The sequence below is a fragment of the Ammospiza nelsoni genome, chromosome 1, assembly GCF_027579445.1.
Source record: "Ammospiza nelsoni isolate bAmmNel1 chromosome 1, bAmmNel1.pri, whole genome shotgun sequence".
NCBI lineage: Eukaryota > Metazoa > Chordata > Aves > Passeriformes > Passerellidae > Ammospiza > Ammospiza nelsoni.
The window spans coordinates 101,198,586-101,259,533 of NC_080633.1; the positions used below are offsets into that span (position 1 = coordinate 101,198,586).

A 60,948-nucleotide genomic window follows, 5' to 3' on the forward strand; every position below is an offset into this window, starting at 1 on the left:
AGAGAAGTGAACATTATTTTTCTTAGGAAAGCACTGCAGCAGTGGCACCGAGGGTGTTCACCCTCGCCTGGGACTGCAGCCATGAGCAGCATTGCCATATTCATGATCTAAAGGCTGTTGAACGCCAGGAATGTACGAGGTCAGTCTGGCCCAGGGCCAGGACTCAGCCCACTGCTGGCCCTGTGAATAACTCACTTCACGGTCGATTGCCGAACAGAGAGCCGGAATGGGGAGGATGTGGGGCTGCAATAGACACTGGCTGCACAATGGAATGCCACTGCTTTGCGGGAAGGGTGTGGAGATGTTGCCTGTGCATGGGAGATTTGCAGAGAGATGGATCTCTGTTGTGCAAATTTATTTTACTGTGGTGTCCTGACTCTATTAATGAACAGGGACTTTATGTCACATGTGGCCTGGATGATCTGCCAGGAATAGGGCACAGCTCCAAGTAATCAGCAGTGTCTTAGGACACCACCTTGTTAGCATGGAACACAGTTATGCTTCAAGTGCTCCAGAAACAAGGAAGCTGATCATTTCTATATAAAAAGACTTAGCATGAAATAGAACAAGACATATATAAATGTCTTTTTTTCTTAATTAGCATTTGCTTAAACACCTGCCCACCCCTTCATGCCCACCCCCTTCTCCCCTCAGTCATGAAGTATTTTTATTTTGAATGTGGCCAGAGGAGATCTGGAATAGGTGATGGAAGGCCACAAGAGAAACAACATAACAGTTATCACGCGTAAAGGAGCCATCAAGGCAAGGTATAAAAAAATAGCCAAAGGTATAAAATAATAGCTTGAAGTTGGTGACATCAGGCACAGAGAAAAAGAAGAACAGAATGTAGCAGCTGGAATTTTTCCAGTGAAAGAAAACCAAAATGTCAAAAACAACCAACCAACCCACCCTCCAACTCCAATAAAACCCCCAACCCCAAACCCAGCAACCTTTGGGGAGAGAGAAGTTAGAGAAAGAAAAGTAACTTTTATCTGTTAGATTGGTACTGCCTTTAGCCATAGCTGGTGCTGCAAGTGACAAAACCTGCTTTGTTTTCACTGACCACAACTCTTGTGAAATCTGAACATGGTACCATGGCAGGGCCAGCTAAGACTTGGAGGAATTGAGAGGACTGTTTACTAAATTCAGTGGTCACAAAGGTGGAACTATGAGAGACAGTACTTATCAAGATGAAACATTGCTCCTAATGTAGTATGCAGAAAGTGCTTGTAAGAATGAGGAAAATCAGCTTGATCATCCCATCCAAAGATGAAATGGGACACTGGAATATTTGCAACAGCTGTCTAATACTTTATGTTTCTGATAAAATGGATTTATTTTTGAATAACCAATCATCTCTGAAAACACGCTGGTTATTCTGGAAGATAGTGGCTTTTATTTGGAAAGCAAGATCACTTGGGTGGAAACTAGGACAATATTCTTCAATTGTGCAAGGCAGCTTTTCTAAGCAACTTCCCTAAGCAGGCAAGAAAGCAAGAGAGCTGCAGCTGGGAGAGCACCAACACTGAGCACATTTTGTACAGGAATCACTGAGATGATGGCATTTGCAACTTAGCTTCTCAGGAATAAAATAGAGTTTACCACAGACTTCAGTTTGTCTAGCTCAGTAATCAATCTGCAGTCCTTCTACTTTAATTAGATTATTTCTAGTTTTCTTGTACATTCTCTCCCAATTTTTGAGATGGGAGAAGATTATTTGAATACTCCTAATAAAGGGCAGCAGCAAACCAAGCCATGTACCTATGCAAGGGAAGACGCTTTGTTAATTAGAAGTGTTTTAAACATAAAAGATTATTATGGACTTCATGGTGTAATTAAAAATGTGTCATAAGAAATTACCTTTAGGACTTTAAAGGACTTCTTAGATGTCTGAGATTTCTCTGGGTCTATAATAGCCTGACTACACACATCATTAAGCTACTGTTTTCTTAAATAGAGTTGTTGTCTGAGGATTTAAGCTTTTTCTTTTTTTTTAATGCATGACAATCACAAACAACCTATTATAATAATTACATTACATAAACTCCCCCTCAATCTATACATAATGTATGCTAATTATTGAAGCAGACTTTTTAGAAAACTGTTGGTCAATCGATTTTTTATATTGAAACAGCATAAAATGCATTATCCTGATTCTGGAGTCTATTAAGACATACTTTATTTCTAGTGCTGCATCTTATTAGTTGTTTTGTTTTATGAAACTACTAAAGTTTAAAGCTTAAAGTTCTTTTGCCAGTGATAATTGCTATTTATTAATAAATATTCCTAATCAAGAACACATTAGGAATGGGGACTATTCAGACTGAGGGGTGAAAACATTCCTGAGACTGAGCTTAGTACAGTAAAAATATTAACTTTGCCTCGCATATGACTGCATTCTGTCCCTCCAAACATTGCTGTGAAAAGCCATTCAGAAATCACTCGAAAAGATTTGTTTCCAATTTGGCCACCATCAGCACCAACACCTTGGGGTTTTTGCTTATTTTTTCTTTCAATGTTTTGTGCTTGTAGTAAGTTAAATTTTGCTGTCTGCCAGACAACCACCAGTTGATTTCCTACCTCATCCCCATAGCAAACGTGGGGAGAAAATAAGATGAAATAGTCTGTGGGTCAAGGTAAAGACAGGGGGACCACTCACCAATTACTGACATCAGCAAAACAGAACTCAGGGAAGACCAACTTAATTTCAGAAAAAAAAATAGAATAATATGGTGAGGAACAAAGACAAAAGACAAAACAAAACCACCTTCCCCAAACTCTGCTTTCTTCCAAAGCTGAACTTCACTCCTTCATTCCCAGCTCTTCTACCTCCTCTCCCTGTCCCCAAGCAGTGAAGAGGAATGGGGGCCATGGTCACTCCACATCAATTCTTTAGTGCTGTTCCTTCCCTCTCCCCCTTTGCCCTGCTCCTCCCTGGGCCCTTCCCACAGGGTACAATCCTTCAGAGCCTGCTGCTGTGGTTTCCATTCATATTCTGTGGAACAGGCTGCTCCAGAGCGGGTCCCTCACTGGCCACAGCTCCTGCCAGAACAATTGCTCATCCATGGGCTCCCCGTGGCTGCAGCTCCTCCAAGGCAGGGCCCCTGCTCTGGGAGGAGGAGGGGCTCCATGGGGAGATGTTTTCTCCAGCATGCTCCTCCACAGCCTGCAGGGAAAGCTCTGGCATGTGTAGTGCTTCCTCACACTTCTTTTCTGACCTTGGTGTCTGCAGGTTATCTCCCACTTTTCAGTCCTTTCTCACAGCTGCTGCCCAGCATTTTTTACCTTTTTTCTTAAATAATGTTTCCACTGAGACCCAGCAGCTTGTCTGAGGGTCTCAGCTTTGTGCAGCGGTGGGTTCCTTTCAGAACGAGATGGAAGGAGCTCTGTATGACACAGGGGCCACCCCCACAGCATCCTTCTAATTCCCACTGCCAAAGCCTTGCCACTGCACCAAACACAGCTCTATTCTGTGCTTTCCCACAGCCAGAAACCAGACCATGATTCCCCCACAAGAGGGGCACTGCTCCACTAGCTAGTCAAGCTCTGCAAAACTGTCCCTCAAGCTAAATACAAGATGTACTTGTTAGATAGAAGAGAACAGACAAATCACACTTGTATGCTAACTCCCCTCAAGCCCAAGTTAATCCTGAACTAGACAAATATGATATTTCACTAAACTAAACAAATTTTTCCCTGCAGTCAAATATCTACTACTCTATCTTTAGGTAAATGACTGCAGAGAGGTTTGGTGAGGCAAAATAAAGAGGTCCTTGATCCTAATAGTGAACTCCAGAGATCACTGAACCCTTCTATCTCCTCTACTCAGTATTCTGTAGTCTTTTGCAACTTTTGTAAAAGATGGAGGAAAGCAAACCTTTTGTATGAAAGGAAACACAGTTTGCAGAGTTTCTCTGAGCCAGAAAGTGAGTCAGCAGTAGGGAGTTAGGAGCTCAGAGCCACAAAATAGTATCCAGTTACTCCACTGCCACAGTCCAGCATTTGGAAACAGTTTGTGCCAGACCATAGATTCATTAATATTAATGATTATTTCAGGAATAAGTTATTCTGGAAATGAATAGAGACATCATCCAAAGCCACTACATGATTTGATTTATTAATGAACGACGTTCCTTAAAATTGGCACCACACAGCAGAAAATATTGACACCACTGAATGCAATTTTCACCTATCTCAGTTTTCACAGCAAGCTAAACTACTGAGATTAAAAATTGTGAAGTAGGAAAACACTATATTTTCCCTTATCAAAACAACAATCTTTACTCTTGAAAATATCTTAGCTACATATATGACAATGAGAAAGCTGTGATAAACTCTAAGCCCCACAAGGATACTTGCTGACACATAACTGAAGTGGTATGTTAATCACAATAAGACCTCTAAAAAACCTTGGGGCATCAAGTCAAAAATATGCTTTGTACTTTGGTGGTAAACTTTTTTTTTTTTACTTTCAATTAAGCAGCTTGTGCCTTTAGTTCAAGCGCGATTTTCAGGGAAGAAGCACACTGAAATGATTGAGAATTATATTTCTGCCAGTTAGGAATTACCATATGAGGTTTTCTTCACATTCCATATTCAGAAATACCAGCATTTCCAAAACTGTGAATACCTACCTCTCTGCACACTTCACTGAAAAAAATTGCAGTTCAAATTCCAATATTCTTGCTTTTATCTTCCCTCCTCTGTAGGGAAGGGATTCATAATGTTTCCTACAGCATATTTCAAAAGAGTTCAGGAATTTAGACCATGGCTTTTCCTCTCTCCCTGCACAGAAAGGCTTTCTCCAGAAAGAATTGGAAGGTGCAAGAAAACTTCCAGGGGTTTATGAAAGGAAGGAAATGAAGTAATGATAAACTGCACACAGATGAAAGCTACTAGATTCTTCATTCTGGTAAAGAAGAAAGCAACTTTGCTCTGTTTGCAGAACATGAGCTGTGCCTGAGTCAACAAGGTCTCTTACTTCAGTGAAAATTCCTTTTTTGGTCACCAGAGAGTAGGACTTGGTGCATTGTTAGTAAGTGATGCAAAGCAACAGGCAAAAAGGGTCAGTGAAACAAGGAGGCAGCAAACATGTTCCACACCTCCTGCACATCACTGCTCCCAGCCTTATCTGCAGCAGCAACAGGTGCAGGTTAACTGATTTATGGGAAATAAAAGTAAAGCTAAAAATGCCAAGTGGAAAAATCTAGCTGCTTCTCCACATTCCTGCAGTAAAAAGCCCCTGTATTCAGTTTTTCTGTCTTGCTAGATAATGTACAGCACTTGTATATAGTTTTCTAAAAGGTAGATAATGCAAGTTTGTCTGTATTGCATACAATATACAGCTGAAGTAAAAGCTATTCTTCTTAAGCATGCTGTAAAACAAAAAAACAAAAAAATCAAATCAAACTGGTTCCAACTCACTGAATGACAAACTCCTCCAGTTTGACTCAAAGCCAAAATTTTATTTCCAGAAAGAAGCTGGTACAGCAGAAAACACCACCTCCAAATACTAAGCCTGTGAAAGATCCAGATGCAATGAAACAATTTTAGACACAACTTCCAGGACAGTCCTCCCATTTTGAGAAATTAACAAAGCTGAGCTACTTTAATGCAAAATGCAAACAGCTGAACAGAGGGAATTGCTCCAAGATGGAGACTGCTGCACACAGGAACTTCAGCAGCTCGAGTTTTAAGTGCTAAGCTGTTCAAGGAGCAGCTGCTTAAAAACACTGCACATTCATAGCAGTTAGCTTTTCAGAGCACTGCTGGATTCCCAGATAGTGCCACTGTAAACTGTGGTGTGTTAGTTCTCTAACAATTGCCTCTGGCTAAAGAAGGCTGGAATTTGGGATCTGCACTGTTCAGACATGCACAAGCTTTTGTCCTACAGATGCTGAAGAAGCAATTCAAACAAAGCAATAATGAGCTATTCTGGTTGTTCTACCTTCTTTTAATGCTGGTGCTCCCACCATAGGCAACATAAATACTCACAGAAGCATTTAAGAGAATTTGCTTTCAAGAGGCGTGCTTGTTTTAATAGAATAAGTGGTCCTTAAAAGCAAAAAAATTAATTACTGTGTCCTTGTAAAGTCAGTTAATTCCTTGACAGGGAAAGGAAAGACTTTTAGGCCAACTATTAGCATGGCAACAATCATTTATGCAGAGGGTGTCAAGAAAAATACAGATAAAACAAAGAGGTTATATCAGAATGGAAGCATTCTCATTACTCCCAGAACAGTTTATTGTTTTATTCTGAAGGACACCTGACAGTGCTGCAGGCTCCAGGCATTTTCTCCTGTGAGAAATTAGGAAAGAACAAGTCCTCCCCTTATCTGGAGCAGTATGCCCTCTGCCTCCTCCAGCAAATGCTCAGAAGTAGATGGGAAACAACAGGAATTAGGAAAAAAAGACAAAGCTTTTCTTAGCTGTCTATTTATTTGTAATACATCACTTAAGAGATGGGCAGAGACTGACCAAAATTGTATCCATCAGTCCCTTTAGCACGTGGGTTTAGGCTGCCTTTCCTCTCAGCAGTGATCTGAAAGATGCAGCTCCAACTGGCACAGCCACACTCACAGTGGGAAGGAAAAAATAAGCACATGGAGGTGAGATTTGCAGCTAAAAGCAAGAGCAATTTCCTGTGTACCAGTGACCTTTGGAGTGAACAGACCCAGTTAAGAGGTCAGAATAGACACCACCAACCATGATACTTCATCTTTTGCACCTTTCTGCTTCTCTTTTAGTAGATCAGGTCAGTGCAGTTGGTGCACACAGTTAATGGATTCCTGTCTCAGAGGCATGGCAACAACTGTGGGGTCCACAGTGGTCTTCTCCCTTTCACTCCCACTGATTTCTGTGCCCTACTTGTTCCCTCTCAACGAGACCTTCTCTTACTAGGTGGCACCTACTGTCAGGACAGACATTTCCTGCATCTGATGTCACCTTAACAGCTTTCAGCCTTCCTGAAGTTCATGTGCAAGCAAACAACAACCTCAAAAGCTACACCTGTGAACAACCACAATTGAGCTTTTTTCCTTCACCAACATGAGTCTGCATTTTGACACAAGATGCCCAAGGGTACTTGTTCTCCACTTTTCCACACTGTTGAGGAAAAGCTTACTGAAAGCTGGGCACAGCAACAGTTCAATAAACTGCAGGAAGCATTACTTTGTCCTCTAATACAGCTTGTTTTGAGAGATCATAATCCCACAAATACTCACTTTAGGGCATACGTGTATGTTATGTTACTCCAGACTAGACAGTGTCCTGCTGCTCTCCCCTGAACCCAAGGGCAACAAGATATCCAGCATCTCTTACATGTACCTCAAACCCAAGTTGACACTTAGTGTCATCTTGTAACAGTAAAAACTGCAGAAGTGGTGGTTTAAACCCGGAAAAAAAGCTTCAGCAGGTTGTTTATAAGCCATGTTCACAAAACTACAGCAGATTATTCAATGCTCAGGCAGAACTGGGCATCAGATTCATTAAGAAAATGTATCAGGTTCTTCCACTGTGTGAGCTGTAATAACCCAAACATCCTGAAGATTTGGAAAAGAGATATCAAGAACTATAATGAAAAGGATTTATTTGTTTTAAGGGATGTAAAGCTAAATTTTAACCTTCTGCTTAGTGATTGCACACTCTCCAATTAGACTTCATGAGAAGAGTCAGTCACTGAAGTAAGACTGAAGTTGCACTAAGTAGTTCCATTGTCAGCAGGAGTAAATAGGTACACTTCACCTCAATGTCAGCCTCACACTAATCCCAGCACTGTTAAGGATTAAAATTAACAAATAAACAAACAAACCTCATAGTCCCCTCCATGCCCTCACCTTACAGCCCAGTCTGTTCAGAATGCAAATAGATAGCCATGAAAAACAAAAAAATAACCACACAAAAATCCCAATGTCCTGATTGGTGCAAAAAATATTCCATTGGTTACAAAGCATTAAAATTTCCAAGTATACTTATTCTTAATTTTGAATTTCTGGAACAAAAACCTGCCCTCTCTCTCCTCTTGCCACATTAGACACCCATCTTTTTGCGGTGTTAAGAGCCTGTGAACATCCAACACTTCATGACTAAGACCTACAAGCACCCCCAAACAGGAGAAATGTTAGTTCACATTAGCGCACACCCCTGCTATAACACTGTTACAATCAGAGCTGGGCAGGACAATGTCTGTGAGCAAAGGATTTGACACCAGGAGCGCGGCTGTGGTCACTACTCCCGCCTGGATCTCATGCACATTTCTTCTTCATCGTATTCACCCATCAACTGCAGCATGTATGTTCCAGTGTAGAGCAGAAACTGTCCAGTTATTTGTGCTGCATGGGATAGTAGCTGAAGCACTTTCCTGGAAGAGAAGTAATTTGTTTAAGAAAAAATCACCAGCAAGATGACATTGTCCCTTTCTACCCACACTATGATGAGTTAAGTCAATATATTTAAAAACCCCTCTTATTCCTTCTCACTTCTGAGGAGATTGTCATTTTTGTACCTTCTTTAGAGAAAATACTTGATGGCCAAAAAACTATTGACATATTGGCAGGACCAGAAATCACATTCAACAAAGCAGACTGACATCCCGCTAGATGCATACAGGCCTTCTGCAGAGCCACCACTCAAACCATCACACAAGAAAACAGCTTTGATTGTTGTTTGATCTGTTGCCTGGGAGCAGCATTCCTGCAGCATAAACTCACCTCATGTCGCACCTTTGTCATTCACTAATACAATCCTGTATGTATCTGCAAGCCACACACCAAACCTGATTAGAGCTGAAGCCGAACAGTCACATTACAGTAGGTACTCAAAAGCAAAACAGGTGAAGCAGGAAAATTACTGCTGTCCAAGCTGCAAGCTTAAGAATTCTCAGTTCACAACTACTTTGTTTTCTACAAATTTGGTAAAATCAGCTTTCACGTATATAGTGCTGTGTAAGAATCAGTACAAATCCATAAGATAACATCAGGCAAGCATCAGAGGTTTACAATGTAAACTGTCGATCTTCACAGGGGAAGAGATAATCATATTTGAATGGTCATTTATTCAGCTTAGTTGTAACTGCATCTTCCATTCTGCAAGAAACAACAAGGACAGAGCAGTACTAAGGGCTACATTTGAGTCTCACCCCCCAGAAGTTAGGAGGGCACTCAAGAATGATGCTGAGGCATTGGGAAGCAGTACAAAAAAACCTGCATCCATTCCAAAACTGGAATGGGATCAGTTTCTGAAGATTCAGAAACCAGATCAGCCTCTCTTCTGAAGAAAAAAAGATTTTCTGAATTCTTGTCTAAGAAAACACACAGCTGTGAACCCTCTGCTTCTATTCACTTGTCCTTTGAGCTTAAGCAGAGAAGGAAAAAAATCTTCCTACAAATTAATTTTAACCCCGTCATGAAAGCCTTGCAGTTGAAATCCAATGCCTCAGCACAGCAGAATATCCTGTACTTAGAGCCTGTGAAGCCTGTTCAGAACACTGTACCCTTATTCATGCTTCCCACACGTGCCACTGCAGCCTGTTCTTCCTTCAGCACACAGAGGAGGCCAAGGAGCTTTGCAGTTGCAAGGAAAGCTGCACCTGGTGCTGGGCTTTGAGCAGCTGCAGTGTGTCACTCGCACACAGGGGCAGTTGCCACTTGAGCCACGGAGCAAGTGATTTGTTGAACTCGACATCTGATCCTTCAGTGGGACACCACAGGGAAACACCACCAGGGGAAATGCACTAATCAGACCTGGCAGGCTCCCAGCCCCTCCCATCTGAACAGCTGCAGCATTTTTCAGTCCTTTCCCTCCACACTCAGCATGTGGGCAGAGGGCATCAGAGTTGGCAATCTGGAACTCATTAGCAGAGGGACTGCACCAGGGTCCTGACATCCTCTGTCTCTGATTTCAACAGCAAGTTGAGACAGGCCATGTCACTGTTGTGTTCAAGGGTACCCAAGGTTATGTTTTCTGTCACTCTGTTCTCTCCTAGCAGAGTGCCACCCCACCCTGACAGTGACACCTCCCTTACAGCTCTACTCTGTAACATAGCAGAGCTTCCAGAAGAACTCCACAGCTACTTCAGCTGCTTGCCAGCACTGCTCCTTTCTCACCAGCTGCCCTGTCTTGGCAGGGAGGCACAATTGTCACTTCAAACTCTCCTTAGCAGCACAAGTCCCAGTGCTGATACTCAGGCAGGCAGAGATCAGAGTTTGTTTTGGCTCGAGACAGTTTGACAAACGTAAGAACTGGAGGAATGCAGCTGTCCAAAGGCAAACCTCTGCTTTGAAGAAACCCTAATGAAATCTGTGTTACAGGTGGGTGTAGCATGTAGCTGGATAATCATTCCATCCTGACCAGAGAGGACTCTTGTCTCCAGCCACCAGCTGTAGCCTGAAAGCTCAAGGACCACCCCAGTTGAGTGGAGAGGTCAGTGAGACTGAAGGACAGGCAAGAAGATCAGCATTACAGCACACCTGCTCCAGGAGAGAAAGGACTGCTTAAAGACTTCATCTAAAGGCCACATGTCACTCAGGACAAGTCCAAACTTCACTGATGACATATGCATCTGTCTGTCAGGTCTGGTTCTCAAGTGATAAAATGCAGCACACCATTGTGTCTCAACCAGAACTCTAAAAGTCAGGTAGAGAAACTTGGGGTTGCAGCTTAACAGCTGTGAAAGCACAGCACCTCTGGGAAGGGTCTGAACTCAGGCGTCTCCTTGAGCCAGGGCAGCTGATCTTGACAAGGCACCAACTTTCAACTCATTGCTGAAAACAGTGAACTGGACAGGTATTATTTTGCTCTGAATAAGACCACTTTTCCCAACAGGCAGATCTACCAGCCCACAGTAGATCAGTCCTGCAGGAGACAGAGGTCCTTGCTCCCTTAGCAAGCCCAGAGACCACACCAGCTGGCAGAAGAACAGTGATATCAGAGTCTTACTGCAGATGACAAATCCACATTAGGAGCACAGAGTGTCAACTCTCCTCCATTTTCCTTTGCCTCCCTGTAGCTCTAGTGGTGAATCTGGCAAACAGGAGCTGCAATGTCTGAGCAAGCTTTAAGACCCCTGACTTAGATCTCAAATTCCTTTCATTTCATCCCCTTGAAGTCTCCTCTTCAAAGAGCTTCTTTCCCCAGCCTCCTGCATTCTTCAGACAAACAAGTCAAGGAAATGTGAGGAAATTCTCTCAGCAGAACAAAGAAACTGTACTTACACCCTTTCAGTAAATACAATAAATTGGCCAGTAGGTAAGAAATAACAAAAATCCTGATTTTATAAACAGAACCAGTGCTCCACAGAACCAATGGCAAACACAGATTTTTACATTAGCACGTACACCTGCCCAGTAGTGGAAACACACTCACCGTAATACACTTTTGGCTCCCATGCATTTGATGTCATATGAGATAGAGTAGATCTCATAGAACGTTGCCTTGATGTTTAAGCAGCCAATAAAATCCTTAGGGTTCAGTTTGTACAGGTCAAATGTGATGTTAGCTACTCCCATTTTCTTCTTTTTTCTCACAGCCACAACTCCATTTTTTGTCTGATTTAAAAAGAAAGAGACAGTTTGTACCACGACACAGGAAACTACAGCCAGACAATTGTTAACAGTGCATATCTTCAGAAGCACCCTTGCTTACTCCAGTCTTGGGGCTAGTTCTAGGTCAAGTCTAAACTAGAATTAAAAGCACTGGCACTCAGAAAAGGAGGTCTGTAGCTCATGTATTGTTTTTCAAGTCCTGAAAGGCTTCTGGACTTTTTCAAACAGACACTAAAATTCTAGAGTGACAGAGCACCTCCTTAATATTTATTTTCTGTAGTAGGGCCTCTTCAGAGTACACTGAAGCCACAGGTAATTCCTGCTATTTATTTATCCTGGTACATTCTGGCTTCTCTCTGAGGCAGCAAGGTTAGGCCACCAAATAACCAGGATGACATTAGGTCCTTCTGCTTAGTCAGGAACACAATACTGATGAGCACTCTTGGAGACAGCTATACAGATGACATCTGTGAAAAGTCAGGGCATGCATTTCAAAACCTGGCTCACAACATCTTTATTCCTACTAAAAAGAAACACAGGGAGGGAACCACTGCTGATTAGGCCAAGGGTTTAATAATGAGATTTTCAGAGGAAAAGCAAAGGAGAGAGAGCGTAGAAAAAGTCTCATCTTCCACCTTAAGTGCACCCTCCTTTTTTGCAAGCAGCCCTTGTCTGCTGCAGGGTGTGTGCTTCAACAAAGGAAAGCCAAAAAGAAAATAGCAAAGAGAACCCATATTCACAGAGACATCTAGTGGATACACGGGATCCTCTGCTCGGCACATTCCTCTCAAGGTTACCGGCCTGGCAGCTGCCAGGCTGTTTTCTGCAGGCTAAATGAAGCAATGAAGTTGTGTAAGACTGGGCCTTTCTGTACCTGACACCCCAGCCCTCAGACAGTGTCACGATAAGTCAGACAAAGTTAAACACAGCAGTTCATCATTAGCCAGCAATGTTATGCCTGTTTTACTTTGATAAGCTCCAGCCACAGGGTCCCCTATCAACAACAGCTCTGGGCATGTACGAGCAGTTGGTGTGCTTGGAAGCATCTCCCACAGCCCTCCCCATCAGCACCCAGAATATCTGGATAAAGCAGGACAGGGCTGGTACTACACTCCAGGTGACTGGTGAGGCTGTGACAATCCCTCTGTTGTCACTCAGCACATTCTGAAGAGGGGCTGCCTCCACACTGCAATGCCAGACAGGAGACAGGGGGAAGGAGCAAGGTGGAGTCACACCCTGGCTGCAACTCCTTTCCTGCCCTCGGAGCTCGTGCCCCAGGTGCAGAGCTTGAAAAACCAGTGAGGTATTTGGGGGAAAAACACAGAGGCTGCCCTCACTGCAACAGGAGACTGGGAAAACAGAGCCACATGATTGAGCTGTATGTGTGCAGGCACAGAAATTGTGTCCCTGCTTACACGCAGCTCTGCAGCTGGTAGAAAAAATTCTGATGCCAGCTTTACAGCAACAACCATCTCATGGAAAAACATTTAGGAGCTTGACGCTATGTTATTAATGTACAGATGACTATTTCCCCATAAAAGAACTAATTGAATACTGAATTAATATGATTAGAAGGCTAAAGCAAGCCAGTTTTAATAGCTCTTAAAATCTTGAAGCATGCAGACTAACATTAGGTTCTGATGCCAACTTCTGGCTATTTGCAAAATCAAACAAGGCTTTTTTAAACTATCATTAACTATTACTGCCTTCAGATGACAGAACTTGCTTTATATTACTTTGTTTGAGCATTTTTACAGTCTAAATCTAATCTTTAAAGACACTGTATTTTTTGTACTTCATGGAGTCAAAGTCCTAATTTTCTTTAAGTTACAAAAAGGCTCAAGAAGAAATATTTCTGAGCTTCTCCAAAAGCAGGGGATTTTCCCTGCAAGTCTTTTCAGTTTAAATGTTTTACTTCAATTTCTGGTGGATTTTGCCAACAGATCTATGTCCAGACAAGGGACAATAAGAAATATGAACTTGATTTTTCATCCAAGAAGTCTCAACAAGGAGTTTACATCATACCTCTTCAGAGGATTTTTTTCTTCCTCTTCTCCCCTCTTTCCAACAGTTTTAGAAGCCACAAACATTTCTCCATCCATTTCTACTCAAACGAGGAAGAAGCAGTCAATACTTACTGGGGTCCATTTCTGTCCATTTTCTAGAACCATGAAGTGTGTATTGTCATCCAGGGACTTGAAGAACTCTTCTGTGTCCACAACTGTGCCATCTTCCTCCAAAACCAGAGTAACTATTCCAGCAGTTATAACAAAGGCATCCAAAGTCTGAAAAAAAAAAATACAGGAAACTTTAGCATTCTAAAGAATAATTTCATATTGAGACTCACTTATCTGAAATACTTCCCTAGTGATGGTTTTTTTAGAAAAACAAGAGTCTGTGGGCTGTCTTTCTGGTATTTCCCTGTGAGCTTCAGTCAGAGTGTTTGCTGTACCTTGCTGAGGAGCTCCTGCAGGCTGCTGGCAACAATTCCCTTCCTGCTGCTGCGGGAGGCGTTGGACACACGGAAAGGGCGCCCTGCGGGCATGAGAGGAGGGAACAGGGTCTGTTTTGTTACCGCTCCTACTGATGCTCCCATGGATAGGAAAGATCTAAGACAAATAAAAATGCAGAGTTACAAAAACAGTCACGGCAAGTACTGCAAGAAGGAGGAAGACAGTTGACATAATCACATTATACAAGTAATCCACAGATCACCTCAAGACTCTTGGACTTAACTTCAAAACTAAATACTGCACTACCCTACAGATATGTTATATCTGTACTCTCTCTTGCCCATGACATTTGGAAAGACTTTTAAAATTAATACAATTTCAAGCAGACACCTCTAGCTTGGCTGACATCAAGGACACAATCACAGTGAAGCTGATGGGTTGTAAAACTGAATTTAAAAAGCAGCAGCTCTTACTGCATTCAGTCACTTAGCTCATTCTCTTAATTTACAAGATAAACACTCAGTGAGATACATAATTAGTTGAAAGCAGTCTTGTGTGTTAAGACATGGGTTTGTTTTAGGAAGATTGAACAAATGACCCATACTGAAAACACCCGTTAGCAGAATGCAAGCAGAGCTTTGTGATACAGCTACACTTGACTTCAAAGAGTCAAGGCATTTATTTGTAAATTGTATCTGCAGTCTATAAAACTCCATCTGGTTTTGGAAAACACAAAATAAGAGACTTGAATGAGAAGGAGTTAAATGCAAGCAAAGTTAATATCCAGGTACATGAATACATAGTCTGGGAGCAAGCTGCCAGCAAGGCTGGAAGAATTAAATCACTTTAAGAAAGAGATTTAAAGTTTTTCAGGGCAATTACATATTTACCTTTGGTAAACCAAGCACACAACACCAGTAACAGCCTATTCCCCCACCAATGTACAGATCTGCTCTCATCTACACCTAGTGACAATTTTTTCTGCCAAATGATAATGGCTAAGTCAATACTCAGCGTGCCAGAAATGGCATTATGCCTGACACCTGGGAAGGACTGATTGCTAAGCCTTTTAAAGGGAGGCAATATTTTCTCCCACACTCCTGGACTTTACCCTCTGGATATGCCTTTGGCTCCTTCATTCTGAATTGCTCAAGGGTGGGAAAGGGATGTGTCCCCATTGTGCTCTCCCACATAGATGTAAAAAGTCAACTTTATGTGGTAAAATCTATTCTCTTTCAATGAGGGCAGAGTGAACTGCCAGCCTTTATCTGCAGCCAGAAAGTAAATACAGGACTTCACAGAACAACATACAATGAGAAGGAATAAAGTTACTCAACTTATGTCGATGTCCTTCTTATGCAAATCCACACCAACCATGCAGAATAAATATCTTTCCCACACCTCTTATGTGGTCTATAAGCATATTTTTGGAATGCACAGAATGTAATTTTTGTGCCTGAGCAGATTCAGACTTCAGTAAATAATTTGTTTACCAATCCAATTCTGAACCACTCTTCTGGGCTATCACCTTTCCTCTGAACAATAAGTTTATACCTTCCACAAAAACTCCTTGGCATTATTGGAGCTTTAATTGTTTTTAAAGGAGGAGAACATTCAGCAGTTTTGTTCCAGCTCATGCTTTTGTTGCTAGTTCTGGCTATACAGTGGCTCTCACATCTGGCATTTACACACACAGGGCTGATGGAAACCTCTGTCCTTATTGTGGCAAACCTGGAGAGGATGAGCAGCCAGCCTGGCCTTCAGGAAACAAGCACTGTTTCACATTAAAGAGCTAATAAGCGCTGTTCCTCCTGGAAAAGTGGACGAGGACATGGGGACAGCAGCACTGTCAAGGGCACTGAAGCCCCACAGAAGGGAAGGCTGCTGGGGCAGGCCCTGTTTGCCAGTCTCTCTGCTGACTAATTAATGGCCCCCCAGCCACCCCGCTGCTCATGGGCAGCTCACATTCTGAATCACTGAGTCTTTCCCTCAGGAAGGAAGGAAGCCTGCTCATCTACTCTGGGGCCGGTGACATCACTTCACAGGGCATCCTGATGGCAAAAAGGGCAGCACAGGCAGGGTTTCAAGAGCTTTCACAACTGATTACACCTCATTGCCTCCCACAAATTTGAAAACTTGTGTGTAGAATAGTAACCTGAGTGATATACCTGTGAGTACTCCAATCTTTTTTTTCTTTTTTTGTGAGGACAGTCAATATCAGTCCCATTGAAAAGTTTTCTTTCCCACTACTTAAGCCAAGCTGTCATTCACACAAGACAAAGCAATAGGGTAACAGCCAAAACATACGGGCTGACAAAGAATGAGAAATGTTAGGGACACAGCCCATGGGCAGGACTTGAGCTAACAGGGTCCACCCCAGCCAACTCTACGAGCTGTACTCCGAAACTCTGAGCAGAAGTTTCCCAAGGAGTCAGGATCAGCCACCCCACACTGCTGCCCAGTTCTGTTAAAGTCAGAGCAATAAAAACAAACAGATCAATAGATCAGGGCTTATATTATCATCACCAGACAGTCACTGAACAGGAAAGATCTTAAGAAGTTATTTAACAGTGGTGACATTTCACCTACACATTGATAAAACCTGTCAATATCATCTTTAAACTAAGCCTGCCTATGAAGAAGTGAGTCTGGGCTCCAGGGCAGGCTGAGGTTTCAGCTAATGAGGAGACAAAAGGCGAGATGATGAAAAGCAGCAAGACAAACAGAGTGTGAACCCTTCCATTTCTGGGCCTATTGATGAAAGCTTGTTTCTATTTTGTGTGCCACTCTCTTTCCTAGATCATAGGATTAAACAGACCAGCCTACATTCACAGCTCTTAGAAAGATCCATTTTTGTTGTAGCTGTCCTCAAAACACAGACAAACTAATTCCTGGTACAGGGAATTCCTCTGTTAGACTAGACCAAAAATAAATTTCCTATTAAAAGCTGATCAAGCTAAGTCATAAAACAAGTGGTGGAAAGGAGTGAAGGTGCAGTCAGTTTTACTAGAAAGTTGAGTGACAGGTTAAATACAGACAAATCCACTATTGTTTTATTAATCTTTAAAGGATCAAGTCATAGCTCTTCTCTAAAGGAAGAAGGAATCCCACAGAATTTTGTATTCTGTGGAGAATACAAAAATATTTTATAATTGGAAGATCAAATACCTTAAAACCCTAGCATCTTATCCAGTTTGTTTTGGAAAACTACAATCTGCTAGAGAGGGCTTCACAAATGCTGCCACAAGCATTCACTCCAGTGTCAAATCTGGTGGCAGAGATGAATTAATTCTTTACGAGGACACAGGGATTAAAAGCCTGCCTTGAGCCCTGCACACATATTTCACTCTTTATCTTTGTTTGCAATATGCCCCATATGTTTGTCTAAGAATGTGGTGCAATGGTCTTCAGCCTCGCTCAGAAAAACCAGCGTTGCACAACATGCTCCAGGACACGGCACGGATTGATTTTAGGTTAGGGTTCACTGGCAACCACAGCAGCACTAACAGCCAGGCAAAACAACAGAAAACAAAAATCCCAAAACAAAATAGAAAAAGGTTGGAAGTTAGTTAGTCAGGAGATTTGGGGTTCAAGTCGCAGCGTGGTTTTCCTGCTCAAACACGAGCTGTGGAGCCGCCACAAGCACAGCGGATGGGTGTCCGAGCAGCGCACGGAGCTGCGCTGCCCCGGCTGGCACGGTGACGGCATCACCGGGATTGCGGTCAGCAGCCCCGGGCGCCGAGAGGCCACTACGCCTCAAAGGCAGGTAGGGCTCCTGCCTGTGCGTCCCTCAGCAGGCCTTCAGCCGGCTGCAGGGCTGCGACACCGTCCCGACCGGCTTCTCCCACGCAGCGTCCATCGGGGTTAATCCCGCACAGCCCCGCCCGCCCCGGCTGCCCTCGCACCGCGCCCTCCGCTCCGCTGCAGCCACCGAGGGCAGCCCGGCCCCGGGCACCGCCGGCAGCCGGAACCACCGGCCGGCATGGAGAAAGGGATAGAGAACCGGGCATGGAGAACCGTGCATGGAGCAGGGGCGGGAGCGTGCCCTCACTCACCGCAGCAGCGATCCCACGCAATCCCGTGCCACCTCCATGGCCCGCCCAAGCACGGGGCAGCGCCGGTCACGGCCCTTAAGTGCGGCGGGCGCGGCTCCTCCTCCGGCCCCGGCCCCGGCCCCTCCCTGCCCGCCTTCCCCCGGCCGCGCCGGGAACCGAGCCCCGGGACAGAGCCTGTCCGCTGCCTCAGGAATGCAGCAGCAGGTGCCACGGAGCGCTTTGGTTTGGGAAGGGACGTTTCTTCAGGAAGCGCCTTGTGGTTTACCTGGGATAGGAGAGGAGAGGTTTTGCTCAGCGTGTGGGGGATGCTCCGCACGTTTGCTGCTTACAGCTCATGGAACAGGGCAAGCCAATCTCATTTGCGGCCGCCCGGCATTAGGGCAAATCAGCAGATTTAGTGTCTCAGCTGCTGATTTTAGGGCGTGTGATTAAGCTTAGCGCTCGGATTAATGCGTACAGTAGTGGAGTATTTACTGCTACTCCTACGGGCGGGAGAGCAGTGGCTCCTGTTCACTACACAGGAGCAAAGGCAGCGTTTCCTGTTCACATGGACACAAGTCCTACACCGTCCTTTCGGGCTCTGGAACCAGGTTCTGTCACTTACAGCTGTCCAGCAATTATTGTACAGGAAAAATAGAGCCAGGAGCATCAGAACCTGCCCCAGGCAACAGCCTGACCTAGGGCCAGGATCTGTACAGGAAACCTTGCCACTGCTGATCAGGGAACGACTCCAGAAGCCCTTACCACCAGCACCCAGGGTCAGGAATAATCAATTACTTGGTTGCCTGAATTGCTTTTCCTGTTTAGGGTAGAAAGGACCACTCAAGATACCCCTTGTAGTCCAGGTTTCTTTAGCAGGCAGTCTGACACCTGCTAGATGTTTTCTTCAGTCCTCAGATTTAAGGCCTTTACCAGCTATTAAGAATTCAACTTTTTTGGTCCAGGGCAAATTGCTTTCTTGGATGACATCTCCTCTCCAGCCTGATGAACAAATAGCTTCTTTCCTCAGAGCACACTAGACCAAGAAACTTGCTGTTAGCCCTGGGAAGGTAAGGCCAGACTTTTATCTCTTCCTCCTCAAGCTGCTTGGTCTTGCAGGTGTTGTAGGGATCCTTCTCATATGTTAACCCCTTTTCCCCCTTGTTTCCTATGGCATTGAGTTTTGTTACTCTCCTGCAATTAGTCCCTGACAACATGTCATAGAGAGCAGGCAGTGAGGGGCAGTACATAATTCTTGAGCACTGCACTCCAAACAGCCAGTTTTCCCCTGGATCTGTATCTTGTGGTGGATTGTGGAGCACAGCTGCTGTTGAGTCTGAAAAGTGATGCATTTTTAAGGAGTTCTTGGCAACAGTTTGTCCACTGTCACAAAGTTGTGTGTACACTGCAGCTTTTCCTGCTGTGGAGGGAGAAAAGGAAGAAGGTGTTTTGTCAGGTTGTCTGTCTCCTCCCTTGTCTGTGGAAAGGAAGGGAGAGTGCCCCTTAGAAATCTTATGGAAATTGCATAACTTCAGGGATTTTTCTGAACAGGCTGGGATACAGATGTCTGGAGGAGGTGGACATTTTGGTCCTGCAGAAGCTCAGTTTTTCTCTGGTTATCTGGCCGTCCCCAAAGTTCTCTGCAGAGAATTCCAACCAGCACAGCCACTGCTTAGCAGCCCCAGGGCACATGCCAGGCCTACCACAGCTCTGTGCTCTGCAAGGACAAGCTCCTCCAGCAGCATTAGTGCTTCAATTTGCATTAGTTTTTGTAACTAATGCAAACACAGATGCCTAACTAATGCAAACATAGATGTACAAGAGTAACAGGAAAAACATGTCCTTTTAAAGACTGTCCTCATCTGAGAAGGAGAGAAGGGTATTGCCTGTAGCTGCACAAATACTCCTTACTCCTTTTTTTTTTTTTTTTCTTTTTTTCTTTTCTTTTTTTTCTTTTTTCCTTTACTGCAAGGAGCAGTAAAACCATCAGAGGGGTCAAGTCACTGACCTAGCAGCTGGGCTCCTGAGAAAGAAGAGTCTTTGAACAGTAGCAAGACAGGACACAGATGGGATTTGCACAAAACCTACTGAGGAGGAATACGAACCAGGAGCAGGTGCCAAAACTGGTAGGCCAGGGCAATCAAATGAGAAGTCATTAAAAACTGATGTGACAAGACAACACCCAGTATAAAGACAATAGCTGTAAGAGGTAGACTCTTTCCACTCTTTCACAGGGAGAGAAAACAAACTGCAGGCTGAGGTGAGGAGGCCAGAAAACTTGACAACATTTGCTTCAGTCACATCACTGAAGATATTGACCATGCAGGGGACAAAGTACATGGCTGATACTGAAGGAAGTGAATACTACAGGTGGAGTTAATAAGGATGCTAATCCCTCTTGCTAAATTACTCATTTACTGTCCCCTTGCTGAGTGCAGTGACTGCCTCCACGGGTGTTACTTTTCCACTGCAGTTCAGGTCAAACAAGTTTGGTTAAGTAACTCCTCACAGGGGTCATATTGCTATGGAAAAAGGTTTGCATCTGTCATGTTTAACAGGGAGGAGGAGGCCCCTGAAGTAGTTTTGTGTGCAACTTCACATTGATGAGCTTGCAGTATCAGGCCAGCTTTTCCTTATTGCCCTTTGAGAAAATAATGTCAGATTGGAACAAACTCAGAGCAAAGTGGGAATGATCTGACATGCAGAAAAACATGGTATATGGGCTATGTAGTTTGGGAATTGGGAAGATTGAGTGGAGATACCAATCATGGACTTAAATGATTTTAAAGAAGTGTCTGAAGAGGAATGGAATAACATTTTTTATGTCTACAGGGGCTTAACCTGTAGGAAAGGAGAATTAGATTGTCCATTAAGAAACATTTCACCTCTAAGGTGACTGGTAAGTGCTGGGCTCAATTGCTGACTGAAGATGTGAAGTCAATCAGACAATGACATTTCTTGAGCTAGTGGTAAAATAACACTAAGGACAAGTCCAGACACTAAGGATCAATTTGGACATTCCTTCTGTTTCTCAAGGCTCTGACAAATAATATGAATGAGATTAATGCAGAATAAAGTGCATTAATAAGGTAAATGAATGAGGAGTTACCTCACCTTCCTTGGCCCAAGAGGGGAGTAAAAGAAGCGAACAGACACGTTTACAGCAGTGTTAGCAACAAAGGTAGCAAGATTAAAAAGGCTGGCTTAAATTTGTAAAAGCTTCTGTTCAGCTTTCTGGCCTTCTGGCTTTTCCTGCTTTCAGTTAAGTCTGGTCCTGATTTCTATCAGAAGCACTCTTGTGATCACCCCTAAGCAAATTTGTTTCTTCGCTTTCCATAGAGAACCAACTTTCTGTTCTTCACTGTGTCCTCAAAATAACAATATTTGCTTCTAAACTGCTTTTACTGCTCAGCAGATTTCTATCTCCACTGCCTCTGGTTCTGTTTTGTTTATGTCAGGCTGTTTATGTTAAAGATTTGCTTGTTCATTCTTAATATTTGTGCTAACCAATACTGCACCATCCTTTAAAGTTTTAAAGAACAAATTAGACAAGCATCCATCACAAGAGGTTAATATACAGCAGATTATTTTGAGAAAAGTTTATGGAATAGATTTAATGAAGTTGCTTTTTGTTGTTTTCCATCTTTTTCAGAATCTTTGCTGGTGAAACCATATTTTGTGAGGTAAAGTTCTAACAGCTTGGCAGGCTCCGAGTTTTTGTCAGCTGTACAGAGGGCATGAGGCTCCTCCTAAAGGTGATATCGCTGCTCTGCATGGCTATGTAGAAGAAGATGGGAAATTTTTTTGGTACTGATTAAAATCCTCTGAAATTTGCTGGAAATGGTTCTGTGGCCAGCAAAGATCCCGATGCTGAAAGCTCTGCTTGAACTAAAATCTAACCTTTCACTGCAGTGAATTATCTGGACCAGAAAAAACTTGTTCTTTATTCTGAGATTTAATGGGTGAGTATTTTGTTTAATTTTGTTCCTTTTGGTTTTCAATGATTTTAACAGTAGGATCAAGAGAGTGTTGGCGGGTGGGCACAACTTAGGAACACTCAGGAAAAATTGCCCTGTCAAGAGTGTCTCAGTGTTGTGAAATTCTTTGACACACAAATTTAAATTTGGAGGCATTACAGCTGGAAGGAGTATTAAAATCCCAATGTCAGGCTTTGGCCTCCTTCACCCCCTTTGCAATAATGCACATCTGAATGAAATGCACATATTTGTGGGCAGCATTTAGCTGAAAGCTGACTTATGGAGAGCATCCCTGTGACAGCAGTAATGAAAAACAGAAATATTGCCCAGGCAATTTTTGAAGATAATGAACTGGAAACTTATTATTTGTTTATTCTGATGATGCCAAGAATAATCTCAAATATTTTATTTTATATTTCAAAAGTTGGAACTCCAAATATGTATAAGTTCTAAGTAAAACTAAATAACTTTTTTTTTCATTAATTTCTAATATCTTTACAATTTCTTATTGCTTAGTGATACTCCCCACAGGAAGAAAAAATATTCAAGAAGAAATATGAATTTTTATTTTACAAGCATTGAAATTTTCTTTTATGAGGCTTTTCATCACAAAATGAGAGGCTGTCAGCTATGGAATTGTCCCATAGCTGCACAACATGTGATGGTTTCTATAGCAGGGCTTGAAGAGCTCCAGACTCCAGGCAGCTCTCCAGAACTACTGGGCCTCAGATTGAACTGTGAGCTCATGCTTCTTTGGTAGCTGCACTAATGAATCAAAATTAGATTAAAAACTCTTCTTGGACAAGGAGCGTCTTTATGTCTTACATGGCATTCTTTCATAGTTTAAAAATGATAATTATTGTACTTCAGTGTTGTCCAAAACAAAGACTAAGGCAGTAATAGTCAGACAGGTTAATGGGTGACTTTCCTGAGGTCCCACTGCATTTGAATCCATGTGTTTCTGCCTATTATGGGTTCACCTGAGAGCTTGAGCAGTCATTTTTAAGGCATGCAAGAACAGGAACTAGATTCATAAATGCCACACAGTAATCTATGTGCATGTGAAACTTCCAAAGCAGCTCCACTAAGAAATTTTTAAGGATCACAGATCAAAAGAGACTGAGAAAAATATTGCTATGACTTACTTTAGATTCTACTCAGGTATTTTGCTCTTTAGACAAAAACACTCTTGGGAAGCTGCAAGCTAGAAGTCAAGTTCCTGTCAGACCTAATTTGGTGTCTAAGCCAGATTTAGGATCTAAATGCTTTCTGACAAGAGCTGGCCTGCCTCTTTACCCATCCCTGTAAAATATCCAAGGACTCTGGCAGGTCTTTGCACTGCCTGGAGGTGAGTCAGGCTGCAGGAGGAGAATGGGTTGTGCTGTGGGGCCAATAGCTCCCAGACCTGAGCAGTCTCACTGTACCACTGCAGCTTCCTGCCCCTGGCCACCCCAGCTCCAAAGTCCTTGTCACCTCACTCCTCACACACTCAGGTCTGCTTGTGCCTCCCCCATCAGCCCCAGCCCACACAGATGTGACTCTGTTGGGTTTGATTCTGGCCATCAGATGATCTGTCCTATTAGTGTGGGCCACAACACCTTGGAGCATGAAGTTACAACATCCTTTCACTTATGGTCAAGCTAGAGCATTGATAGTAAGTCTGGGTGATTCCTGAGAAATTAGGCTGTTCATCACTTTGGAACACGTTGAGGAGGTGTCAGGGCTGCCAGCCTTATCTTGTGGTCACTGTTGAACCATTCCTCCTCACAGATACAACAGGAATCTCACAGCAGCTCTTTGAGATTGAAGAAATTTACGTATTTTTATAGCTTGCCTGACACACACGTGTATGTGACAGCCAGAGGCACAGTGCCATGGTGGTTTGCTGTAATCAGGCAGGGAAATCTCCCACATGGTCAGTGGGGATAAATCTTGCAGAAGGTGAGAAATGCAAAGGGATCACTCTTTCAATAATTAATTCTTCATTCAGCTGATGGGTTTTCTGTTTAGGCCCAGCTGAGTGGTTTAGCAAAACAAAGACAGATGGCAGCAGATTATATCAAACGTGTCTTTGTTAGTGGCTAATCAGCACAGATTCTACCACCTTCCCACCCCCTTCCCTCAGAGCTCAGCCAAAGCCCATTAAGTAAATAGAAAGGCTCCTATTGATTTTGGTGGGCACTCAGCCAAGGCCTCTGTCTCAACAGTGGTCTCAGCTGAACTTTGGCCTAATCAAAATTTTTGAATGTTTTGGGGTTGGGCTTTTATGTTTGTTTATAAAAAAAGAAGTAATGTTGATGTAGCCACTCTTGGGAACCGCTAGGGGAGAGATTATATGCACAATATGCTGCTGTTAGCATATCCAAGGTAAAAGTTCAGCCTGTTTCAACTCGGAGTTTTATGCCAGTTAAGTTTAATTTTTAGGGAAAGTGTAGAGGGGAGGGATACAGATGGAATATGTGCTCTGTCTGCCTTCTGAGCTGCATCCCCTGGAAGAGGTCCTTGGAGCAAGCCATGTTTGGGACAGACCTGGGAGCTTGGATGTGCTCAGAGTGGATTCTTAGGGCTCTTGGCTGCAGGTGCCTTGTGAAGACTTTGTCCCTTTCTGCTGAGGTCTGCCAGACTTGTTTCTCCTTTTAGAAACACTTTATCAGGCCAATCTGACATTTTGTTCTCAAACTCGTTGCTGTCCCTGGCACATCCTTGTAGAGGTTGATTGTATTTCATGTTATTTCCACAAATAGAACTGAAGCACTTTCCCTGTTGCCACATATGAACTATATTGATATTAATGGGCTTTTCTGCATGGCACATGCTTTTCTGTGATGCTGGCTCTCCTTGTCAGTGCCAAAAGTGCGTTTTGCTCCTTACAGTGGGTACATGTAGACCCACAATCCTTCATAATGAATCCTCCCTGTCTCAGATGCTGTGTTTAGTCTTTCCCTCCTGACACACATTCTCTTACAAGACCAGAAGCATTGAGTGTGCAGTGCCTGTGTGTTGCTTAACCAAAGAGATGCACCATCAGCAATGCTCTCCTCTCTCAGAGATCGAGAGGAGATGTAGGGCAAGGCTTTGAGGTGCTTCTCTTGTGCTCCCATATTGCAGCACATCAGCAATGCCAGAGGAGCAGGGTCGGCCTGTTTCTCTCCCTGGCTGGCTGACTGGGATGGATGGGGGAGCTCCTGGCAGTGTGTGCATCCGGGAGGCATCATGGATGAGTGGATCCTGGGAACAGAAACCCGTTCCAACCTAGAGCTGCCCCCTGTCGGCAAGCCGGGCTGCTGGAGTCAGTCTCCAGAAAAGGGGTTTTTGTATATGGGAGGGACTCTATTTGGGGCAAGTTACAGCTCCACAGCCCCTGAGCTGCAAGGTGGTGAGGGAAGACAAGAGAGCCTGATGCAGCCACCAGAGACATTTCAGGATGACTGGAACAGAAAGGGATCAAATGCTGCTGGATCAATAATTGCATCAGGTTTTGGCAGACTTCTTCCATACAGCTCCGAGAAGGAAAGAAACAGAGATGGAACTGTCCTGTGTATGCACCTTTCTCATTTTTTCATACAGCTCCAAGCAGAAAAAAACATCACTCTCAAATCTGTGCAGATTTACAAATGTTTAAAAATTCAACAGGGCTTCTACATAGTTATGTTTGTTTTTAATGATCTGCTTTTAACTTCTGTCCCTCAAAGCCCTTTGATAAAGAGAAAAAAAAGAGTCAAGAAACGTTCTTTTCCCAGAAACAGAGATACTTCAAACTCAATGTGTGACTATACTTGGTTGTCAGCAGGTGGCTCTGTGTTGAGTGAGCTCTTTTTCTTGATGGATGCACAGAACTGAAACTGTTCAAAACAAACTATTTTATTTTTTCACCCCAACAGGAAGATGATAAAGGCCTATAATTTGTCAGTAGGAATGATAGTGGTCAGAGGAAAGATAATCAGTGAGAGACTTGCTTGAAGGAAACTGGCAATGATAACAGTCTGCTACTAAAGGAAATGTCTGGTCTTTTCAACAAAAGCCATGTCAGCTTTGCTAGATATGCAGGTTTTCAGGTATGGCATCAAGCATTTAATTTCTGTTTGAGGGTTTGGATTTTTGTTTTCTTTTTAAAGGTCCTATTTTCAAGGTGTGATGTCACTGAATGTAAGCACTGGAGCACAGATCTTACCTATTTGATTGCAGTAAGTGGGAACCTTTCAGTTTCATTCAGTGGGGGTAGGACTGGCTCCTCGTTGCCTCACAGTGTCAGGCTGAGGACTGTACCAGTGCCTCTCTGGCAGGGTTGCAGATCAGATGCTGTCTGAAAATGTTACAGCAGCAGCTTCATGAATATATAAAAAGATACCCTTATTTGAAATTATAGTTTATTTCAAATAGATAAACAATATAATGTGATTTAAACAAGAGGAATGCGCTTTCCCAGTATTTCAGTTGCCTTCTTGTTTTAATGGTGGGGAGCAGCTGTCTGTCATAAGCAGGTGAGAGGATCTTGTGTGAAAGTATATTTAAGAGCTTTTATGAGAATGGTGAATCTGAGTAAGGTTTTTGGCTTGCACTGGATGAGTGGGCTGTGGAGAGACTTCAGTATGTAAGGAAGGGGCAAAAAAGGAACAATATGTTAGCCACAGTTCAATAGTACTGGCCATTTCCATAGCTTAGGATAGAGATAGATTAAATGTACTTACAGCAGTTAAGTTGAAGATGTTTCAATGTTTTCATGAGATTCAGAAAGAAATTACCACCTTTTTCAAAATTCAGCCCTGACATTTCAGTCTTACCTATGTGCAGTCTCGCTTCCGTGGCCACTGGAGCTGATGGGTCCGGCTGGCCACTCCCAGAGTGACCGGTGGAGACCACGAATCCCGCCACTCCCAGGTTCTTGGCGAGAACCCCAAGTAGCTGCTCCATCTGCTGTGTGGGGATGCAGGCGAGAGCAGGACTGCGAAGTGCTGAGGCAAAGGAAGGAAGGAGTGGACACGCCTTTGGATGCCAAGGCGCTTTATTTGAGCCAGGCGGGGCCAGTGATGGTAAAAACCGTTAGGGAGGCGCTGATAAAGGGGAAAGGTGTAACGGACGGGGACACGAGGGAGCAATGAACAAAACCCAGGGATGGAGCGAGGGACACACAGAACCAATAGGAAGGGCCCAGGGGAGGGAAAAGGCCCAGGGGACAAATCATGTTAGGTAAGGGAAGATTGACACAGAAATTTCTCGAAATGAAAGGGGGACATTTACAATGATTGACAGGTAACTGGCTGGAGGAACAAACCATGAAGAGGGAGAACATGGGGGGAGCTGAGGGTGAAACCAAATTTTTAACTTATAAAAAATAACCAACTTTACAACAAAGCCCATATAAAACACACAGTGCTACACCTATGCTGTTCTGTGACATTCTGCTCGGCAATGAATTATTTCTCTGCAAGGTCCTTGTGGTGGTTTGACTGGAAAATGGGAATTCTGGGATGCTGTAGTCAAAGCAATGGGTGCTCAGATTTTAATACTGGCACCTGATGTGGCCATTGGGACATTTGGACACGCCTCTGGGAACACAGGGGTTAAAAAGCAGAACTGCTCCTCTGGGAGGCTGTCTTGGGACTTGGTGGCAAAGAGGCCGGATCTGCTGGGCGGGGGAGGGGCAGCCCTGTGGTAGGCCTGGGCCTGGACAGAGATGGGGGATGAAGAGGCCCTTGAGGATGGAAGGGTGGAGGAGCCCCAAGAGACATCGGGCAGCCACCCCCAGGAGAGAGAGAGGGAGAGCCGGCGTCTGAATTTGATAGTGGCTGGCCCAGGAGGAGAAAGGGGGGGTGCGGCGAGAAGGTGCCCAGCAGGGCAGCGTGGGAGTTCCGGAGCTCTGGGACAGGCAGAGACTGAAATTTTCAACTCTTTTCTTGCATGATAGAAACCTTGCAAATGCTGATCCTCCTGGAGCTGAATGAGAAGAGAGATAAGAGATGAGATAAGAGGGGATGGGCCACGAGGGAAGTGGAGAAGACTCTTGAGTAGGGGAGGAGATGAGTGGCCTTTTGGCTGGACCTTTCTTGTGTGGGCATAGACTGAACCATTTTTTTTTTCCCTGTGACACAGAGACTGCATTTAGGGGGAGGCAATGGCTCAGAGCCAAGGGAGTGCAGTGATGTTATGTGTAAGAGTGCACGAACAGAGACAACAGGTGAGGAGCGTGGTTGGTGCCCTCAATCTTCAGTGGAAGAGAAGATCTCTGGTTTTGAGACCCCTCAGCCCCAGGGGGTGAAATCTGGGGGGGCAGGTTTCCCAAAAGTGAGAGACTGTGCTCTTTGTTGGAACTGGACAAAGCATCCTTAAAAGGGGAACCCTAGAAGCAGCTCTGGTCCATGTGCAGTGGGGAGAGCACTGGGCATGGAAGGAAGACATTACCATGGAAAAGGATTTCTGGGCGGTGCCACTTGTGACAGGAAATACAAGAGGTCTCAATGGTGTTTCTGGGGGGAAGCCTATGGCACAAGAAGGACTCCTCTCCTCTTGATGAACTGAAGATTGAGTATTCTAAAGGGTGGTGCTGGACTGAGAGTTGGTGATTTGGGGGAATGTATTGTACTGGGAAATTTGGTGGGAGGAGGAGGAAAATGCTTTTGTAAGGTTTTCATTTTCCTTGTGGTTTTTTTTCTTTCCTTGTAGTTTAGTTATTTTCTTGTAGTTTAGTTAATAAAGTTTTCTTTATTTCTAAGTAGGAGCCTGCTTTGCTTATTCCTGGTCACATCTCACAGCAGACACCGGGGAGAGGGTATTGTCATGGGGGCACTGGCATTGTGCCAGTGTCAAACCATGACAGTCCTGCACGTGGGCTGGGGCAATCCCAAGCACAGATCACACCACAGAAGGCCATTGGATCAGTCAAGCATGATTTTCCTTTCATAAATCCATGCTGACTATTCCCAGCCACATCCTTGTCCTTAATGTGCTTTGAAATGGTTTCCAGCAGTATTTACTCTGGAAATCTTCCCAGGGACTGAGGTGAGGTTGGCTAGCCTGTTGTTTCCAGGGGTCTTCTTCTTGTCCTCCTTGAAGACAGGAGTGACATTTGCCTTTTCCCAATGCTTAAGAATGTCCCCAGATCACAGCATTTCAAAGACAATCAAAAGCGGCATCAGACTGACATCAGCCAGTTGTCACTGCACTTGCAGGTGCTCTCCATCAGGTTCCATGGACCTGCAGTGCCTGGTTTGAGAGGGAGAGCTTCAGCTTTCAAGCAACTCCCACAGGGAGAAGCCTCATTGTAGCTTTTTCCAGACCTTTATTCAAAACAGATCAAATTACCTTTGCCTTGGATGTGGCCAGCTAAACCTCTGGGAATGTATTTGAATTTATGAGGCTAGCTAATAAAATAAGCTGCCTGATTTGCAGGAATAAAGGGGAAATGGAATTCAAAGGAGGCATAACCATAATGAAACTCAGGGTTTTGCACTTGTGTCAGTGGGGAGAAGGAAGGAACTGTGCAAAATGTGCAGGTTTTAATGAAATTCTACTCTTCTATGGCTAGCGTGAGTAATTTTGTGTTTATATCATCTGAGCATCATTTTTGGGTGTGAAGTTTGACTACTGTGCCTCCTGGATTTACTCCTCAGTCTCTTCAGGAACTGGCAGACTCAGAGCAGAAATAGTTTCATTTGACCTCATGAGCTCACAGAACTTGTTTAGACTGAGAGGTGTGTCCAGCGTGAAAGTTATTTACACAGAGAACAACACAGATTTTCTTTCTTTCTTTCTTTCTTACTATGGTAATATTGCTAATGCGTGTTTTTTTTTCTAAAAATGAAAGCTTCACTTGAGAATGTTTCTAACATGCACACTGGTCTAATGATTTCTGTGATCATTGATTTGTAGCATTCATTAAAAAATAACCAGAAACTCTTTACCTTGTATAAGATACAGGATGAAATGACAGTTTCCAAAGAACAAAGCATCATGTTGCAAAAAATAAACAAGACTGCAACATGGATATTTTTGCATTTTTAAATTATACTTCCATTATGAAATCTCTGTATGATGGAGATGAGCTTAAATTCAGCTGATATCAGTGGGTGGGAGCATTCTTTGATATTGCACATGCTAATATGATGACTTAATAAGGTCTTTGATTTCTTGATTTAGAGTAGTTTATTAGTTGTAAAATCCATCTTTCCCTTGCCTGTATCAAACATTTAAAAGTAATTATTCTTAGCTTCCCATATAATAATTACAGAAAGATGTCTTGGATAAGAAAATGTTATATTAATTATTAGGAGGTCTACATGAATTCTAATGACTTTTATGTTTTGTTGTCCATTTCCAGATGTACACTTAGGTACAGATTTACTACAGACTTAGCAAATCAGTGGGGGATATCCTGGTGTAATTAAGTAGCCTTAATCTCTTTTGAAGTCAAGTTGCATCTTGTAAGACTAATTCTTCCTCCCACTGCTCTTCTGTGTCTAGATTAAATAGTGCAGGGATGGAGTGCATCTGAAAAAAAATCTGCAGTGCTTTTCTCCTAAACTTTGGAAACTGGTGAGCCCTTGTATATTTATTTCTGTGTTTGAAAAGTGAATGTAAAGTATTAATATTCTGTTAACTTTGCATGTCTTGTCCGTTTTACAAATAATAAACACCAGGTGCAAAGCAGGGACAAACCAACATCACATTTCTAAATTTGTACATGGGTGTATAATAATGACTGTATTTTACATTAAGAGTTCTCAAAATATTTGTTGTCTCAAATGTTGTGTGGCCCTGAAGCATGCTGACCACCTGAAGCAGGACTTCAGAATCACTTGGTGTCTCCAGAAGTCCTATCTGTGCATCACCTGATGGATGTACGTGTTTATATATAGAATAAACCAGTATTTCCCCCATGAATATAGCCAATTCTGGGTCCTGTGAGTGACCACTAATGTCACAGTATTTTCCAAGTCCTGCTGCATCCCTCATACAGCAACAGTGCACTTTCATATACAGTTTTGCTTTCTCAAATATTTTCAAATTCAAACACCATCACTGAGTATTTTTGGCTAAAAGAAAAGCACTGCTGAAGGACACAGACCTTTCACACTTTAAGAGGTTCCCAGCTTAATGTGGTAAAGATTATCCCTTCCCTACTGACCTCTTTAATACCTAACATAATCTTTTCTGTGCAAAGAATGTGTCTGCAAAATATTTTACCTTAGAAAGTATCTCTGAATACATGCTTTTCTTTCCACAGATTGTCACTTTGAATTTGATTGTGAGAGGTGGATGGAGACACAAACACTGAGAAATTTTAAATCCATTTTTGTCTTTTGTGAGCCTTTGTATTAATAATTTGTAGAAAGAAAACTTATTCCACACTCAATTTTTATCTATCATATATCATATATCATATATATATAATCATATATCATTTATATGCATATATAAATAAAATACTATTGTTCCAGCATTAATATTGAAATATAAGACTGTATTAAGTAAATTAATAGTATTTTTTCCAAATTGCATTGTCACATATCCATTAGCACTGATTTTGATAGTAAGTGCTTGGAGGAGGAAAACACTCCTGTTTGGAGCTGATGAATGTTCCACGTTGCAAAACGGTCATTGCTGAATGAAAGGAGGCTTTCCCCCTCTGTGACCAGATAGAAAATTCTGCCTTCATGAGAAAATGTTATTTTATTTCTCCTGAAAAGAGGTACAACTTCACCAATTCATCCTGGTAAGTGTTGGCAGGAAGACTCAGACTTCAATTTTGAATCCTTTTGTTTCAGTGAAATGGGAAACAATAGTTTTAATGACAATATTATAAAAACCCTGAACATCCACTAAAAAACCTAGCTTTTAGTAAAACTAAAAGTCAGAAGCTAACTGAAGAAGTATAGTGCAGTAGGCAGCATGAAGTAGCAGTGTGCATAAAAGGGGGCAGATGATGGAAAATGTATAAATGCTGTTTATAAGGGTATGTACTGAAGTATTCAGTATGATGTAATGGATTTCAGTAATGGCATAGAAGTGACTGCAATTAAAGAGCATTCTGATCACTGACCAATTCCCACACCACCTGTATGAAGTGAATCTCTCCGGCTGCCTTGTTAGCAGGCTGCACTGTGCTACCTTTGTGCATATGCATGGACTTCACAGCTGTACACAAGGGAAATTGCACATGATTTCTTTTTTTGTCATTGAAAGAGTAATATTTACTATGCTGATAAAGGAATTCAGTTTCTTCATGTAGTGAAACATGCATCTTCCTGTTCCGTGACAAGAAAGGTCACACATGTCCATTTTACTCTAAATTCACTGTACAGATATAATGTGATGAAAAGGACAGAAGTACAAACCCACCACTGTAATGCATTTCAAAATTAAAAGTTCAGGAGCGAACTCCATGGAAATCCAGAGTTAGTGTCAACAGTTATTCCTCTTTGGAATAGAATTAGTTCTTCTGCTGTGTGAACACAGCATGCATTTTAAACGCAGCATCCTATAGTGCTATTGCCATTCCTCGTGGATGGATTAAAAGAAAATGGAAATTCCTCCTTCCACTGCTGGTGAATGATTTGTTGCACTCCTTGGTGTTGGGGAGATGTTTTATGAAAGACTTGACTTTGACATGCTGTAAAATGGGAACTGCTGGAGGAACAATAATTTTGACTTCTCTACGTTTTCAGTCTTGACAATACAGTCCTGAAGCAGCAGAGCACATTTGTACACAGCTTCCCTACTAGGATAAAAAAATAATAATTTAAACAGTCTTGGCAGCTCTAGGAAGGTACCAGGAAAAAGGTGTGGTCTGTGTTAATTTGATATAGTGGCTTAAGTCTTATTTCAATATTCAGAGATCCCCCTTGCACATCTCCTGTGCAGACATTGAACAGATCCAGCCCTGCTGGGGGAACAGCAAAACTGTAATGCCAACACCAGAATGGCTACTGGTAAGTGGTATTTTTATTCTTTTAATCAAAGCTGTGGCCAACAGGAACCAAATTCTAGATGGAACATGGAGAATGCTGCCTGTGGGCTCCTAGGTAAGTGCTCCAATACATGCATATTTTCTTCAATACTGGGAGATTAACTAGTATAATCAAGGGGAAAATATCATTCCTTCAGCACCTGAAACATTCCAGGACTTGTTCTGCAAAATCTGACAAGCTCAACAAGACACACACTGCAGAGGGATCACCCATTGACCATTTCCCTGGAGTTTACAGCTATTTTCACTTTATTCTACCAGAAAGCACCCTTTGAGACGAGACCAGCAGACTGGAGGTTGTTCCCTGCCAGTAAGCTGGTGAGTGATGCAGGCATGAACTGGAACAGCTCTGGGAAGCTGAGCACCATTTGCTTACAGAGGAAGCACTCACTTTTCTGAGCACAGGCATCTTTGTTGTGCTGGTGTTCAGGAAGAAAATCTTCATCCAACTTGGATGCATTATGTACTCCATAATGTATGCACTGGGAAACAGTTGAAGCATTTTACGATAGCTGGAAGGAAGGAGTCCACGTGTTTGAGTGTTTTGGGGATTTAAGTTTTTGGCTAAAGTGCTGCACTATGAATGCTTGCACTCACAGGATGAGCTGCTGGGCACATGCTGAGCGAAGTTTCACTTGGCTACCAAGAAATAAGGAAGAGAAGACAAGTTCCATACAGTTATTGCAGTCAAATAAATTAAAGGTTGCAATTTGATGCAAACTCTGAACAGGGATACTGTGACACCATCTGTGAAGGGAGCTGTCCTGCTTGCCCCCTGCCATCCCCTTTGGTGCCTGAAGTCAGCCACTCATGGTGGCCAGGGACTGAATTGGCTTGGGAAAATGGTGTGCCTCGAGAATAATCCCTTTGTTGTTCACTGGGGTACTTTGCAGGCAGATCACTCATCTGCTCCCCTGGAAGGGTTCAGAAATGTTTGTCCTGGCACACAGGCAGCAGAGGAGGTGGGGGAGCCAGGATCGTTGCTCCCCACACACAGGGCCAGTTTAACATACTTGGACTACAGTCCAAATAAAAACCCTGACTGCATCCTGGGCACAAATGAGAACTTGGGATTGGGTTTCTGCACTTCTCCCTTCCTGCCTTGCTTGGCTCCCAGCCCTGTGAATCGCTGGCATGTGCCATTGGAGTGGATGCACAGATTTCCCTGCTTTGCCGAGCTCTGGGAGTGCCAGGGCACGGCAGCCCTAACTGGGTCAGAGCCTCTCTTTGTACAAGGGAGCTGAGCTGCAGGGACACCTCACAGAGCCACCAAGCAGCCTCTCACACATGCAGTGTGGGGACAGGGTGAGGGGGGAGTGGATGAGGTGGGGCTGAGCTCCCCCCACACTTGGTTCCCTGCCAGCATAAGCTTCCTTCCAGGGCTTACAGGCACGGCACAAGCCCAAGCAAAGCTCCAGCTGCTCCCAGGCTGCCAGGGCTAAGCAGCCTGGGATCAGAGCAGTGCCACCAAGCCCTGCATCTGTCACTGCCACCTTCTCTGTGCTCGGGACGTGGGGGGAGAGTGAACAAGAGACAAGCGAGCCCATTAGCATTTATTATTTGTATTATTATAGCACCTCAGTGCCTAGTTGTGGACCAGAATCTCATCCTATTAGCACTGTGAAAACCCAGAGCCAAACTACTGTAGTTCCTGCCCCAGAGGGCTTACAATCTCCTTTTCCAAACAAGGGTACAAAGAGATGGAAGGAGTAAAAGGGAGCAGTGACAAAACGTTCATCACTGTGATGGAAGGTGTTGATTTTCTGCAAAGAACCATCAGCTTTTACATCCTTAGTTGAATTTAGATGTTCCTCACACAGTCAATATTCTGTATTTCTCATGAAAAAAATATCAAGAAATCACACAGAACTTCATGTTATATTCAGTGAAAAACATTTTTCATTGCAAGAAACACACACAAGGTTATTTTTAAAAAATATTGTTTAGTTTGTATCTTCTAAGCAGATATCTGAACACGTTTAAAAAGTCTACACATGCAGTGTACAAAAAAAGTTAGATTTTTAACCAACTCTTTTGGCTCATTCCTTTACTCAATTTGCACTCTTGCAAAAAAGAGATACCTTTTAATTACATTTTTGATGAAAAAATAGAAGTGATTTCACATCAACTGCTTTCCTTGACACACTTGTGTTTTCCCTGTGCTCACGATTTAAAACACAATCTAAATAGAAATTATGGGCTAGACACAGGGATAGAGAACAACTGTGTATTTAGGAAATCTATGTAACTGATTTTACAGGCTTTTCTGGTCAAAAAGTGGGATTACTATATTGTGCAAGAAGGGCATGTGACTTACAACGTTTTGCAAGCATATCTTATGTATATATTTTTAATAACTTGCCTGTAAGGGGCCAAATCCTGCTGTTCTGCTTGAAGTTTCTCTAAAATCAACAGCTCTTTGACACTGTGCTTTGTTCTGCTGGCCTCCTACTGCTGCATGTCATAGTTAATACTGTGAATAACTCAGCTTGAGTTCAATATTCCTGGTTTTAACTATAAGTACTCTATGGTAGTAATTGTTTGCAGGTTTGAGTATCTTACAGAGGCCTACAGGACAGTATGATTTATGCCCATGCAGAGGGACAAAGGGAAACAAAAGTAGCTGGGCAGTTTGTAAAACAATTAAACATTTTCCATGGTCAGCGCTGCTATTTGCCATTTGGATAGCTCTGACTGGAACCACCTAGGTAGCCTAAAAAAACCACATTACCTCAAAATAGCTTCCAATATTAGCTTTCTTCTGTCTATGCATCCTCTAAGTTTCTGTAAACATCCAGGGTATCCATATAAATACACATACATCCCTGGCAGGGGATGTGTGTGTATACATGCATGGACACAGGTAGGTGTATATATACACATATATACACACAGACACACAGACATGTACATATATGGATACAGAGCTGTGACCTCGTTAGGAAATAACAATGCCATTTTTATTGCATTCTTAAGCATCCTGGAACAGGGGGATTATTATAGGCACACATCTCAACTACTCCTCCCTTACTACAGTCCTAAAGCTCATTTACCTGAGATCTGCATCTGTAAAAATAAAGTTCCATTTTTTAGCTGCGTGTTACAAAAGACTAAATATCAGCCCCACAGATATGAAATTACAACTTAATTTTGAGACTAATTTGCTACAAGTAAAATATTCTATCTTATAAAAAAGATACTGCTGAAAGAGATACATATTAAAAAGGAAACACGATTCTTAGGAGGTCTAAAAATCTCCCTATGCCTTCCCACGTGTAATAAATTTATAAAAAATATTTGACACAGAAAATCTCCCCAGGAACCATCCTGCTGCAATCACATACCCTTTCAGGACACCCATCTCACAAACATTACGCGGTTCAGAGGGCGAGCTCCGCCCAAGGAGCGTTTAATTCTCGTCGTCGCGCCGGTAGTGAATGGTTTGTATTTCCTGAGCTATGAACATGGCCATCTCTCTCGTGCCTGCAGCAATCACTCGGCAGGACATAAGGTCCAGAGGTCCCCCTGAGGACAAGAGGATTAATGAGAAGTGCCTTAAATATAAGCCATCCTGTAATTAGATTGGGTCAGAAACACAGAAACAACTTTATATGTAGCTCCTTTTGGGGTGGGTAGGACAACCTAACTCAACAACGCCTACATGGAAATCTCCAGCAAAAAATTATTCTATAAAATTCTAGATACAGATCCAAAGTATGCAAGAGGAACAGTGAATGCCTGGATTTGTTCAGTAGTAAACAATAAAAGCAGTATTCCCCTTTTCTAACAATAGGACAGAAATTTGTTAATTCAGTTCATTAGTTCAATCAGTTCATTCATTACACTTCTTAATTGACCAGACCTTTCCACAGTATCCAGGTACTGGTCACCAGTAAACCATTACTCTGAGATGTGTACCATCTAAATTAATTAAGCAATAATCTGGAGACTGTGCTGTCCTTTACTCCCTCTGAGTAGTTTCTAGCCACAGATGTCCAAACTGGTCACTCAGAGTCCTCCTTTCTTGGGAGGATGTCCCTGTTGAAATCTAATTGGAATGTCTGAGTGTACCTGCCAATCTCCTGGGCTGGTTCCTTACTGCGAATACGAGGCTTTAAGGGAATTACTCAAAGTCATGGAAATACAGTTTGACTCAGAAGACCTTCGATGTGCTGAAAGCCCATGCTAGAATTACATCAGTGTGTTCTGAATAACCAGCCTGAGCCTAGTGGAGGGTACAGATGTTTCTACAGGATATTGCTAGAAATGAGGTAGAGCCACAGGGGTGACACTCACCCAGTCCCCCAACAGTCAATGGAAAGGCAAGGGCATTTTGCTCACCTGAAGTGTCTATCACAGTGCCACCTGCCTCTCTGATGATGACAGTGGCTGCTGCCAGGTCCCAGCAGTGCAAGCCAAACTGGTAGTAGGCGTCTGCAGCGCCGGACGCCAAGAGGCACAGGGCCAGCGTGGAGCTCCCGATGACACGGACCCTGCACCCCACAGCAACACAAAGAAGAAAATGCTTTTGACTTCAACCTAGGTGTACAACACACTGTTTCAATCTTTTTTTTTAATTACTTTTTTTAAAGACTTTTTGGTCACAAACGTGAGACATATGCTGTAAAACATCTTACCCATGTGCTTGGGCCTTGAGCAGTCTCTCAATGTTACCAAGGAACAATTTCAAAGTTGCAGGGTCACGCTTTGGACCAATTTCTGTTAAAATTAAGGCCTTCGAGATATCTGCAATGGTAGAGAGATGTTTCCATTAATTCAGCAGCTTCCAGGTAGGTTCCATAAATTTGTTTTTAAATTAAACACTAATGGACTTTTCACACAAAAATAATTTCCACGCCCCTTGTTCTACCCCAAACTTTTTCCTAAAGTGACAACTTTGCATAGAAATTCAAGCAAGACTAGGTTTCTCCTATCAAATGGTCTGTTCAAAACACACTTAAAAAAAAACAAAACCCAAAACAGGAGGATTAAAATCAAGAATGCATTCTTACATTACTTCTCTTTCCATACATTGTTTTATTTCACTGACCAGTCACCTTTAGGGAAATTCACTAATATTAGCAGTCAAATAAAATAATCTAGTAACTTCTAATGATGTTAATCTATTCATATTTGAAAACACAATGGTTCCTGAATAGGGAATTCTAATGTAATTTGTTAACCAATTATAAACATTTGGGAACCCAGTAAGAGGAAAGAAAAGTTTCTCCCTAAATCACCAGTCATCTAGAAACAGCCCACTCTGGCATTTCAAAGACTGAAGACACCTTATCACAGAAAAAAAAATCCCTTCTTATGACAAATTAAAGCAGTATTTTTAATCATAATCATAATAATCTGTGAAAGTTCTATTTGTCTTGTGTTCAGCAAAGGCAATGCTGTCCTAGAGCAGATGGAGATTCCAGCCTTGTGTACAAAGGAGAGACTCACAGTGACTCGAAAGGTGTTGAAGCACTTCTCATGTGAGATCTGAATACTGCCAGGCTACAATAAGAGTGTGCCAGTGTAGGTGGAGATGGTTGATCAAATGCCAAGTGTCCCTGCTCCTCCTGTGCCAGCTGAACTCAGAGGCATTAAAGGCATGGCAAAACTCAAAGGTTTAGTGGTTGAGAAGTCACTGACTGGGCTGTGCCCCATGCCAGGTGTCACCTCCTAGCCTGGGCTGAAGGTGAGGCATTCCTGCAGGCAGGCAACCTCTGCCTGGTTCTTACAGCTCCTGCTTGAGCTGAAAGTGCTCTGCACAAGGAGCAAGGAGGTTTTTGAGAGCAAATTAAGCAGGAGTGGGGCACCATTTAATTAAACAGGCTACCAAAGAATTTACTATTACAGATGAACCTTATGGATTCAAGCAATGTGGTAAAATGGTAGGTAAGTAACAGGTACGTAATTAGATTAAATGTTATAGGGTGTCACAAATACTAACTGGGAGAACATAGATTCAACTGCTGCCTTTTAAATTACTGTGTTAAAACAAAAACACCAATCCAGGCACGCTGTAGGGTATTTGTTGTTTAGCCACTACTAAAAATTCTGGATGGTGAAAGGAATCTGCCTTAGATTATTTTGCATAAGAGACCCAGTTTATAATCAGAGAACATTTAATGTCCATCCCCTTGCAGAAATGCACCAAGCATTCACAATATGCCAGTCATAGTTGGGTTGTAACTGAGACAGTTATTCTTATGTTATTAAAAATATTTCTAATGCATAGACAGATCTCTTCAATTTTCCTCAAGGCTACAGCTGGAAATTGGATGAATAGACTAAGGCAACTAAGAGGTAGGTCTCTGCTTAGGAAAAGGAGCTGACTGATCACAAGACACTATGACATTTCAGGAATTCAATATATGGGCTTGGTAGAAAAGATTTAACAGTGGTATGGATAAATTTATGAGGAAAAGATCATAAGACCCCAGAAGATTAAAAAAGCAAATACATTTACAGTATTAGCACATGTAAGGCCCGACATGAATCTAAGCATAAGAAGAAAGTATTACTCAAGATAACAGGGAAGATGGATCCTTCATTTAAGTGTATCATAGCTGCATGGACTCCCTAGCAAACCTCTGCAAAACTGGGTGTTGACAAAGAACAATGTTTGCCTGGGCTGTGATTTCAGATGATTAAGCCTGAACAATGAATGTATAAGTGTAGATCAACATCATACAACAATCGCATTTCCTGAAAACAAATGTCAGCAAGTGACATGACAGCTTAGGTCTCAAACACATCATGGCCACCTCAATTCCAGTGGCAGGTAGAGGGAAACACAAGTCTGTCTTCCAGGGCTGGTTTATTTCACTGAAGCCACAGCCCTTAGAGAGGAATTGAGATTTAAAACACTTACAATATCAGTGGGAGTGAGATTACAGCAGATCCAGGTTCATTGGTGAAAATTTCCCACCACAAAATGATGTATCTCAAAACAAAAGAAAATTCCAAAGCCTTTGGAAGGGCAGAAGGTCTATTTCCCTTGCTATGTTCTAGACACCCACATGGACTGGATGTCTAGAGAAAGGAAGGCAGAAGTGACATGTGCCAAAATTGTTCATTGCTCAGCTGGAAACCAGAACTCTCTGACTGCAAAAGCATGTGGGATCATTTCCACAGTGGTTCATGCAGTCCAGCTGGGAGCACCCCTGGTCTCCCTAATAGTCTCTGCCAGTATGGGCTTTTTTGGAATATGAGATATTTGAGCACTGATAAAAATGTGATGTATAATCAGTGATTAAAATCTTAGGGATTTAAGATTTATAATGACTTTACAATCTGCCTCTCCAACTATGTAGACCCCAGATCACTATTAACTTAGATGAACAGCAAAACTTCCCAAATTTCAGGTGAAATTTTGACGCAGGGTCTGCCTCAGGCACTAAAGAAACCTGCATGTCAAAATGCTTGAATTAACTGTGTTTTGAGCTCATTAAATCTCTCTTTGGGGTGAAATTTTTACCACCTTGTGTGTACAGTGGTGCACATTTCTGGCATATGTCTGCTTCCACTTACAGCTGAGTGCTGTGCTCTCCTCTGAAATTTGATTACCTAAAAGAAAACTTTTCTAAATAATGCCAAATTATTATTTTGTATGATCATTTAGTAAACAAACAGGTCTATGACTTGGTTTAACTATAAATAAAAAATAAAAGAATTCCATTCAAGCGTTGGCCAAGTGTTGCTGGCTCCTTGTACAAGGAAACAAACCTCACACACCAGAGCAAGCTGTTAAAGAGCCCTAATGAAGCATGCACCCTTAAATTCACTCTTAGCACATTTGCCTACAGACATCAGACACTCTGTGACGTACAAGATCATCAGAAAAGAAGTGAATAGCAGCCACAATTGTACTCTGAATTTGATTCACCATTCCCATTGCATCCTGCTTATAATAAATTATGCCAGGGCTCAGCTGGAATGAAACTGGTGAATCTACACATTCTTCCTTATTTTAAACAGTGGTTGTGAAGCAAAATAATTTAGGATTATTTAAATAGTTAATATTCAGATGTATATTTTAAAAAGAAAAGGAGGAAAGTGATTTTTCAGAAAAAAAACAAACACAAAACAACAAAATTATCATGCAGGTGAAATACTTTCCATCAGGATAATGATGTTCATTATCCTAATGATGATTTGCAACAACTCTGAAACAAAATTAATATATTCCTTTTAGAGTTCTAACAAAATCTAGACCAACCTGTCTCTTTTGATACCTGAAGCCTTTTGTCATTACAAAATGCCCCTTGACCTCTTCTACCAGTGTATAATCGTTCTTCAGTGCAGTGGTAAATTACACCAAATTCAAGCTTTAAGATTTTGAAAAGGAAAGAAATGAATGCAACTCAAATTACTCATCATAAATATAAACAACTACTAATGGCAAAAAGATCAGCAATATTTCAATTGGTACACATAATAAAGATTACACTGATGCTAAAAAACTGGAATAATTTTACTATTACTGCGATATGGAGACATAGGTCATATAAAATTCAGTTTGTAAAGAAAAGTTAATGCAAGGTGTTCCTGATCCTCTAAATCCTTACTCACAGCTTGTTTCTGTTCACATTAGAATGGAATAAACACTGAGTAGTTTTCAAATGCAATTGAAATGTTTTTACTGAAAATACACAAGACCTCTGAGGCAAGACTCTGAATGCTTTGCTTTCACTGGTGAGCAGTTACCCCTTGAAGCAACCCCACTGACCTTGGCTGGACCACAAAGATTTACAGCCCACAAAGATTTACAGCCCCAGGATCAGTCAGGCATCCAAACTCAGGAGTCACGGCACTCTTTATTAACAGTGGATGCTTTTGGAGGCATCTCAGCTTTGGTGGTGCAGTGAATTTTTCTGCCTTTTCAATCAAAGCAGTACACTCTAGTCACTTGTCCAAATCCTTCTCTGCAAAATCCTTTTGTAAAAATTTCTTGAAGTCACAGGACTCCAAGAGAAGGAGTTTCGACAGAATACCCTCCATGAAAGCTTAAGAATGTGCAACACTGGACTTTTCATGGGAGATTCTGTTTACCAACAAAAAGAGGGTCAGAATTAAACCCTTGGTATTTAAAATTTCTATTACTTTAATAGGCTCCATCAAAAGACTTTAAAGCACTTTACAAACTTCAAGGGTCAGCTCTGAAAATTGTCCCTAGATCAGTAATATGAGCATTATTTAATTTAGGGGTACACAAAAATTAAATGACTTGCCCGAGGTGTCTGAAGTTGGCCACAAGGTCAAGAAAACATCTCAGATGTTCTAAACTTCAAATCTTCTCTTGCTGCACTTGGAGTTCATCAGAGACAATTTAAAGGGAATAGACTGTCCTGGCTCCCTACCCTGGAGGTCCCATCTAACCAAGGGATTTTTTTGAGGGACACACTATTTATAGACTCTTTCCCTAAAGACATCTTGCAGGAATTTCTTCAAGGCTTATAATCAGGCCAGTTCCCTTGTGTGTACTTTGGCTCCTTTTCAGTTTACTCTTTTTTCTGCTTGTCCTAATTATTTAACTGAGGGAGATTTAACATCATTCTTTACTTTTGTTTCAGCTTTGTTTAGTTTACATAACCCAAAATATGCAGCATCAAAATCATGATGGTGTTCTAGAAAACATAAATATCAGCGAAAACTGTCTGGTAATAAAATGTAGTGGTCAAAAGAACCTTTGGCAATGAATAAATTTCAGAAAAGCATGGAAGTGTTTCTCTGCAGTTTCTATGCTGGAAAACTTCTAACCAGAGAAGTACACAACATTATTCTGTTTAAATCAGTAGGAGGTACTAGCACATCTGAAAACTTGGTTGTTACTGCACAGAATTTTTGCTGGCTTTGCTTAAAGCTATACATATATTAAAAATTGTGGAATTAGGCTGAAAGAGGCACATTCATTGGCAATTTGAGTAACTAGTTACCTCATAGATATATATCAAATTGCAAACCAGCAACATCTGGAGAAAAGGCACTAGCACAAAAGACTTTAGCTAGGAAATTCCAAATGGCACACTGGAAGGCTAGGTACCTTCCCAGCCTCACTATAAAATTGTGGAATTAGGCTGAAAGGTCTCATGAGGTAAATATAGCTATTTTACTACATTAAGAAAAATACAAATGTAGATTGAATGAACTAGGCCCATAATTTTGCACTCTTCATAAAATCAGTTCTACATTGACTCCTAGCAGGAGTTAGCTTTCACAGATACTGATAGCAGGAAAGCAGGAATAATAATAACATAGGAACACTGGGATATATGTTTAAATTATGAAGAGGCAGCACTAAATTGAACTTATTATGGTTTTGTCTAACTGAACCTTGCTCACACCAGTACTTCCTTCTTCTCCAAATAAATCCCATAATACCTTTAATAATTCATAGATTTTTTTTTAATTGCCAGTTGGCATAAACAGGTTTTGCAGGACTATGATTTTAGATGAGTGTGATCAGATGCTTTTAAAACGCATAGGAAAACCTGAGCAGTGACTGATTTTTAAAATTTTTGGTTTTCAATTTAAAGTTCCCACATGGTTTTGAGACTTCTAGCCAACTCTCAGGTGCCCATCTTAAAAAACAGACTTCATACCTCTTTGTTAACAGCAAATCCAATGCTCACTGCCACTGTTGGAAATCTGTGAAAAGCAAGAAATGAATGAAGAGATGAAAAATCTCTTAACTTACTCCTCATGCAACCCCCTTAGGCAACAAAACCCCACATAGAGTCCTGTGAGTTTACTGGTCAAAATGCACTTGACATTACTCTATTTCTCCTTTGTCAGCCTCTTTAACTTTGTCAATTCCTTTTCAAATGTAAGTTAATATTGGAGAAGGCAAGAAATAAACTCATGAAGACATCACAATTTTTACACTGAACATGTAGTATATTTTAGGGTTGTTTTTGCTTTAGTGTAATTGAATCATCCAGTATAAAACCACTAATGCTATAACAAGTCATTGCTTTTAAGAACACACTTTGTTCAAGCTTTGCATCTGAGATGGCAATTAAGTAGCGTGGAGACACCTTGCTGTTAACACCAACATAAAAAGAAACCATTTCCTCTATGTTTTTCAAAGTGATGTATTTAATTCAGTCCTTTTAACTACTGTATAGTTATTACATTTTAAATACTGAAATAAATTAATTTCTAAAAAAAAAAAAATTCAAAAAGGACTTTGGAAGTCCAGAAAATATTGCTAGAAAGAGGAAATGTCACTTAATTGCATGAAACATCACCACATGACACTGCCTACCTCCCCTGGAATTCTGTGTAATTGCAACAAAGTCAAGGAAATTTTTCTTTTTTTGCTTTATGAAAGTTGTAGTTATTTTAAGTTGCTAACTATAAGGCAGTGTTTCTAAGTACAAATATTATGAATAGTCATTAGTTCACAGCTCCTAACACTCGAATGATGAATTAAAAGTCTTAATTTTTGCAGCAAGGACCCCTAATGTTGTGGAGGCACTTCAGAAATGTAACACCAGCATCTCTGCACAGCTCATTTCTCATTGCCATGCAGGGGTGGTACTTCCCAGGAAGAAGGAAGTGCCTGGGTCTGAAGGGCAGAACTCCCGGCAGGAATGTGCAAAACCCACTGGAGGCGCTGGGCCAAGCGTGCTCATAGCACTGCCTTGTTCTCCCTGCACGGTAACCTGCCCTGGCTGGGGGTGAGCAGGGCTGGGAGCTGGGGCTGGGAGCCAAGGGGTGTGAGCTGGGGCTGGGAGCTGGGAGTGTGAGCTGGAGGCTGTGAGCTGGAGGCTGTGAGCTGGAGGCTGTGAGATGGGGCTGTGAGCTGGGGCTGTGAGATGGGCGGTGTGAGATGAGGCTGTGAGCTGGGGCTGTGAGCTGGGGCTGTGAGCTGGAGCTGTTAGCGTGAGCTGGGGCTGAGAGTCAAGGTTTCTGAGTCAAGAGCTGTGAGCTGGGGCTGTGAGCCGGGGGGGCAGCAGCACAAACTCCATCTTGCCCTCAGGTACTGCTACAAACACAGCCTCCCCCACACACACCACACCAGGTACCAAGAGATAAAGGGATGGCTCCTCTGTGTGAGTCCCCACCAGGGAAAAGCATCTTCAGGAGGAACTGTGAGAAGCTACATTTTGGGTTTTGGTGGGTTTCCCAAGCCACTTACCTGTGCACAAAGTTGCACGTTCCATCAACAGGGTCAATAATCCAGGTGGGACTGTCGGTGAGGACACATTTGGAACCTGCAGCAGTGGATTCTTCTGCAATGAACCTGCATTTGGTGCAAGGGTAAAACAAGTATCCCAGAACATTAGCTTAGATACAAGACTTGGAAAGGAAAACCCCATCATTCTAGTTTTTAAGAGAGAACTTCTCCCTCTCTCCATAAAACATTCTTGTATAAATGTAAACACACATACTGCTTTTTAAATTTGGGAATTGGTAACTTTCATAAAGACTTTGAGGGAGAGTTCTCAACTCTACAGCATACTATTATACATGGCAAAAATGAACTCTATTTATGTACATTTCCCCAATACACCATTAAGGAAGCCATGAAAATGAATGCAGAAATGGATTTGAACTGGCATTCCTGGAACTCAAGGAGAAGATTATTTTATGCAGAATATAATTTTATGGGTTAGGTGAGTCTCTTGCAGTAACTAATACAAACTGCAAACTGTATGTGCTTCTCTTCTGCAGTCAAATTCAGTCAGAAGGAAATAATACTCTTAGAAAATCCACAATCTTGCTCCTATCTGTATTTTTTACAGTAATCTGACTCAGGAAATGAAGAGGTTTACAAAGCGGGACTTTCTTTTTCCCATGACCCAGAAAAAAATCAACAAATTATTTTTTGTTTGTTTGTTGTTTGGATGCACAAGGCACAAAATGAAATCTGAGATCATCTTCTCTTCTGTTGTTCTGTCCCAGTTTCTTTTAGTAGTTTTTTTCCCTCCTTTTTCCCTGGGAAACGAACATCCAGTTCTGGCACATTTCCTGTCAACCTTAATTATCCCTGCTTTCCCATAAACTGCCCAAGGTCTCTTTCTGTAAGAGATGTGCAGGTGCTACTCTCACAGATTTTAATAAAATCCTTTATGTACAGCAGGAGTGGAATCCAACTGCTAGTACTGAATCTTGCTGGTGGTTTCACATTTGAGCAGCTGGTAGTGGTATTCAGAGTTTCTGCAAATGCTTGAAGACAAAAAAGCTTCTTTCAAAGACACAAAGAGAAAGAAAAATAGGATAAAATAAAGAGAAAATATCTTTTGCAAAAGAGTCCTTCCCTAGGACTAGAGTAGCAGCCATTTTATTTTATTTAATGTCTTCAACCTATACCTCATTATTCCAGATAACACTTGAAGCCATGAGTTTAAAATGTTCTGCAGACAGCACAGGAGGTGACTTTTTGAATTTTTCAAATGCTACTCTGCCTCAACCTAAGCAGAAACAGACTATTTTGATGGCATTACAGACCCCCAGCTGGTACAAAGAGGGAATTAGGAAATGTTTGTTACTATTTTCATCTCCATTAAAAGAAACAGCTGAAGGACAAAGTGCTAACGCACAACTGAGAAACGAGAAAGACTTGAACAGGTGTTTGAAACTCTCAGTTTAACATAACACTTTGCAGGCTCCTTGCTCTAAATATTCCACTATTTTGTATTTTTGGTGCTTTATCACTTGACTTTTGCTTTCACAAATCCTGTAATCAGCATCCAAACCTAAATATGCCTTGTCTGTGCTGCTGGATGCAGAGGAAGTTAATCTGGAAGGTGGAGCACCTTCCATCCTACCTCAGATTATCCGTATTCCACATAAATGATACCTCTGCTTCAACCCTCTGTCAGCTCCCCCAGCTGGAGCTTGAACTACAGCTGCTGTCTGGCCAAAGAAAGGTGAAATGAGAACGTCATTAAAGACAGGAGTATTTCTGTGTAAGATGATTTGCCCTGAAGCACCATGAGCCAGTCCCTCACCTTTCCCTCACAGTGGGGGTGTGATGCTGCAGTCCCTGAGCTCAGAAATGCTAACCTGGAGGTGGGGCACAGCAGTGCCACTGATAAAACCTTCATGCTCAAGAGCAATTTTTCCAAAATGGATGTAGACCAAATTAGGTGCACATTTTAAGAAATCTGGGCTAATGGGTAACAAAACACCTCCCTTACTGCTACACAACACTGGGAAATGTGAGAGTTCTGCAAGGTCACCTCAGATGTCTTGCTCTGTGTCCCGTAAAAATGAAACAAAACACCCAGTGTGATGTGTTGGAGTAAATTCTAGGAGCAGCTTGAGAAGTGGCAAGGGTACCCACCCCATTAAAATAGTTAATTTACCATGCCAGCCTGCCAGCTCCACTGACCTCTGCTCAAATCTGGATTACACTTCACTCCCACTGAAAATGAGTCTAGTCATTCTAGCCAAGCTTTAGACTACATCTGTTCATGCCACTCTGAAATTCATTGCAGGAGCAGCAGGGAAGCTGTAACACACCATAATGTGCTGCAGGAATGATGCCCAGTCAAATGCAGGAGATTCAGTCTGGGCAGGTGCCTCACCTATCCCCATATGGGGATCCTAGGACAGAACAACGGGAAGCCAGAGTTGGATGTAACCCTCCTAAACTCCTGTATGTTGATTTTAATGTCTACAGAATTAAGGCCACAAGGAACACAAAAGATGACAGTTTGTGTGATAATAGCAAGGGTAAATGTTGATATAGCCTTTTGCAACCAGCAGCCCCTGGTAGTCTGGCTGTGCCTACCCACAACTCTTGGATCTATCTGAAAAAACATCTCTGGGGCACATCAGAGTACAAAAAAGTGAGCAAAGATTAAAACGTGATTAAAAAGTGTAATGAAGTGTGATATATACCATTTAACCAAGAAGAAAAAAGAAACATGGGACAGAATTACTTTTTGAATGGATTTTCCTAGTATTTCTCTGTAGTTCTGAGTACATTCCCAGTATCTCAAGACTCATAATCGCCTCAGCGCAAATGGCAGAATCTAATACGATCCCTTTTAATTTTTCTAACATCCAAAGTCCATTTTTGATTCAGAGGACATAAGAATCAAGATGATTTAGAAGAAAAAGAAATCACAGAAATCTTCAGTGCAGCTTTCAGCAGCCTGCTTAAGGGAAAGACTGAATACAATATAAATGACATTTTAATATTTTAATTGTACTTCAGTTTAACTCCTGACTGTTTTTGTGGACTCCTCATTGCATGTGTTTTAATCTAGTCTAGTTAAATTTAGCTTTAATCTATTTTTAATCTAAATTCATTAATTATCTAAACAAATTCTAAGCAAACCCAACAACCACTATCAACAAAATAAGATTGTCTTGAAGAAATGGCAGTTCCTTCATTTACTTTTAAAGTCAGAAGTTAACTGTATGGAGTTGATAAAACCTGGGATTTTTCAGTTGCTAGGCCTATGCTGACCTTACAACTTTTGTTCCCCTTCTGAGTAACTCGAGTGTGTCTGGTGATTTTCATTTTATGAGAAACGTGTAGGTTTTATGTTCTCTGCCAGACTGCTCATGGAAAAAAAAAAACTAACATAAGAGAGGAGATGAGAGAAGAGCACAGCCAGCAATAGTAGAAGGAATATTACACAAATAATAGGCTTGTAAAGCCTGGCACTCTCTTGAGAATTGCAGCCAAGAACCACACATTATGCTGTACAGTACTGCTTTAGTACGCCATCACATACAGCATGTATTAGAAAGCCATATTGAGTATAAAAATATGCTTTCTGCTCCTTCTTATGGTGTTGGTTTTTTGCCCAGCAGCATCACTGACAATCAGATTAATAGCTGAGCCCTTCAGATTTTGCTCTTTGTTCATTTCTGCACAGCACTAGAATGCAAGGCTCATCCCCATCAGGCATGCCCCCAGTTAGAAGGGAGTCAGACACTATTTAAAGGATACACAGGCCTTGCACTGGCTCTGCAGGAAAATGAATTTTATCCACTGAAGTCAAATGTAGAAATCAATGTCAGTCTCTGCATTAAACCAAACCTGGCAACTAATACAAACCTTCTCTCTAATCTGTATGTGAGCTGAGTTGTTATTTTCAAGTTGATCACAATAATTCAAGAGGAACTGACAACCTGATACACTTTTAAAACCTTGGTTTTACACCCCATGTAGCAATTTATAGCCTGTTTATGAGTAGGCATCAAATAATGATGATGATGACAAACAGCCCTGCTTCCCACTGATCTTCTCACTACAGAACACAAGGTAAATGTAATTAAATGCACTTTTACCTCTCCTGATCTGGCAAATGCATATGTGTGATGGCAACAGGAAAGGTCTGCAGGGTGGGACCTTTGCTAGCATATATTTCTGCTATATTTTATAGATAGCATTAGCATAATTCTTATACAGTAGGCAACAGACCAGTATTCTGAACATCATGGAGATCCACATGAAACCTTCATCCATGATGTCCCTACAGGGGAAACATTGCTATTAAATACATATATCAAGAAACACAGAAAATATAAAGTATTAAGTATAAGGAAATGTTACTTTTTCAAAAAACAGGAGTCCTACAAAAGTTAGGAACAATAGGTTAATATATAAGAAAGATACAGAGACATAAGAAGGATACTCAGACTTTTAAAGTTCCCTTTAAATACCAGTCAGAGATGCAGCATGGAAAGGACAAAAAAAGGTCATTGATAGTTTCTACAGGCACTCACCTGTGAGAAGGAAATTTCTCTTTCAGAACAGAAATAATTAAATTTTCCACAAAATGATCAGTTTCTGTCACGAGATCTGCTGCAGATGTCTTTGTGGACACTTGTTTTTCCTCTGTTAGAGCCTTCCTAATAATCTGAAACAGAAGTTCATAAATCAGATTTGTTGGGCATTTAGCCTGTGCATACTAAAATAATATCTTCACTGAAAAAAATACAGCTAATCCTGAAAAATAGCTGCAGGCCTAATTCTACCAGAGGCTGTTATAATTTTTTGACAAAAAATCCTTCTGAGCTAATGAGTACTCTTTTGGAACACAGCATTTTGAATCACTCTGCAAAAACCACTCTTGACAGTTCAGAAAAGGATTGATTAAGGGAAGCAACTAAGGAAATAAAAGGATGATGACAATCATCATGATTTAGAAAATTACCAAAAGCATACACAAGGTAAGAAAAAGCCTCAAGGCTCAGGCATTTTTCAAGGAAAGCGCTTTTTCTTTCTTCTTGTTCTTTTTCCTTTTTTTTCTTATACAAGGCCAATACCCCACTACTCTCTTAATTTAAAAGATATGCAATAAGGCAATCATAACTGGTTTCCATTTTGCCAACAAAGACACATTGTTTTTTGGGGGGTTTTGTGTTTTTTTTTTGAACTTTAAATGCTGACCACCCTCTGGTTTCCAAAGAATTGCCATATATTTAACAAGAAAAAAAATTGAAGCTTTCCCTAGATATGAAACCAATGATTTAACCCTGACTCTCTTCTGGAAATGTCTTTATCTGATTCTCCAGATTTACTGTTACAAGCTCAAGTACAAATGCACATATGGGAAAACACTTAACGAAAGCTTTTCACCATTTCCCCCATTTTCTTTCTGTTTTGTTTTTTTTCCCCCACTTCTTCATCAAAAAGAAAAATAAAGGGACAGGATGCAAAAGGAGATCACTTATTTTTCATTCAGTGAAAATGATAAATTATGTGAAATTAAAAAAAAGCAATCCAAAACAAAGCAAAAATTAAGCACCACTTATTTGTAACCCAGCAGCAACAAGATCAACGTTGTAACTCCCATCTAAAATTTATATATTTAAATTGCTTAACTAAATTTCCATTGATCAAAGTATTTTAAAACCATTGAGAAATACTTGATGACCAAAGAAAATGGCTCTTTTGCATTATGCACGAGAAAGGGAATCAGAAACTCCCAAATGTCATCTCAACTCTTGATTTTTATAGTATAAAATACTATATTTGAAGAGTGAGCTAATTGATCTGACAAATAATGGATATGGCCAACTATTGCATTACTATAGAAGGTATCTGGACTAATCCTTCTGCTCTGTGAGCTGTAAAACAGTTGTGCCTATTTACTGAGCTTGTGAGGACAGGTAGTACTTTCCAGTTTGAGGCCTTGCTAAAGTTCATTACAGTATATCAAAATATTAACCACAGTTCATTTTTTTACTCCTCTCAATGCCCTGTGTGGTTGTCTTGAAGGATTTATGATAGAAGCATAAAACTAACTCCAGCAAGGCCCTTGGGCTCATCTTCAGCCCAAAGCAAAATCCAAAACACTCCAACCACCCTCAGCTGTGTATTCTAAAAAATCTGCTATGCTGATACCTTTTATTTTATTTGTTCTTCCTTACTTTCCTATCGTCTTTACCGCTTGGAACTTCACATAGTGAAATAGATGAGGAATGTCCTCCTTTTGACAGAGATTTGAATTTCTTCTTAGCAATGCCACGCTCTTGATTTCTATTCAGTTTGAATGCATACTAGATTGAGATTTTTGCAGCCATTTAAATCAGTGCCACTGCTCAGCAGGGCAGTGAGATCATACCTGAGCCTTGCTGGGAAAGAAAAAGTGGAGATGAAACCTCTCTCCTGTGGACGTGCTCTGCAATCAGCTGATTGCACTGCATGCGCTGGCACTTGATCTCTCCGGTCTGAGTACAACCCTTTGCACATGAATATGTTTCCATTTCTGATCCTTTACCCCGTTGCTCACGACCATTTTTAACTTTAACCTGTCTGTTTCTCTGGTGGCCAGCATGGTGGAGCAGCCAAGGGTGTGCCTGCACTCTGAAGTGGTGGCCGATGGCCCTGTCACCCATCTCCTCTGTGGGCTCGTGCCAAGGAGCCACGACACACATTCAGCACTTACCCCCTGCAATGAGCTGCTTCTGCCCACCTCTTGTGCAAGCAGAATGTCATAGGCAGAGGAGGAGACAAGTCATGGTGCTGGGCTGAGGTCACCACCCACAAATGGGCACCACATCAGTGGAGGCTCACCTACAGCACACAGGAGGGACACCTCTGATTCTGCCAATTCTCTGCCACTTACAAAAGGCTTGACAAAAGGGACCCCATGCACTTGCTGCAGCTTGTACAGGTATGCAGCTCAAGCCAGAGTAGCCCCACACAAGGATCACATTTCCTGCATAATTAATGAAAACTTTTATTCTTTGGAAAAGGATCAAACAGCTCAGAGCAGTGTAGAATTCAATTTATGTTGAAAAATCCCTAAAAGTCACCTGCCTGCAAAGGAGTGTTAGAGCCTGCTGCCTCAGAATACCTTGAGAGCATCACTCAACTGCTCTCCTTGCAAAAACCTTACAATAATGTCTGTGGATACCTGCTACAATTGCCTGATCTTTCCAGAAGGAAGTGGGGTTCCACAGAAGTCTCACTCTAGGTTACAGGTAGCAGGCAAGCAGAAACCAGAGAAACTACAGGATGATGAAATGGAAACAGGAGGTTGCACCTTATCCACATTGAACGATGAAACTGGCAATCAAGATGCTGTAATTTGACTTTAAATGTATTTTACTAGACTTTATTCCTGTGCTAGGGCTTGTCTCTAGATTACTGAGATTTTTCAGCAATTTCTAAGCAACTGATTTTTGGGAGCATGGTTATTTACAGCAGAACCATTTAACACTCTTAGCCCTTGCTGCCCCTCCTCTAATGCAGATCTTATCCTAATACCCTGCTTGGGAGCATTTGGGGGGTTATGCAAAGTGAGGGACATTTACATGATTACATGGAGACCACACCACAGAGCAGGACCAGGCTCTCCCTGCCCCCTCCTTCATTCCCATGGAGCAGGAGAAATGGAGACACTGGGGCTCAGTCAGTCTGGACTCTTCCTATTTTAATGCCTTTGTAAAATTTATTCCAACAAAGCAGAATGAAGAAGACAGAGGTTCAATATGCCTTTTCCCCCAATACCTGCCAGGAGAGCCACCTGCAGTAGTGTGCTCATGTCAGATATTTCATTTCACCATACTGCTTGCACTCACCATACACGTCTGGGAGATCAGAGATGGATTTTGGATACTTGCAATACTGTCCTGAAATATTTGCTCACTGATGAAATCAAACACCTAGATAAAAAGCATGAGTACCTGCAAATAATTCAGGAAATTCCAATCTGGTTTGCTAAAACATCTGTCCATGTTACATGAAAGTAGCCTAAAAATTTCCCCTGGGACCTAACATCAGGGAAAAAAAATTTTGGCTTTTTAGGATACCAGTGAAAGTTTTGTAGTTTTATTTTTTTTAGAGGTATTCTGCTAGGTCTCTTATGCCTCATAAAATTATTTTTCAGAAAAAAAGAAAAAAGAAAAATAAGAGAGAAAAAAAAGAAAAAAGGGGAAAAAAGGCTTTGACTTCAGCATATTATGTCCTAGTGTTAGTTTCTTACTGTTATTTTTATCTGGATGTATGTTTACTCATTTTGGTAAAGCTTTTCCAATTCTGCAATTGGAGAGAACGGTGCAGATATTACTCAGTGCTCTTAACAGCATCAAAGATGCACAGACTGGTCATGGCTGCTTTTCTTGAGCAAAAAGTCATATCAAACCTATGGGTGTACTCTCATGAACAGAGCAAGCAGCTTACTTACAGGAAAAAGCAGAAGAGAAGCTTGAAAAAGTGCAGTTATTTGTGGCCTTACAGAGTGAATTTTAAAGCAGGTCAGTTACAGACATTACAAAACCATGACCATTCTCGTTATGAAACAGCCATATATATTAAATGAGAGCCTGTGATATTTCATAAAAGTAATAAGAACTAAACAGCAGGATAAGCAATTATTTTAACCCAGTAATAGAGGTTACCCCAGCAACAACACTTTTGACACATGTATGTGTACATGTATATGTACTTATATATACATATAAAGAAGCATCACTTTATTGGCCTTTTAAGTTTAGAAGAAACTATTCTAGAGTATAGACACCTACCTCTTGGAAAGAAGATATATTTTATCTATAGTCATGAAACACAATGCAATACAAATCAAGTAGATGTATAAGCCAAAAGGGGAACAGAAAACTCTATTACTGGTTGACTTTTCCTAGAAATCCAAAATCTGGAAGTGCACATTTTTCTTCAGGCCAAGAGTCTTGTGGACATTTTTTAATGACTCCAACCCTTTCTAACCTGCCACACTCCTGAGAAATGGAGCCCCTTAGAAGAAAGGCTGAAGAGGCAAAGTCCCATGCAGGGATGGAGACTGGAGTTGGATCTGGGGAGACAGAGAGTGCAAGCAGATTTCTGGGGATGGAGGTGCAGGTGGAAAGGTCTGAGGGATGGGAAGAGAAGTAGAAGAAAAAAATAAACTTGACTAGTGGAATTGACTGCTTTTGGTGATCAAAATAACACCCATTTTTGTCAGTCAATTTTCAACAAAATTCCAGTCCTACCAAATGCATGTTACACTGCACTAGGTGTCCTTAGCTCTAGTTTCGTTTGGGAACACCTAAATAAAAGAATAGAGCCGTACCTGCTCCTTTTCTTCCAGAAGGATCTCCAGTGCCTTTTGTAACAAAAAAAGATTCCTTAGCAGCTCTACTTAAACAACATCCTTGGCTGGTTGAAATTTGGCCTGCCAAGGAATCAGCTATTTCCTGCCATTTGCAAGGTAGCAATGGCAAACTGTGATTTCGGATTCAAGGATTAGCCTTACAGAATGTTTACTTCTTCCAGGAAAAGGCGCTCAGCTGTGATTTTCTAAGCAAGTGAAATGATTGGGGAAGCTTAAAGCTGGCTTCACAAATTGGTATTTTGAGAAATAAGGTGTGGAGGCTTGAGCAACTCATGAGTCTCTTCTTGTGAAATGGCTGGCAGAATGACTGTGCCGGAGAAACTCCTGTTTTGAGAGTCTGTGAGAGCATGACCTGTCATCCTGATTTGGATTATCCATTTAGTCCCTGTATTATTAAAACAAGTCTCCTCTCCTCTGGCATTCTGCTCATCTGTGTAGTTGTTTTTCACTAAGGAGAAAATATGTTTAATAACACATCCTAAGGAAAAGTTATGGGTCTTGGACTCACAGACAGAAGAGGGGGCTTCTTACATCACAGTGTATTGGTATGAAACATGTTTCAAAATGGAGCAGAATGGAAGGGAGAGAGAAATATACATTGCTGAATAAATTTGTGTTTCACCCAGTTTCTCAATCAATCAATCTGCTGATCCCACTTCTTGGCTCTGTTAGAAGTTCTGCTGCTGCACAGAGTGGGGTAAGGATGTCTCCTGAGCAGACTAACCTGCTGTGTCAAAACAAGGATCTGAAATAAGCTACTACAGACCTTCCTCACACAGCCATTTGTCCCTAGCAAGTGAATTTCGGCCACTCTGAGGACTCTGCCAGATCCAACAAGAGAAAACCTCCTTGACACGGTTATTTTTCTCTGCACAAGCTGCTGGAAAACAAATGCTGGCCCCGAAGGATGCAACCGCCAAGGGATGGGGCCTCCCAGAGCAGGGGCCCCTCGAGGGGATGCAACCCCCGAGGGAAGCACCCCCAAGGGCTGGGGCCCCGCGGGAAGTGGCCCCGCGGCATGAGGCCCCCACGGGATGGGGCCCTCGAGGGATGTGTCCCCCCCCAGTTCTGGGGTCCCCACGGGATGGGGCCCTCGAGGGATGTGTCCCCCCCCAGTTCTGGGGTCCCCACGGGATGGGGCCCTCGAGGGATGTGTCCCTCCCCAGTTCTGGGGTCCCTCGGGATGGGGCCCTCGAGGGATGTGCCCCCCCAGTTCTGGGGTTCCCTCGGGATGGGGCCCTCGAGGGATGTGCCCCCCCAGTTCTGGGGTCCCCTCGGGATGGGGCCCCGCTGCCGCCATCCTTCCCGGGGCCGAGGGCTCCGCCGGCGGCCGGGCTGAGCGGGTGCCGAGCCCGCCGCCCTCCTCCCCCTCCTCAGCCCTGCGCCCCGGCCAGGCGCCCTCACGGCCCTCCCTCACACCGGAGAGGCGCCTCCGGCCGCGGGGCAGCCCGGCCCGGCTCTCACCTGCCCGGCGCGGCGCGCCAGCTGCACCGCCACCTCCGCGCACTCCTTCCAGGGGTCCCCGCCGCCGCCGCCCGCCGCCGCCGCCGCCCGCCCTTCCTCCTCCTCCTCCTCGCACGGCTTCATCGCGGCGGCCGCGCTGCCGGAGCGGGCCGGGGGGCGCGGGGGGCCCGGCTCCCCGCCCAGGAGCGCCCGCCGACGAGGATGCCCCGGGCGCTCACACCGCCCGGTGCTGTCACTGCGCGCCCCGGCCGCGCCCCGCCCAGAGCGCAGCGGGGCGGAGAGAGACGGCCGCCGCGGTCAATGGGGAAGGCGGGCCGGGCGCTGGGCGCTGGGCGCTGGCCTTAGGTGAGCCCCGGGGGCGGAGGAGCGCCGGGAGAGGCGGCGGTACCGCGGGGAGCAGCGCCGGGGTCGCGCCGGGAGGGCGGGATGCGGCGGGCAGGGTGCGCAGGGGCATGCGGAGGGCAGGGTGCGGGATGCCGGATGCGGGATGCAGGATGTGGAGGGCAGGCTGCGCCGCCATCGCCGTGGCCGTGGCCTGGCCGCCCCTCCTGACATGGCGCCGGGACCGCCAGGCTGGGCTGGGGCGCTCCTGTTTCCCCCGGGAGAAGGAGGAGCAGCCGCGCTGCCAGGCCGAGCGGCCCCTCGGGGCTCCGCTGTCCCCGTGTCCCCAGAGCCATCCCGCGGAACGGCGGTACCGAGGCTTGGGGGCAAAGCTGGCCAGGGCTGGCATTGGCATCTCCGGAAGGAAAGGGGAAAAGTGTGGGAAAAGCGGCCCCGGGAGTTCGGCTTGTTAGTGCTTGGGAGTTCAAGTGTGTGGTAAGAAATACATGGCCCTTTCTATTTTCCCCTTGTCTTTGTGTGTCATTTTGGATTGTCAAGGATGAGAAGAAGAGAATTCAGAGCCCGCTATTCCAGAATCCGTGTAAGCCAAATTGCCATGCCGGCAGAGCAGGGAACAGAGCTGAGCGATTCTGGATCCGCCTCTTAGAAGAAGGGCAGCCCAGGATGAGTGCGTGCTTATGCAATAGAGCAGCCAGACTGTTGTGCTTAAAACACCGAGTGAGTGTTGGGAACACACTTTATCTGTCAGAGTGAGGCTTTTCCAAATGACTTGTTCTGATGCATACTTGGCATTGAATGGGAAAAAAGAGAGCCCAGGGACTGAGTCCATCAGTGCAGCTTTTTGGAAGAGGCATTAGGTACATAGAGTGCATGAAATTTGTTATTGTCTTTCAGCACCTGCTTTGTGGTTGAGAGTTTCATTTTCAGGGCTAGAATAGAGATGCTTTAGTAGCAAACACATTTGCATGTGAAAATTGCATAACACCACCATTTACTATCTCTGAGCACAAAATTAATTAATTTCCTAGAGACTAGGCCAAATTAAATTGACATGGGTATTCTACTTAATGCAACAGACCCTAAATCTAGATCTATTTTTTTTGTTGTTTATCTTGGAGGACACAGATGACTTTGGGATGAGAGGGACACTCTTGCCTAGGCAGTTCACAAAAATAACAGACACTTTTTAAAATTGAACATTTGGACCTTTTCCTTCTAAAGCAAGGGACTGAACTTTGTGGATTGTAGCACAAGAATTCAACTTAATTCTTTAAATTTCTAAGCTGCACCCTGGCAGTGGATGCCACAAAGACAGCAAGGCTGTCAGTCTATTTAATGAACTACTTTTTAGTCCCCATATTGAATCATTAAAAAAAAGGTAACAAACTCTGAGAAGGTGAATTAACTACTACACAAAGTGTAAAAGTATGGTTGCAGCATGAAATGAGGAAATTTTGTTAAATAAATCCTCACCAAATGTTTGTCAATTTTTCTGCTGATTGTTCTAGGAGTCTTGTTTGCTCCAAATGCATATTTATTTTGTTCTTATGTTAGATTAGTTTCCATAAGTGCAATATTCCTACAAATATGCAGTGTAATTTGGACTAGTATAGAACAGAATTGATCTCAATCCTTCTTTAATCTGAGTTTCCTTTAGGTTCTGGAAATCTAGGAATCTGTGCTTTTTACTGCTGCCATAGCATGAGGCGTCCTCAGGACCTTCCCTAGAGAGTTTCTGTGTGGGGCCAGATGGGTAAATGTATTTCCTGGTGAGATTTGTGGACTGCTGAGATGTGGTATAGACAGCTTTAACTTTGGTGAAAAAGAAAATGTACAGTTAATCATGACCTTGCATTCTAGGAAGCATCTCAGACCATGATAGAAGTGTTTTCTGTGGTTTTCCTTGAACTACAAAGTTTTAGTTACTGACTTTACCAGCAATAAAAGTGTATACCTATTCCTGAAACAGGCTAGATCCTATTCTGATGTAGTGGAGATGGTTTCTTCCCTTGGGTACTCCTTGGGTCTGCCTCAATGCCTGGAGATTTGTTGTTATTAGGCTGCCACAGGGGCGTTTGGAAGGCTGTTTAAGGCATTTTTTAAAAGCAGGCAGTGTGAATTACAGTGCAGTAGGCAGGATACACAAGTAACCCCACCGAAGGTATCTACAGGAAGTTACACACAACATCACAGAGAAGTACTGTTACAAAGAGGGGGAGGTGCTCTCCTCAATATTTTTCTTAGCAGGAGTATGTCCTCTTTCTAAGTGACGTCTGGAGAATAAGCATTTGAACAGGAGAATTTCCCCAGCCTTCTCTTCATTCTGGTGGCAGAATAGTAATAATAGGGTCACCAGAGACTGAACTCGAGAGGCCAAAATATCTGAATGAGACCTCATTTTTTACAGATTCACTGCAGCTATGTGACTTGTGCAGGTAAATTTAAAACAGAACTAGAGAGCCAGTAAAGAATACTTACAAAATCAGTAACTGCAGCTAGTATTTTAAGACCTTCCAAAATACTTTGCAAAAAATACAGCTTTAAATGGTAATATTTCCCTTTATCATTCTCCTATGATTTTTTCAAAGGTTACTTAGCCTAGACCTGCCCAGGCAGTGTGAGCTTCCTCATGTGAGCTGCTGGCTGATTTTGACTATCCATTCACCCCCGAGCTGGTTGAGGCTGCTCTCTGTCTTGCTGGATCAGACTCTTGGCTCATCTTTCATAACTGCCAAGGTCTTTCATAACCTCTGATCTTTCATAACCCCAAACAGTAGCCAGTTCCTCTCACATGCCTTTCGTAACTTACACACACGCCACGTGTTTAATCTCGTCCACTTGGAATGGGCCTATCCTGATGAACCTGAAATACAAGTGTTTCTTGGGTGTTTTGTCTGCCTCAATCCTCCTGAGCCCCAGGCACATTTGTGTGGATGTCAGACTTCCTTCCCTGAGACAATGAATGCTCAGTGGAGGGGAAAACCTCTTCTCTCTGACCTCAGAGGAGAGAAGGGAGCCTAGTCATGGACTTCCTTCTCTCCCGGGGTGTGAAGCCCTAATTGACTTAGGTGTGGCTCAGCTGGAGGTGGCAGTCTCCTTCCCTTTCTCCCTAAGCTGCTCTGTGTGCCACACAGGGGTCCCCACCACGCTCTGCTCGGAGCCAAACCCAGGGTCACTCTGGGGGAGGGGAAGCTGCCGCAGCTGGAATTGGTTTAATTCTGCCTCAGCAGACAGCTTGCATTCTCTACTCTGACAGCAATTGCAGGCTGCAGTGATGTAATAAAAAAGGTTGTGGTTTTGCAGAGAGAGGGTGACCTCGCTGTAGCTATCCAGCCGTCCACTCAAATCCTCAGATGCCTTCCAGCGCGGATCTTTGTCACTTCATGGGTTTGATGGGTGATCTCCTAACAGGGAATAAAATGGGAGGACAAGTATATAACAGCTTAATAGAAACAGAGGGGTGAAAAAAATTAAAAAGGAGGAAATCTTTTGGAATTATTAGCTTGAGTGAGAAAGAGCGTTTCCTCGGTGTGACAGCCAGAGGCTTGCTGCACTGTTATTCAAGTGCGCTTCAGTGGGAATCCATGCAGATGGCTTTTTTACCCAGCATAGGATTATATTGGATTAGTCATATAAAATTGTTGTTTACGTTCTCTAGTCCTTTTCCCCAGAGGTTTTATCAGGAATCTCACAAAGCATGTAGTTTGAGCCTGCTTTTACATGGTAACCCAGCCGAGCAGCTTTTTGTTTGTGCAAACTGCCACAATGTTGTAGTTTAATGTAATCCTAATGTTGCAATGGGAGATTTTAGACCTGATGAAAGAGGCTGTTTGGCCCAGATTTTCCTTTTGCCTACAAGAAGGGAAGTTAGATCATAAGGAGATGCTCTTTCTTCTTGCTGAACTCTCCAGAAGAGCTGTGCTGATCCCACTTCTGCTCCATCAGAGACACTCAGGAATTCCTAACACTGGCACTGTTTTTCATAATGCTCGCTAATGAGTTATTTCTGGCATAATGCTTGATTAATGCACTGTTCTGAGTGGTGTATGAGACATTTCTCGTGTTCCCTTTCTATCATGCAGAGCCATACTCTGACCATCTTTCTTCTTTATGTCCAGAAGGCTCAAGGATCACTGCTTAGACACAGTCCACATTTTCCCTCCTGCCATAAACTAAGAAACTGTCTTAAACATACAGTGCAAGGCTCTCCCTTTAGATCTACCCTGGGGTAGAATATAACAAGGAAATATTTTGTCACTTCAAGGTACAACAGATAGCTCTACTGGTAAAATGACATCCTTCGTTTTTTTTTCTGGAGTTTTCAGACTGGCTCTGTCATCCTGGGAAATTTTCTCTTCCAGGAGGTGTGGCTGCAAGAATTTTCCTGAGGTGTGAGTGCCTTTGATTCTACAATGAGAGATGTTTTTCTTCTCTGTAGGGCATTCTGTGACAAGGTAATGCAGTCCTAAGCTGTTACTCTTTTCCCTAGACCATGTTTGTGGGTATAAAATAAAAAGGTATTTTTCCCTGGCCTTGAAGGGAGAAGAGCAGACTGCCACATGCATGCTGGTATTGTATATTGATCCACTGAAAACACTGAACATTATCCACTGAAAACAATCTAGTATTATAACTTGATGTTCCTATC

General features: G+C 42.6%; 2 protein-coding genes and 1 long non-coding RNA gene across 3 annotated transcripts; 1 reads left to right on the forward strand and 2 right to left on the reverse strand.

Moving 5' to 3' along the window:
* Positions 1–1,614: 1,614 nt before the first annotated feature.
* Positions 1,615–18,134, reverse strand: CIDEA (cell death inducing DFFA like effector a). The gene is made up of 5 exons (XM_059467634.1): positions 18,049–18,134; positions 13,993–14,149; positions 13,679–13,825; positions 11,362–11,543; positions 1,615–8,359 (listed from the first exon to the last, which is right to left on the reverse strand). Exons 1-5 carry the CDS (start codon positions 18,084–18,086, stop codon positions 8,227–8,229), a joined length of 657 nt encoding a protein of 218 aa, XP_059323617.1. The 5' UTR covers positions 18,087–18,134; the 3' UTR covers positions 1,615–8,226.
* Positions 18,135–21,860: 3,726 nt separating this feature from the next.
* LOC132070115 (uncharacterized) lies at positions 21,861–31,345 on the forward strand. The gene is made up of 3 exons (XR_009417885.1): positions 21,861–21,989; positions 30,462–30,533; positions 31,225–31,345. It is a non-coding gene; the product is annotated as an uncharacterized LOC132070115 (long non-coding RNA).
* A 3,161-nt stretch (positions 31,346–34,506) lies between these two features.
* Positions 34,507–56,157, reverse strand: IMPA2 (inositol monophosphatase 2). Its single transcript, XM_059489376.1, has 8 exons — positions 55,959–56,157; positions 49,660–49,793; positions 45,107–45,211; positions 43,566–43,611; positions 41,183–41,291; positions 37,605–37,713; positions 37,309–37,460; positions 34,507–36,492 (listed from the first exon to the last, which is right to left on the reverse strand). The coding sequence occupies exons 1-8, from the start codon at positions 56,079–56,081 to the stop codon at positions 36,377–36,379; spliced, it is 894 nt and encodes a 297-aa protein (XP_059345359.1). The 5' UTR covers positions 56,082–56,157; the 3' UTR covers positions 34,507–36,376.
* Between the last annotated feature and the right edge of the window lie 4,791 nt (positions 56,158–60,948).

Bases quoted from the DNA above. Each gene is read 5' to 3' on its own strand.
- IMPA2 (XM_059489376.1), bottom strand. From the start codon at position 56,081: ATGAAGCCGTGCGAGGAGGAGGAGGAGGAAGGGCGGGCGGCGGCGGCG. The intron at 41,292-43,565 runs GTATGAAGTCTG...AAAATCTTAAAG, and splicing joins GATTTGCTGTTAACAAAGAG to CTTGAATTTGGTGTAATTTA. The intron at 37,461-37,604 runs GTAAGATGTTTT...TGTGGGGTGCAG, and splicing joins CTCAAGGCCCAAGCACATGG to GGTCCGTGTCATCGGGAGCT.
- CIDEA (XM_059467634.1), bottom strand. From the start codon at position 18,086: ATGGAGGTGGCACGGGATTGCGTGGGATCGCTGCTGCG. The intron at 11,544-13,678 runs GTAAGTATTGAC...TTTTTAAATCAG, and splicing joins ATGGACAGAAATGGACCCCA to ACAAAAAATGGAGTTGTGGC. The intron at 8,360-11,361 runs GTGAGTGTGTTT...CTTCTCTTCCAG, and splicing joins GGAGCCAAAAGTGTATTACG to GAAAGTGCTTCAGCTACTAT.